Raw genomic sequence first — 72,089 nt, 5'->3', positions numbered from 1 at the left:
AATCATAACTGAAAAGCCCTTTCTGTACCAATATTGCTGACCAGCCAATTGTTCTTTTCTCCTCATCTTCAATTTTAAATTGAACCTAGTCATTTGCTCGATATTAAGACAACAATGAGAGTATTTCATTCACGGATATAAGTTAATATGTGGTCACCATAAACACTGAAATTAAAGTCAGTTGTCCTAAATCGACTATTTTATGTGAACCATTATAATTGTTAGCTGTGTAGATGGTAATCAGGCCTGGTTGATTGCACTAGTGTGCAGAAGTTTTATTTGATTCTTCTCTTTCTTATCCCTGGGAACAAAATCACGTCCAGATATTTAGTGGCAGATTTGAGAACTCAGTGTCTTTCAGCTCTCACATCATTGCTATTGTTCAAACCAGAGTGAAATAAACAGGGAGGAGACAAAAACAAACAAACTGACCGTGGGAAAGGAGCACCAACAAAAAGCAAATCTTATAAAATTGGTTTTCAAACTGTAACACTGAACAGAACACTCACACTCTCTTACAACAGTTTTAAATACATATTGTTTCATGAAGAGATGAACACACATACTAATCTATAAATTAAGCAACATATTTGCCCTATTAAACAATCCCACATATATAAATGAAATATATATTCAAATATACATTAAATAGGCGCACAATACTTGTTAATAAATTAAGGCCACAAATAGACAGGCTGAATACTTGCACTTTTTATAGATTAAAAACAGCTACACATTAAGTAGAAATATTAACTTCATCTTTACAGTAACCAGTGTTACATTCTTCCATTAATAAACAGATACATCTACAACACATTAAGCAGGTACATTTCCAATCCATGTGCTCAAATGCATAAGCCATCATGCACATGGATATTAAATTTAGTAGAGTCACATATGTGAAGATCAGCACATTTCAGGGTACCCAGAAGGGAACACATGCATGTTCAACTCTTCCTTCATCAAATATTCACAAATAAGGGCATAAACAAAAATATCTATTACCAAGTGTGTACATTAAACATTTATTATCCAACAAACTTAAATATCAATAAATAAATATTCATTCTTATATTACTAACTGCCAGCAAACAGGGGATTGGAAATAAATTAAAAATACAATAATTAATTACTACACAACTACCTTTGCTTTCGTTCTGTAAAGTATATTTATGTTCAATAGTGGAAAATAATCTTCAAATCTTTACTCTCACCTGAGATCTATTTTCTGCTGGGCTGAATTTAACAAAGAGAAAAAATTACTTTAACCTGAATGTTTATACACATAGTTAAAAATCACACAACACCAGGTTATAGTCCAACAGGTTTAATTGGAAGCACACTAGCTTTCAGAGCGATGCTCCTTCATTAGGTGATATCAGGTGATAGAAGGAGCGTCGCTCCGAAAGCTAGTGTGCTTCCAATTAAACCTGTTGGACTATAACCTGGTGTTGTGTGATTTTTAACTTTGTACACCCCGGTCCAACACCGGCATCTCTAAATCATGACGTTTATACACATAGTCAGAGATGGACAGCCAATGACAGCACAAATTGTTTTATCCTATGTTTAACACTGGTATGAGAAATCTTTCTGTCCAGAATTGTTTTCAAAGTTAAAAGCACAAAGTACATTTGTTAAACTTGCTTAATGATAATTCTGAAAAATTCATACAGAACTTTGCAACCTGTTAAAACGTGGATATTTAGCAACATTATTTTAACAGGCATTAACTGTACCTATGGACTGTCTGAATCAGAACATAGGGATGTCAATTATTATTAAATATTTCAATCTGAAGCAAGTGGAGGACTGAATGGCTCAGAGCATAGAGAGCACAAATCACACCAGGTATTACCCCAAGAAGTGAAACTGCGACAGTGGAGCCATATATCTTTCATAACAGAACTGAGACTGCCCAGGTTCAACAAGTAGACTGGCACATAAGATTTTTTTTATCAGATTAAAGATGCCTGTAATTTGTGATGAATTAAAGTTTGATTGCTTCGTAAAATGTTGACTGTAAATCCTGCAAAGTTGTAATTGGAATATTGATGATCTGTCCTTCCATGTCTGCGGTTTGCATTAATTATTCACCGTTGTAAATATTGCTGGTGTTGTTGTATGCTCACTTCAGGTCTTGCAACCAAATTATGCAAACCAACTGCATCACATGTATGATTGACAACTGATTGCTGAACAAAAGCCATGGGTTGTATTTTTCCATTTCCAAGGGTGGTGGTGAGTTCAATCTGTCATGGCCTGAAGTGAGTTTTATCATGCAATTTCGAATTATGTAACCAAGATGTTGGATGCTTTTCTCGGGGAATGTCATAGCAAGCAATATGGAAATGCACATTTTTCCACTCCTCTGGAGACATACATGAAGATAACTGCACACTATTTCCGACGCTGCAAGCCAGGAACAACAGCCACAGACTGTGCTGCTTGACTCTAATTACCAAAGGGACAGCCCAGAAAAGCAGGGACACTAGTTCTTGAGGAAACTTGCTCCATTCCTGACTGATTTTCTGGTGATAAAAGTACCATAGCCTCACGGTAAACCATAGTAAAAGTACCATAATTTCAGATGCATCTCTTTGAATTATAGTTTTATGTATTTTAACTAAATCACATTCAACAAAATTGTTTGCTTCAAAACTACATTGACAACATTTATTTTAGGCATAAATCATACTTAATCCTACTTCGGCCGACAAGCAAAAAAATTTTGTTGTGTAAATAAATGAATGGGTGGAATGTTTAGGCCCTGCCAGGTGCAGCCAAACATTGCCATGGGGATCCAAAGTTTCCTGCACCCGGCAACAGTGATCATGTGCTTGACCGAGAGTGGATTAGGTTTGTTTGGAGTTTTCATTGGTTGAATTAAAGGAGGCCAGTAGCCTGCATTGGGAATAGAGGGAGTACCCTGGAGGCAATGGTGTTGAGGTAATGTCATTGGATGAGTAATTGCAGAAACCCAGGCTGATGTTCTAGAACAGAGTCGAGAGTGTGGTGCTGGAAAGGCACAACAGGTCAGGCAGCATCTGAGGAGCAAAAGAATTGAATTCCTGATGAAGGGCTTCTGTCCAAAACATTGATTCTCCTGTTTCTCGGATGCTGCCTGACCTGCTGTGCTTTCCCAGCAGCACACTCTCCACGCTAATCTCCAGCATCTGCAGTCCTCACTTTCTACTACTTCCTAATGTTCTGGAACACACATTCACATTTCATCATAGAAATGGTGAAATTTGACCTTTGGTTGGACATCAACTTGACACTCCTAATCTATGGGTGTCCCACGTATGGCTGGATTGTCAGCATACCTGAGGGCCTCCTCCTAGGCCTGACCAAGTGGCTATTAACAGGTCAAGGCAGCAGGCCACGGAGGAGCTTATATTGCCCAACTGTCTGTCCCTCACATGTGCTTATCTGGGTGTCAATTGAGAGGAAATGTATGGTGTTAGAATCTGTTAGAGACCAGTGGGCAGTGACCAATTGTCACCATCTTCTACTCTGAGAAATGATTCAATTATTCAAGCTATTTCCGGTCGGTTAAACTATTCTCAAACCATGCCAGTCCATACTATCCCCAATCTTCCTTGTTTCTATTTAGCACACAATTTGTTATGTGGGACTTTATGAAAAGCGCTCTGAATATCCAAGTCTACCAATCCATTCATTTATCCTCATGTTTTCTGCTAATTACATCCTCAAAAATCTCCTGTAGATTTTCATAAATCAATATTGACTTTGCGTAATCCTATTGGTGTTTGCTAATCATCCTGTTACCATATCATTTAAAATAGACTTGAGCATTTTTTGATGCTAAGATAATCAATCTCTAATTCACAGTTTTCACCTTCACTTTTTAAATGCCTACCAATCTTTTAACTAACCTTCAATCTCTAGGGACTATTCCAAAATTTACAGAATCCAATGTATCTGCAAATCCATGATCACCTCCTTTAGCACCCTGGGATGTCAATTATTAGGGCCTGGGGATATACAATTTTGACTTCCATTAATTTCCCTGGCACTGTTTTTTACCCAATTAATCTCCTGCAATCCCTCCTATTCAAGACTCTTACTTCCCCAGCATTATTTATTTCTGTCTTCTTCTGTGAATATAGAATAAAAAATATGTTTAATTTATCTTACATTTCTTTGTTCACCATTTTCAATTCTCCAATTCCAGACTGTAAAATGCCTACACTTGTCTGCACTAATCTTTTCACTTTTAAATACTTATAGAAGTCCTTACAGTCTACTGGATTGGATTACTTCACTTTCTATCCCAATGGAGAACTCTATCATGCAATGGTCACTGTTTCTTAAATTACCTCTCACAATATGATTATTAATTAACCCTTTTTCATTGCACAAAACAAATTTAGGGTAGCCTGTTTTCTCAAAATCTTAGTGTAAAAATAATCTTGTACATACTCCAGTAATTCTTCCATCACAGTATTAATACTAATATGGTTTGCCCCGTCGATATGTAAATTAAAATTACTAGTAATATTTTTAGCATCTTTGTTGCAAGCATCTCTAATTTTCCATCTAATACCATCTCATATCTTGTTGCTGCTGTTCAAAGGGCTACAGACAAGTCTCAATGAATGTTTTGTTTCTTTTTGCTTCTTCGCCCTACCCAGACTGATTCCGCATCTCGATTTCCTGTGCCAATATTCTTTCTCTCTGATTTCATCTTTCACTACCAATGCCGTACCAGCTGTATTTCCATTTTGCATGTCCTTCCTAAAGATTGAATACCCTTGGGTGTTCATTTCTCAACCGTGGTAACCCTGGAGCCATGTCCTTGTACTTGCAATTACTAATTTCTCTGCTTTATTGTGGATGCTCTGTATGTTTTGATATAGGATCTTTAGACTTATCTGTTTGACATTTTAACGGCTTTTTTGTACTATAATCTTATTCACTGCTCGTACTTGTTTCCTCTGCCCTCCACTTTTGCCTTCCACTTTTCTGCTTTTCATTTCCATCTCGTCTCCTCAGCCATGTTCCCGTTTCCCTGCCATCCCAGTTTAATCCCTTTCCCTAATGATGAGCAAATACCTTGCATGGATGTTGGTCACAGTCCTGCTAGAATGCAACTCATCCAGCTTATATAGATCCTACTTTCCCCAGAGCTGGTCCCAATGCCTTAAGAATCTAAATCCCTCCCTCCTACACTGTCCCATCAGTCACACATTCTGTTTGCTCTCCTATTCCTGATCTTGCAAACATGCAAGATCCGTTCAGGATGTTCTGCAGTCACTCAATCAAGACAAAAATTTGTTAAAGAGAGAGATAGCCCAGAGAACTCCTGACTCCCTTCCTGGAGGCTTCACTCTGACTGGTGGTCACCCATTCTCTTTCTGCCTCTACACTCTTCACCTGTGGTGTGAGTACCTCATTTACATGCTATTTATGATGATCTCAGCCTTGTGGATGCTCCATAGTGATTCCAATCAAAGCTCCAGGTGCAAAATATGGATTTCCTGTAACTACAATTGGAGAAATGTCCTGCCCATGTCATCACAGCACACAGGAGGAGCATTCCAACTGAGGCAAGCTGCCTTGCCATGACATTTCCTCAAATTACTCTCTTTCTATTTACTTCTCCAAGATTAATGAATGACAAACATATACCAAGGTGCTTACTTTATTTTCTCATGCTTCAAACATTCTTAACCTAAAAACCAATTTTACTTTAACGACCAGATAAGAGAAGTACTTACCTGGCCTTACTTACCAAGGCAGTTTGACACTTGTCCTGTGCTGGCTCCAAGTTTTCCCTGCCATGTCACTCTTGACTGTTGTCAAACTCGCCCCACCTCATGCAGCTTTTCATCTCCTGGTCACCTTGAGACTGATGATAAAGAAAGAAAAAGGAAAACAAAAAACCTTGTTCTCTTCTCACCGAATTCTCTTTGCGCCAAACCTGCAGTGTTACCTCTCTGCAGACCAGAGCCCTCCCACTTCCAATTCCAATTCTCCTTTCCCGCATCAAGAAGTTAGACAGCACAAATTCCAAACAGGTAAATCAGAGCTGCAGCTCACTGACTGCATGGCCCAGCCATCATGCAACTGCTTCTTCTGCACAGTGTCCCTGCATGGTGCATGACCAGCATCCTCCTTGACCTGTCACCCAAGCGACTAAATCTGAGCAAGTATTAGCCTCCCCACATCATCACGCTTGCTCTTGAACCAAATCAGACACCACTTCGGGCCTGCAACACTTTACTATGGAGCTGACACACACCTACAACTTACTCATTTCTGCCAATTCACTTCACTGCACATTTCACGAACTGAACGGGATCTTTTTGTGCTGATACGGATACAGAACTCATTTGACTGCCAGCCTCTTGTCTATTTCATGTTGCTTGCTTAGCACATGTTGACGTTAGCACTGAGAAACAGGCTGGCCAGCTACTGCAATTATGTTTTATTTTTAGTGAAGAGGGAGAAGTAGACAGCGTGTGAATGAGCATTGATCAGTAAATCTGTCGGTCAGGCAGGGAATGACTTGCGACTGTTTAGTTCAGTGTTACATCAAGGTCAGAGCTGCAGCACATGCCGTTGGGTTAGGCTGAGTGCTGACCCTTGAGCATGTGGTAGCAGAGTGAAGATGGTAATAACTATCCTCACCGAGCACAGGAGGTTATTGCCTTTCTTACAGCACACTGAGGAGTCTCTTTCACACAAGGCACAGCACTGACCCATGCTGTAATTTCTGACCGGGCTATCTGGGTTTCTTGGCATTGCCTCATTTGGTGATCAGCTGTAGGCATTTTGCCCTTCAGTCAAAAACCTTATCTACCCACCCCTCCTGATCCCTGTCCTGTTGTAAGGAGCAAATGTGCTGTTCCACTGAGATATTTTCAAGGTCGAGCACCGCTGGTTGGGAGATAGTTCTGGCTTGAAATGTGTGAAGTTGTGTGCAGCTGGGCTTAACTATGGTGTCAGAGGCATGTAACCTAGGGGGCTTGCCAGAGGTGAACACTTCCACCTCTCTCTGGAATGTAAATCTCTGAGAAACATAGTTGTATAATTAATTAGGTGAAAAGCAAACGATTGCATGAGAAAATTCACCACAAGCCATAACAATCAAAGGCCATGTAACTCAATCGGCACCACACTAAAACTACAAATGGAATAATCCAGCCCAAAATGTACGTGGAATAGGTGAAAGATGGAAAATTAATTAAAGCGGTCAGACAAAGTCCATAGATATGAATCTTTCATATCATAGTTTGTTATATTATTCAACCATGTGGAATAATGGTGATATACCCTGACTTTTACTTTTTACAAGAGGGAATCACTTTTTCCCTTTCATTAATTTCCTCCCCTAAGTTTCGTATTAGCTAGTCTGTATCTCTCTCTCTCCCTTTGAAAATTCAGAATTTAATTTAAACAAGATTCAAATTGAAATGAAAGAAATAACTTGCATTAATATAGTGCCTCCGACAACCACAGGATATTCCAAACTGCCTCACAGCCATAAAGTACTTTTGAAGTTTAGTCACTGTTTCAATGATGTTGGTTGTGTGATAAATGTTAACCAGTAAGAAATGTTAAGCACTAAGAAATTCTTTTTCACTTCAACTGATCTTTTACACCACAGAGAGAACCTCGTTTTAATCTCTCATCCAAAAATGTCACGCTCAGCCTGAACTGCGTGGAGGTATCAGGCTACATTCTGTGCTCAAGTCTGTGAAGTTTGAGCATTTGACACACTGCCAAGACTGATACCTTAATTAACTATGAACACAAGGTTCCGTTGTGTTCTTGACAACTTGTTAATTGTAAACACATTCTCACATCTTCTTCAAATCAAAATTCCTAACAAATTGCTTCCCAAACTAGGTTTGATCATTCAAACAATAATTTTGATTGCAGAGTTGACCTTGTGCATCTAATTACCAAGTATTTAGTGTTCAAAACCAATGTGGTGTATAATTATCAAAATTAAATGCAATACAATAAAGTGTAAAAATGCTAAAGAAGTGAGTGAGATCAAGCATGGTCATATTGAATGATTGAGCAGGCTGAAAGAGCTGAATGGTCTACTCTTACTCCTACGTTCTTGTTTCTACATTGAACAAAAAAGAAATAAAGAATTGCAGGTGCTGAAAATCAGAAACAAAATCAGAAATAGCTCAAAAATCTCAGCAAGCCTGGCAGCATCTGTGGAGAGAGAAACAGAGTTAATGTTTTGGGTCCAGTGACCTTTCTTCAGAACAATGAAGTGCCTTCCTGGGAATTTACTTATGCCAGAGTTGCTGTATTTAAATTTGAGAGTATTCATATATGGTAAAAGGTTAACTCAGATGTCCCAATAACTACTCTGTAATTCAGAATGAGATCCAGATTTCGAATGACCAGCGAGGTATTGGAGCACACAGACTGAAGTAGCACATCGAGTCTAAAATTTCCAACTCGCTCCAAGGGAGTTACCAGGAAATTGTCCAAGGGGTGGTTCCCTTCATCTGAAATCATCTGGAAAAACCCCTTATGTCAGAGAATTCAGACGTCTATGATTCACATAAGTCCAATAGCTACCCAGGAAATGTTAGAGTGTTAAGAACCTATTCTAACTCCTAGACAACTGCTAAACTGAACCCTTGACTCACCACAGACCCCACCAATTTCATGTCTCAAACCCAACAGCCCCTGACCTGATCGCTAACGCCTGCCAGATGTGATATCCCATCTTGGCAGTAAATGAAACTTCTGGGCCATTATCAGCAGTACATGTCCAATTGCTGCGCCATCTCCTTACTGTGCTTGTGAAAGTGGAAGGAAATGGTAAAACAGCACTAACAAGACTTATGGGAAAATACCTCAGGATGAAGTGCCAGCACACATCAAGCCAATGTCTTTGCACATAAAGGAAAGTAAATGAAATTTATTAAATTGTAAACCAAACAAAATGTGTCAGAGTGGATAATACACTGAAATCAATAATTTGAGATTACACCAGTCCTTTCCATTAAGTGACCCTAATTGTTCATCATTTTCACTTTTTACATGCTTGTTAAACACACCTATATGGTAATCATTACTGGTGGTGAGAAAAGCAATGCTAGTTTTCAACTTTCTTCTTGTCATCAATGTAAAAAAATGAGAAATTTGTCTGAAAGTCAATTAACTTGAGTAACATCTGGCATCAGTCAGTTGTCATGATCACAAATTCACATTGTGTTTCTTGCACTTCTACCATGTTGTGTTCAAAAGCATTATGTGTGACACACAGTACATCAAGAAATTTCATTTAGATAATCTAGTAAAACGTTCCAATGCAAATAAGGTGGTGCATAATTCTGAAAATTATTTTGTTTCTTCTGACAAGAGAAATCAAGATCTTTCTTACTTCCTCTCTAGCTTAAGGATATTTCTGCTTGTTTTACCAAGAACAAAAATAGCTGTTTTTGTATGACTAAGTAAATCAAGGCTAACAATTCTTTTTGCTTCTTGCTGATCATTTCTCAACAGATCAGCAAGATTCGGAGGGATTCGTAACACTGATTACTTTTTGTTCGTGTATTTTCCTAATTTTCTTTGATCAAATATGTCACATGGCTTCATTTCACTACAGTATATGAACAAAAAACATCAAGCTTCAGTTACCCGGTTCAAAACAATTTCCACATGTAAAGACTTCGAATTTAAATTGCAAAATTTAACTTTGTGGGAGTTTCTTGCCAATTTCACATTACCCATTTCTTGTGAGGTATTAGTCTTTGGTTCCGGAGTCACAAGACCCAAACCTGTATCTAGCTCAAATGTCCATTAATCATTCTGAGAATTTTGACAGTTATTGTTTAATTGCAGAGCGTAGCTGAGCCCAGTCATACCTTCAACAAATATAAGCACAAATATATTCCAGAAGTACCAGTCAGGATGTGGTTACTGTGGTTGACTTTCTTCTACTTAACTCCAGACTAATTGATATATCTGAACTGCTCTGCTGGTTAAATCTAAAGGATCATTTTGCAATGGGAGGATTCTAACTTGAAGCATCTCACTTGGAATTTGAGTATCAGAATTGATGCAATGATGTGGCCTATCTCATGAGTGCGCTTCCATTTTTTTCTTTAATGGAATGGGGGTGTTGCTGACTGGGCCAGCATTTAATGCCCATCTCTTGATGCCCTTGAGAAGGTGGTGATGAAGCCTTCTCAAGGAAGCCTTCATGAACCGCTGCAGTCCATGTGGTGTAGGTAGACACTGTTAAGGAGGGAATTCCAGGATTTTGACCCAGTGACAGTGAAGAAACAGTGATATGTTTCGAAGTCTGGTAACAAGTGGTGGCGTTTGATGCATTTACTGCCCTCATCATTCTGGATGGAAAGGTAAAGTGGCCTTAATTCCAGAGGACCATAGGTCTGTTTTCTCATTGGTAGAGATGAGCTGATGTTAAGTTAAATCTAACGTCACCAAGTCTAAGGTACGGGACAAGGGTGAGAAGTCTGCACCTTCATGGTCACCTCAAATGTTATTGGTTGTGGGTTGGGAAGATGCTGTCTAAGGAGCCTTAGGGAATTTCTGCTTCTTCTTGTAGATAGTACACACTGATGCTCATTAAACTGCTGCTACTGAGAATCATTAGTTGAAGAAGTGACAGGCTGTGAATGTGGTGCCAGTTAAAAAGGTTGCTCTGTTCTAGAGGGTGTCAAACTTCTTGGATGTTGTTAGAGCTGCACATATCCTGGTAAGTGGAGAGTATTCCATCAAACTCTTGACTTGTGCCTTGTAGACAGACCTTCGGGAGTTAAGAGGGTAATTATACATTGCAGGATTCATAGCCTTGATTGGCTCTTGTAGTCACTGTATTCATATGACTAGGCCAATTCAATTTCTGGTCAATGGTAACTGTAAGGGTATTGATATTGGTGGATTCAGTGATGGTGATGCCATTGAATGTCAAGGCTCAATGATTAGATTATGGCTCAATTAGGTGAACTATTAGGTGGTTAAAGGGCATAGTGGTAAATCAAACCCAGTTTCATGTACTGTGGACATGGGTTCAAATCCCCCCCTTGGCAAATGGTGTAATTTTAATTGAATAAAAGTTTAGAATTAAAAAGCTAGCCTAGTGGTGACCATATAACTGCTGCAAATTGTGGTAAAGACTCATCTTGTTCACTAATGTCCTTTAGAAAGGAAATATGCCATCCTTACCTTGTCTGGCCTACACATAACTCCGGATCCACTGAAGAATGGCAATAATTGCTATCCCACCCAGCAATGCCCACATCACATGGACAAAGAAAAATGAAAAACTCTATCTTCTTGGAAAGCATCATTGCCTGGCATTTATGTGACATGAAAGTTACGTGCCACTCATCAGCCAAAATATGAATATTGTCCACATCCTGCAGCAGTGAGCCTGCACACCTAGCGTTAAACTGGTAAAATTATCTTAATACTGTGCTTTAAAGTTTTCATAAAGAAAGAAATGTAAAATATATGGAGGAGTTTTCCCACTTCAGTCTCCCATTGTAAAATTCAAATTACTAGGATATTCATTCTGAAGAAATTGCTCATCCACAGTGGATGATTTTCCTTGCATTCCACCTAGGAGTGCAGCAGTGGAAAATATCTCTCATACAGTTACTTAATAATGCATGTGTGGAAATAAATTGGAAATGTTGTTCTTTATGAATGTCAGTGCTGTAAGATAATCATCACTGTTTATCATGTTGTATGAGCCTTCTGCTAGATTTGCCACCACCATCTCTTTCCTGTAGGAAACTACAGGGCTTATTTGGTTTAGTGTGGCATAGGAAAACCACATGGTTATACAAGAAGTAGTTTATTGCTTGGTAGCAACAATGTACAGGTCACATCAATGTTCTAGACATTGTTACAGAGACAGACTAGATCGTAGATATTACTTGTTCAAGATTGTAGGCTGTTCTCCCAGCAAGCCCATGGATAGTGCTTAAGGGACTCCTCTTTATTAACCTCACACACTTAAACAACAATTCCCCTACCACCACAAACTTGTTTCCCATTCTAAGAATTGATTTATTCACCTCTATAATTAAATTTACCACGACACAATCTGGCTCCAAGTCTCTGACTTCAAATGATTCTCCAAACAATACTCAAGCAATATGTCTTTGGACATAAGAAATTGATAAATTTCAGGGTTGGAGACAGTTGACTTTGATTCTTTTCTTGACGGTGTGAGGACTGAAAATGTCTTTAAACTGGAAGACCTTTCATTTCTTGAATTTGCTTCACTGAAGATGTCTCTCCTACTGAAACAGGTAAGGGCTCCATTGTAATGTCTGGATGACCTTTAATTTCACAAAATTCTTTCACTCAGCTGATTGCCCTGTTGAAATAATCACTTTCTTTTTGCAGTAGCCTGAATCATAGCCAGATAATTTCTTTGACATAGTATGCTAGTCTGTGAACAGGGCACTTTTCTCTTGGCCATATCCTGAATCTTTGGACTTTGATCATGCCTTCCCATTAGTGCTTCCATGGAGTCTTCAATCTGTGTCAGCAGATTTCTATTTTATTCTATTGGCTGATAAATCCATGTTGAAGAGTAGAGGTGATGGCCTAGCACTATTATCACTAGACTGTTAATCCAGGCACCCAGGTAATGTTCTGGGCACATGGGTTCAAATCCCACCATGGCAGATGATGCAATTTGAATTCAATAAAAGTATCTTGAATTAAGGATCTAATTACTACTATAAATCCATTGCCAATTGTTGGGAAAAACCCATCTGGTTCACTAACTTCCTTTAGGGAAGGAAGTCTGCCATCCTTACCTGGTCTGGCCTACATGTGACTCCAGAACCACAACAACGTGGTTGACTCTCAACTGGCCTCTGGGCAATAAATGCTGCCCAGCCAGTGACACCTTCACCCTGTTACAGAATTTTTAAAAATCCTCTAATTTCAATTTGGTGATTCAGATGGACGCTTCATTGACTGTCTGTGATTGCATTACTGTTGAAACAAGCATGCTCACTTCCTCAGTCAGACTACTTGAAGCTTGCTTTTTGTTTGGAATACCAACTATCACTGGTACTGAAAATTCGAACTGAGAAGACAAGGAAATGAAATTCTCTGTTTGAAATTACATTGTCAGAATCAGTCCAGCGGATGACATCAAAATTAATTCTGTCAATACTGTTTGTTTTCCAAGCTGAATTGTGAATTTTGTCAAGCACTCTGAATTGTGTCAATGAAGATTTGCCAATGAGCTCAAGTGGGGTATGCTGCTTATTGGCAATCTCATCATTTGTGTTTCCTTTCAAACCTTATTGATTCTGAACTCTCTATAATGTTGATAGCAGTGGAAAATATTTCTGTCAATTCAGTACAGATGCAGGTTTCCATATTACTCACCACAGGAAACAAATTTATTATACCAACATAGCTACTCTCAGTGGATACTATTTTTTATTTCGTTTCTGCCATGAGTCTAGAGCACCCGATAAAATATTTTACCAGTTGTCATTTAACTAGTTTTTCCATGACTGGCTATTCAGTAACTAAATATTTTTTCACCTGTTGCTCCATGAATGACTTTTCTTTGACCCATGGTTCCTTGACATTAACAAGTTTGACCCCTTTCACTATTTCTTCTTCTTCACCTGAAGAAGATTCAGGTCAAAACACATTCATGCTCAAAAATATAGTTTCTTGTTTGTGAAATATGTATAAGTTCTCTGTCATGTTGTATCCATTGTGTTTAGAGAGTTGATTGTAGCATATCTTTAATATTTTATGCTATACCTCCTGGACCATACATTATTTTCAATAATAGACAGTATTTCTTCAATCATGGGACACTGATAATACAGAGACACTTGTGAAAATATTGGCTTTTCTTTTATTGTAGTTGTGTTGCACCTCATAATCTTTTCTGTGTGATTCCTTGTTGCTCTGAGAACATATTGAACTTCATCACATATTTGGAAAGTGACCTATTGTTTTACTGGTAAAGCATTCAATTTGTAATAGCATATGCTTCAAAGTGCTGACGATGACTGATAATATCTTGTGTCCATCCTACTTGCAGCATTTATTTCTCACATGTGTCTGGAGGAGTTCTGACCCCTAAGAACTGAATGGATTCTGCTGGTCTCAAATGAGAAGGTTCTCCCTCTCCTTGTGCTACTTCTGGACATATGTTTCACTCACCACTTGAATGACTTCCTCTGAAGTAAAACTCCCTGTTGACAGTAATACTTTTAACAAAGACTCATCAACAATTCCATTAATAATTCTATCCCTTATAAATTCTTACTTTAAGTCTTCATGATCCCATTTTACCATTAATTCATACAGAACTTTAATGAAATTATATATGGATTCCCCGGGTTGCTGAACTCTTCCATTACACCTTGCTCCTTTCAAACATTTTATTTCTTCTGAAATTAAAGTAATTCTGAAAGTTTTTCAGAACTTCATCCAAAGAACCTATTGCTTCTTTTACACCTTAGCAAGCTGCAACATCAACAATGCTTCCAATTCTATACAACATTACATTCACTTGTTCAGCTTCTTATTTAGTGTCTAGTTTGGAAGCTGTCCTGTATCTTAAGGACTGCTTTTTCCAAGATGTTCAATTCTGCATTCTATTTGCCCCATCTTTGAAATTAAATCTGCCAGCAATAATATTTCTGCTGCAATGGCTTCCAGATGTGATTTATTTTACCCATTACTGCAGTTTTTAACTCTGCAATATAGTGATGCTGCGACTGTGTACTGCTGTAATGGATGATTTCTCCAGCAGTTTTGCGCACAAAATAAATGAATCCTGCCATTTGCAAGTAAAATGAAAGCTTTTTATCTTATGGGGAAAAATTAGCATTCTTGGTTTTCTTTACATTTCTCTAGATGCTTTCTGCTAATTGTATTTCATTAATGGCTTTACTGAATGAATCTGGCTGCCTGCAGCTTTACAATAATTGACATTTTCTTACTAGCTTTATTGAATGAATTGCACTCTCTATGGCTCAACAACATAAATTTGGTTCCTTTAATTATTTTTCCGACAAGATAACCACTGTCTGTAACTAAATATAATCCCTGTTGCTGTCACATTTTATTCTGAATGAATCCCACTTTGTGCTGTTTAGATGAATGCTTACCATCTTTACTGTGGTTTAAGCAATAGATTTCAGTAACCTCAATATTTCCTAACTTCTTCTTTTGGTAGATCTTGTCTGTTCAAGCTCCCAAAGTGTATCTTTATCTCTTTAATTCTGGCTTTGTGACTGCCTAAATCTATAATCTTTTTCTAACTTGTTTCTAGACCTTGATTTTCTGTAGTGCAGCTATGTCTTTTCGTGTCTCCTTGCTATTAGCAGTGACACTTAATGTGAGCTTATAGCTAGCATTTACAGCCTGTAAATTGAGCTAATTTTAAAATTTTCCTCTTGCCTACCAGGATTTCAACAGACTCTGATGTCTGTTTACCTTCTGGCTGAACACCAATTTATTACTGTTCCTATAAATCATAGAGGGCAGTGATCATAATTCTATAAGTTTTAAGATAGTTATGGATAAGGATAACATTAGTCCTCAGATGAAAGTGCTAAACTGGGGGAAGGCTCATTATAACAGTAATAGGCAGTCATTGGAGAAATTAGATTGGGAATGGCTGTTTGAGCATCAATCCATATTTGACATGTGGGAATCTTTTAAATGCCAATTGATCAGAGTTTAGTTGTTGCTGTGAGGATAAAAGATAAGGATAGCCAGAGCAGGAAACATTGGTTGACAAGAAATATTCAAAGGTTAGTGAAAAAAAAAAGGAAGCAGATGTATGAAAAAGAAGCAGGAAAGTGAAATCAAGCAAGGCCCTTGAGGAGTATAAAGGAAGCAGAACAGAACCTAAACAAGAAATTGGGAGGACTAGAAGGGGTCATGAAATGTCCTTGGTAAGTGGGATTAAGGAGAATCTGAAGAAATATTATATATATGCTATGAGCTAAAGGGTAATGAGGGAAATGGTGGATCCACTCAAGGACAAAGGAAGGAATTTATTCAATGAGCCAGAGGAAGTGGGTGAGGTCCTTAATGATTACTTTGCATCAGTATTCACCATGGAAAGGACATGGATGATGGTATCATGAGGGAAGAGTATATTGATATTCTGGGTCTGTTCCTGTGCTGTATTGTTCTATGTTGTACATTCTAGATCATCAACAGCCAATGCAATCTGTAACTGTCTTGGACTGACTAATCCTCCAGCTTTTTCGAGTCACTTAGTTCTGTGCATCTCTTTAAGAGGCCTTCTGAAAGCTGTTGTTACAGATATCTGTCCACCATCACGCATGTGACAGGCAGCAAAGTAGGGTCTGCACCACCTGCCGTTATGTTGTAAGATGACTCTGCACAACAGCTAATCAGCTAGTCTGAGGTATCTGTTGATTTGTTGCGACCATTCTCTTTCCAGGTATGGAGCTCAAAGTCCTGCTTGGTCTAGTGTGGTGAGGAAAAACCCTTGGTAGTTTAACAAGCAACAGCAACTATCTTTAAAAAGGTATAGTTTGTTATTTGATAGCAACTAAATACAAGTTACATTAAAAGGATAGAGAACATAAGGAAACATGGATGATAATCATAGTGGATGTTACTTAAATTAGATTAGATTTATTTTTGTCACATGTACTGAGATACAGTGGAAAGTGTTGTTTTGTGTGCTATACAGGTAAATTGTACCATAAAGTGCATCAGGGTAGCAGAACAGAGTGCAGAATACAGTATTACAGCCACAGAAGATGCAGAGAGAGAGATCAGAATTAACATTTGAGGGATGCGTTCAAAAGTCTAATAACAGAATGGAAGAAGCTGTTCTTCAACCTGAACAAATGTGTATTCAAACATTTTTATTTTCTGCCCAATGGAAGAGAGGAAACCAGGGTAGGATGGGTCTTTGATGATGTTGGTCGTTTTTGTGAGGCAGCGGGAAGAACTAACGGAGTCAATGGATGGAAGGCTGGTTTACGTGACAGACTGGGCTGCGTTCATGACTCGGTAGTTTCTTGTGGCCTTAGGAAGTGCAGTTGCCATACCATGTTGTTTGCATCCAGACAGGATACATTCTATGGTGCATCTACAAAAAAAAAGAGTCCTTGTGGACTTGCCAAATATCCTTAGCTTCCTGACAAAGTCGAGACATTGATGTTCTTTTTTGACCATTGCATTGACATGGGTGGACCAGGAGAGATTATTGGTGATCACTCTCAAGAACTTGATGCTGTCAATCATCTCCATCTTAATATACTATTCAGTATTAACCCTTTCAGATCCTTACACCCATGTTCAACAGGCAGTGTTCCATAGAAGGACATTCCTGATGAAGGGCTTATGCCCAAAACATCAACTCTCTTGCTCCTCTGATGCTGCCTGACCTACTGTGTTTTTCCAACACCACAATTTTTGACAGTATTCCCTGAAAGTAAATCAGTGTTTGCGTGGGTTTCCTCTGGGTGCTCCGGTTTCCTCCCACAGTCCAAAGATGTGTGGATCAGGTGAATTGACCATGCTAAATGCCTATAGTGTTAGGTGCATTAGTTGGAGGGAAATGGGTATGTGTGTGTACTCTTCGGAGGGTCAGTGTGGACTGGTTGGGCCAAAGGGCCTGTTACCACACTATAGGGAATCTAATCTAATCTAATCTAATCAGTGTACTGATACAATACAAAATGCTTGAAGCTTTAAGTCCAGGTTTTCTACTTCAGAATAGTTTTCTTGGTCATTGTGACTTCTTCCATAGTTCTGTTCAAAAGTTAGCCTGTACAAAGCAAAACAAATTCCATGTGGAAGGTGTTTTTAGGGTGATGGCTTTTTGTGTGTAAAAGTATGTGTCAGCTAGGTTGCAAAAATGTTTCCTAACTTATGGCTGCTTTCTTGCACCAAAATAAATATTTCAGTGTCTAAGAAATTAATGCTTTCCTTCAGCATTATGACATTAAATTATATTAAAGTTGGTTAATGAATTCTTCTGTGTTTGCCTTGCTGCGCATATGTCAACAGAAATATATAAGGTTTTGTGACCCTCATGACTGTATCACCTAATACACGAGTTAGTAAGACCGGTAAAAGAGCCCTCAAAAATCAAACAGTAACCCTCATATTAATCATCCTGAGATGATCTAAAGAATTATTTTGACTCCTGTTCGTAAATTACAAGCCACAAACTTATGGTGATTTTAATAAAAAAAACTGAGCAGTTGTGAGAAAATATTTTTGATATAGTGGTTTTAAAAATGTTCTTTATTTTCAAATCTATCCATCGCCTCACACCTTCCTATCTCTGTAATCCCTTCAGTTTTACAATCCTTTGAAATATCTGCAATCCAATTCTGACCCCTTCCTCATCAAATGTTTAATTGTTTCAACATTAGTCTTCTTGCCTTCAGCTGCCAAGACTCTAAGTCTTAGAATTCCCTCACGAAACCTCTCTGCTTCTCCCTCTCAAATCATTTGAGAATCTTCTTACAACCTTTGTCTTTGGACAAGCAGTTTTCCCTTCTCACATCTCCATAAGTGGCTTTGTGGCATGTCAAATTTTGTCTAATACTGTTTCAGTGATTTTTCTTGGAACATTTTACTGCATTGAATCACTTATAAATATAAATTGTTGTTTTTGTTGTAATCAAAAATGCATGGCCAGAAAAGGTGGTGGAGAAACTTCAATAGTAATATTCAAAAGAGAATGGGATAAATACTTCAAGAAGAATTATGTGGAGCTATGAGGAAAGGGACAGGGGTTGGCACTAATTGGATAGCTCCGTAATGGGTTGAAACAGGCACAAAGTGCTTTACTATATCATTATGTGATTCTATGGTTGTCTTAAACATGTTCACAGATAGTTATATAGTTAATGTAGCAATGAATGAACAGAAAAACTTTGGTGTTATTCAATTGGAATTCATCCTCCCACAGCTATCATAAACACAGATCCATGACCACTGGAAACACTCACATACTCAAATTGCTGAATTTGAAGACTGACAATACAGAAGGTTTATCATTATTTAAATAAAAAATAAGTTAGGTCAGTGCTTTTCTTCTCAGGCTTGGTTTCTACTTTCAATCATTTCATCTTTTCATTCCCCAGCAACACACCATCCCCTCACTCATTCATTCACTTCCAGATCTCCTAAAATCCTAAAAACAAAGTCTCTTTTTATTTCCTGTGACTAACTACCCCTGTTTTATATGCAGGCTCTCCGTCCCTTATGATTATTTTTATCTGTCACTTGTCTCATCCATATCGTGATGATCTGTTAATACATAATTGCCCTTTCGCTGGTTCCTTTCCTTTGAAATTTGTTAGGATTTTAGAAAAACAGCCAAACAAATGTTTAGAGGGAAGATTTATCACCCTAAAAATTTCTAGAAAAACTGGCTTTCATAGGGACAATGGGACCCTCCATTCATGGTTGCTGAGCAACCTTTTATGGTCTTGGCCTTGATTTTCAAAAACCTAGGGAATCCAAAGGAAGAAGGCCTCAAAAGCCTGCAATAAAGTTGCAAAGCCCTCTTTCTCTTGGTTGAAATCGGTGATAAATTTCCACATCATGGTATTTTAGCTACCTTGTTAACCTGAGTTAAAAATCACTCAACACCAGGTTATAGTCCAACAGGTTTAATTGAAAGCACTAGCTTTCGGAGTGCCACTCCTTCATCAGGTTAACCTTAAGAAGCCAACCTCTGACTTCCCAAACAATTGGAACCAAACAAATCCAAACCTTAATTGGAAAGCCTTCCTTTAGTCTACAGCTTCAGCAATTTGATTTTACCATCCAGAAACCCAGTGAACTGGGGCAAGTCATAAAATTCCATATTTTGTTTCTCAGACTTTGGCCAAAATGGCTGTTTTATTTTACTCTTTTCAGAAGATCATCTCTACAGAATCATTGTCTTCTTTGTATTGTCAGTATGTTTGAGTTGAAAATAAAAAATGATATTGTTTTAATTTTTAATTATAGCTTAAAGTTAACAACTTGTTTCTAGAACTTGGTTTGCTTTGTAATAAATGAACTATCTTTGTATTCATTCCAGAAATCTAGTGAAAGTCTATTTTGTTCTGGATAGCTATACAAAAGGGAACGGCTGGCCATTTTTATGACTGAATCAAACTTTTATGCTTATGTTGCAACTCATGGAGGGGTGAGACTGGATTACTAGCACATTCCTGCAGTCAATCATCGCAATTTTTACCACATATTCCATCTTCAAAACATTCTGCTCCTTTTACATGGTACAGAAATTTGTGACTGTAACGTCCTGTTAAACAGAAGACTGGCATTTAATCATTCAATATCCCACAAGAACATCAAATGATTTGGTTGTTGATATTTGCTTTGTAACTTTAATTTATTCAAAAATAAGAGGAGGAACAAAGAATAGGTACAAATATAAGTAAGATAGGAAATAACTGAAATTAATTTAATTTCATGATTCCAATAATGGCACGAACAACTTGATCTTTGCCCCAGTAGTTTGTAATCTTATCTATATATTTAGATAGATCAGTATCATATAAAACTTTTATAAGTGTTATAACTACTCCCTAACATAAAAGCAATTCTATAAGATCTATGTTTAGATTAATAGAAGTAACTACTTTGGATTGTTTTGCCACCCTTGCAAGAGGATTCGCAGTAGGGTGCTTCTCAGGCTTGGGTGGCACGGTGGCACAGTGGTTAGCACTGCTGCCTTACAGTGCCTGACACCCGGGTTCAATTCCCGCCTCAGGCAACTGTGTGGAGTTTGCATGTTCTCCCTGTGTCTGTGTGGGTTTCATCTGGGTGCTCCGGTTTCCTCCCACAGTCCAAAGATATGCAGGTCAAGTGAATTGGCCATGTTAAATTGCCTGTAGTGTTAGGTTAGGGATATGGGTGGGTTGCGGGTCGGTGTGGACTTGTTGGGCCGAAGGGCCTGTTTCCACACTGTAATGTAATCTAATCTAATGGTTGTTATGTTTGAATGTGAATTTTCCCCCGACTGATGATTAGTTTTCCATAATGCAACATAGCACATACGATTTAGCAATAAAGTGAGTAATCTTCTTCTGTTGCATTCAATAGTTCAAGCCTCAATAGGCCATTGTACATTCTTTTATCTTTTGCACAGGCCCACTGTTATTGGTAGGATCATGGCAGGAACAAAGCAAATAAGAGTGGGTCATATAGCCCCTCGAACTTATTCCACAATTTAGCTAGATCATAGCTGATCTGTACCTCATCTTTATTCATTTATCTTTGATACATATTATTTGATATCCTGCCTGACAAAAATCTAATGATCACAGTTGTGGAAATATCAGTTGAAGCAGGATCCACATTTGAGGGATTTCCCAGAACTATTGTCTGAAAAAAAAAGGTTCCCTGATTTCATTCCAAATTAACTGGGCTCTAATTTTACGTTTTTGCCTTTCCTGCTCTCATTCCTTCTAAAGAAAATTTCTTTGGGGTGAACTTAAACTATAAAAATGGTGATCATAAAATGTAAAAATTTTAAAATCCCAAGCATATCCTCAACCTGCCTCCAATGGTCCTACTTCCAGGATTAAAAAGGGATAGAGTAAGGAAAACTGGCCCATTGTAATGTGAGAATGGGGAGCTAAGAGTAGATTCTATATTAGAGTGGTGCTGGAAAAGCACAGCAGTTCAGGCAGCATCCGAGGAGCAGGAAAATCGACGTTTCGGGCAAAAGCCCTTCATCAGGAATAGAGGCAGAGTGCCTGCAGGGTGGAGAGATAAATGAGAGGAGGGTGGGGGTTGGGGAAAAAGTAGCGAATCCTCTTGCAAGGAAGACCTTGTTTTTTCCTCATTGATTTTAACCCTACTGCGAATCCTCTTGCAAGGGTGCCTGCCTTGAAGAAGATTTCCTCCTCTCTCTGCAAGAATCTCAGGGAGTCCTTCTCCCACTGCAACTCCCAGGTACTCTATGCTACTTTCTCCCCACCCCCACCCTCCTCTCATTTATCTCTCCACCCTGCAGGCACTCTGCCTCTATTCCTGATGAAGGGCTTTTGCCCGAAATGTTGATTTTCCTGCTCCTCGGATGCTGCCTGACCTGCTGTGCTTTTCCAGCACTACTCTAATCTAGAATCTGGTTTCCAGCATCTGCAGCCATTGTTTTTACCAAGTTAAGAGTAGATAATAAAGGACATAGTGGATGAAGCAAGCAAATATTTTAGTTCTGTCTTCACTATTGAGAACACAAAAAAGTTTACAGTAATGGCTCTAAATCAAGAATTGGAAGGGAGAGAGGAACTTGGTGAAATTATATTCAGGAGGGACTAAGTGTGAAATGAACTGAGGGAGATGCAGGCTGGTAAGTCTCTGGGTCCAGACGGATTTCATCTTCGGCTCCTAATAGAGATGGCTAATGAGGTAGTAGATGCATTGGTTTGGTTTTAACTTTCCAAAATCCAATTGGTTCAGGAAAAATACCATTGGACTGGAAAGTAGCAAAAACAACACCTCCATTCCTGAAGGGAATGAGGGAGGAAACTATAGACTAGTTACTTTGACAGCTATCATGTGAAAGGTGATCATAAAAGAGTTCATAGCTGTGAACTTAGAAAAACCCAAGATGATTGGGAACAGTCAGCATGGGTTCAAAGGGAAAACATATTTAACCAATTTATTGGAGTTCTTTGGAGGAGTAACAAATACTGTTGATGAAGGGAACCCTGTGGACTTACTATACAAGGATTTTCACATGGTATTGGATAAAGTATCAGATTGCATAAATAAAATGTCATAGTGTAGGCAGCAACTTATGAGCATGGATTGAAGATTGGTTGTCTGGCAGGAAACAGTATACATAAACAGGTCACCATCTGATCGGCAGAATGTGATTAGTAGAGTCCCTCAGGGATCTATGCTGAGTATTCAAAGTTTTATAATGTACATCAATGATTTAGTAAGAGAGTAAAGACATCATAATTAAATTCACAGACTACACCAAAATAGGTATGAAAGTATGTTGTTAATAAGACATAAGGAAGTTCCACACAGATATAGATAGACTGAACAAGTGGACAAAAATCTGGAAATGCAGCACAATATAGAAAATGTGAAACTGTTCACTTTGACAGCAAGTCAATAAAAGCAGAGTTTTATTTAAATGGAGACCAACTGCAGAATTCTGAGAAATAAAGTGATTAAGGTGTTCAGGTTTATGAGTCAGAAAAGGTTAGTATGCAGAACATCACACAATCAAGGAGGCTAATGATGTGCTATTCTTTATTTCAAGAGGAACTGAACATAGAAGTAAAGATGTTATGTTTTAATTATACTGCACATTAATGAGATCAATTACAAATACTGTGTGCTTTTCTCATCTCCTTATTTAAGAAAGAATGTCAAAGCATTGAGATGGTTCCAAGAAGGTTGACTAGTTTGATATACCTGGAATGAACTCCTTGGGTTATAGGATTGATTTGTCAGGCTGGTCTTATTTCTGCTGGAGTTTAGAAGAGTGAGGAGTGACTTGATTGCAATGTAAACAATCCTGATCATCGCGATAATGTAGATCTGGAAAGGATGTTTCCATTTGTGGATCAATCCACAACCAAGGGGCACTGTTTTAAAATTTGGAGTTGCACTTTCACGATAGAGATGCAGAGAACTGTTTTCTCTTAGGGTTATACAACCTCAGAAGGCAGTGGCAGTGAAGTCTAGAATATTTTAAGGCAGTAGTGGATAGATTCCTGTTAGGCAGGGGAATCAAGACATTTTGGGATAGATGAGAATATGGAATTGGAAACACACAGATTAGCCATGACTTTATTTGATGGTGGAATAGGCTCAAAAGACTGAATAGTCCCTTTGTGTACCTATTTCATACATTCAAAATGGAGAGAGAACAGGAGACTGACAGTCTTGAGGCTGGGAGCTTCACCTTTAACTTCCCATGCTTCACTTGGACAGGCTAACTTTCCCAGGTATTTCAAAGCCCAATAGCCAAGGAGAGGTGTGGGTAGCTGTAAGGTAAAGGTAAGAGCCCTCTAGCTCTACTTGTGTATCAAAAGGAGCAAATCAAATGGAAGCTATCCCTATCACATCGTAACTCTAAGTTATTCCACACCCTTTCCTCATTACAAACTGGAACCCCATTCTCTCATGTTCGGGAGTAGAATCTTCCCCCACACATCCTATCGCCATCAGCAACTGTAGGCTCCTTACTCACACCTCTGGCTGATACTTGTTCCAGAAAGCTGTTTGCCCTACATAGCTATGTTGGTTGATCAGGCATACTTGCAGGTAGAATCCTGTTAAACTAAGGAGGATTATAAAGAGGAGAGCCAACTCACCCCTTCTAAACTGATCATAACAAATGGAAATGAACATTTAGAGCCAGGAAACAGCGGGCACTCTTGGAACATGCTTCTATTATTTTTCACATACAGACCTAATCTTTTCCAAAATGGCTCCTGCCAATAGCAGTCACCTGAAGATAATTGTGGAGTTTTGAATTCTTTCATGCAATCCAGGCTAGCATTTATTGTCTGTCCCTGATTGTTGTTGAAGTGAGTAGCTTGCTCAGACTAGTCAAGTACATTGTGATGGATCTAGTGTCACATATAGGGCCCAGACAGGTACAGGTTGTAGATTTTCTTCATTTAAATAAAATACTGAATGAGATGGGTTCCAATTATAATTTCATGGCATCAATACTGAAACTAGCTTTCAGTTCCATATTGGTAAAACAAAATCTAGTCACTTAAGTTCCAGCAGCTGCTATGACAGGATTTGAGCCCAAAGCATTGGGTTGGTCATCTGGATTACAAGTTCAGTGATAATACTATTAAATCAACATCTCCTGATGGCCAGCTGATAATTCTGTGGTTTGTCAAATCTACTTGTTAATGTGAAGGGATCCCTTTCTGCCCTTGTAGGTTGTATGGTTGACATGATGAGTCAAGTTGGCATGACGATGCTGTGCACAATGCCCTAGATTCTAGGCAATGATGTCAACTGATATTTGCTACTTGTTTGAGGCAGGTATAGATAGCTGACCAGGTGATTTGTCATATAAACCGAGTGGTGGCTTGGAAGTACTTTGTGGTGTAGAAACATTTTGCAATGACAAAGCTAGAGAAAGAGCTGTCCTTGTGGGTCAAGTTGTTTGCACATCAGTATAGTAGGAATATCCCAGCACTGTGACAATGTTTTTGTATTGTCTGATGTCCCTAAATAGTTTGGTTCTAATGTCTGCCCTGTGTATGATAACCTGAGTGTTTATGATGCTTTCAGTGCACTTGCCTTTCATACCCTATCTTGAATTTATTTTCCTCCTTTAAATTGCTGAGTGCTTTAGGAGACCCAATAGAATTCCTATCTGTAAGTCAGTTGTGGTTGTAGAAGATTACTAAATTATTAAGAGCGAAATAGAATAGTTGCTGGAAATTTGAAGTAAAAACAGAGTGCTGGAGAAACTCAGTAGGTCTGGCAACACCTGTGGAGAGAGAAAAATAGTTAATGTTTCAAGCAGAATTTCTACTGAAGAGTCATACTGGATGTGAAATGTTAGGTCTGTTTCTCTCTACAGATGCTGCTAGAACCACTGAGTTTCGCCTGCATTTCCTGTTTTTATTATTAAAGACTCATCTATGATCAATAGCATAGTCCCTAATAAGTTGGAAATTGTCTTACCTGTAGTGCAACACATTGGGAACACAGTTCCACCCATCTAGTTTCAGAACTTTAACTTATCAAAGAGAATGGCCTATCATGCCCATTGTGCCAATACCACTCAATTAATGCCTATGTTAGGAAAATGGCAAAGATAACAATGATTACAAGTCCATTTTTAAATCCAGCCCAAGGGTAAAACAAATACAATTCATTGAACTCGAGAGCCCCAGATCACTTATCCAATCACTCCCAATATAAGAAGTTCCCTATTCAGGCTGAACAATTAAATTTGTTGTAACAATCCAAGCAGACAATATTTACCAACTAGTCCCATATTACTCAGTCTGAGCACTGAATATGGTCAGACCAGCACATGTCATTTATCCTTTGCACATAAACTCTCAGAAGACCATGTGCTAAGTTTGATGATAAGCTTAAATGATTTGGTTTTGACAAGGAAAATTCAATGAAAGAGGAGTAACAAAATTCTGAACACTCCTTTGATAAGCATTCCGCACACATCTTAATTTAAGAAGTGATATCTCCTCAGGTTTGTTTATATATTTGTTAGAAGACTGGCACAACTCCAAAGACGCTGGCATCCCATATAAAGTCACCCCTTAGTTACACATGCATAGGACATGACACTGATCCAGCTTCCTCAGAGCCAGCTCTGATAGTGAACAGAACCCCAAACATTCCTGTTCATATTTGTCATATTTGGGGCTGTTAATCCTGTCCAATTAGGAAACCCATATTTTGAGGTCCACCTTATTACAATAACTACAGCCCGCCCCCTCAGTCCAAGGGATAGGCCAGCTCTTATTTTTGTAGCTCCACCTGAAGCATTTTAGAACCCAGTCATGTTCCACCTCTACTCCTGATAGAGGTGACATGTAACACACATTACCTTGCCTCTTGCACCTGGAGCATCTCGGAAGAAATTCATTCTCCTCTTCAAGCAGCAAAGATGTCAAGGAAGTGATATCCGCCAATTCCATGTCAGATTCCAAGATTTCTTCACTGTTTGAGGGTGAGGGAGAACCCATAGGTTCCAGAACAGTCAGAAAGGTTGTTGAGGAGCCAGGCATTTTTCTCTCCCACACCCTTTGCAAGTTTGCAGCTTTCATTTGGTCCATGTGCTTGATCAGGACTGTCGCACCTACCCAAACTTAATATACCACTGGACCTGACCTCAAGTTGACCAGGCATCTTACCCATGCAGGGCCATTCCCATAGTTCCTACACTAAACTTCATCCCCTGATGTAAATGATGTTGCTCGCTTAATGGAGTCTTGTGCCTGACGTTAATGATCCTGTTGCCATTTCACAATCTCCCTACCCAGGTCTGGGAAGATCAGATTTAACCTGGTGCACACAGTCTTCTCTCCATTAGCAACTCTACTGGAGCTATCCCTGTGGCTACATGAGAGGTCATGCTATTATTAAATAGGAACCAGAACAGTTTGGTATCTAGTGAAGCTGTAGTTTTTTTTCCTTAAGTCTACCTTCAAAGTATGGACTGCTCTTTCTGCCAGACAATTGGATAATGGATGGTATGGAGTTGACCTTGTATGACAAATATTATTCAACTTTAGGAAATACACAAATTGCCTGCTGGTAAATGATGGCCTGTCATCTGTGATTCTATGTATTGTAAAAGATGCATGCAGCTTTTATATCATTGTCCACATGTTTAACAAATTAACTCTTTACATGTCCAGCCACTTTGATTGGGCGACCATAATGACTACATTGGGCCAAGGAGCGGAAGATGGAGTTTAATTTAGATAAATGTGAGGTATTGCATTTTTATAGGGCAAATTAGGGCAGGACTTTCACACTAATGGTCAGTTGGTGAACAAGGAGACCTTGGAATGCAGATTCATAGTTCCTTGAATGCAGAGGTGCAGGTAGACAGTGGTGAAGGAGGCATTTGATAAAGTTGCTTTACTGGTCAGTGCAGTGAGTATTGGAGTTGGGAGGTCATGTTGTGACTATACAGGATATTGGTTAGGCCCTTTTGGAATACTGCATTCAATTCTGGTTTCCCTGCTTGACGAAAGATGTTGTGAAACTTGAAAGGGTTCAGAAAAGATATACAAGGACGTTGCCACTGTTGGAGGGTTTGAGCTATAGGGAGAGGCTGAATAGGCTGGGGGTGTTTTCCCTGGAGTGTCGGAGGTTGAAAGATGACCTTAAAAAGATGTATAAAATCATGAGGGGCATAAATAGGGTGAATAGACAAGGTTCTGGATTAGTGGTGCTGGAAGAGCACAGCAGTTCAGGCAGCATCCAAGTAGCTTCAAAATCGACGTTTCAGGCTTTTGCCTGAAACGTCGATTTTGAAGCTACTTGGATGCTGCCTGAACTGCTGTGCTCTTCCAGCACCACTAATCCAGAATCTGGTTTCCAGCATCTGCAGTCATTGTTTTTACCTGAATAGACAAGGTCTTTTCTCCAGGGTATGGGAGCCCAAAGCTAGAGGGCATAGGTTTAAGCTGAGCAGGAAAGATTTAAAAGGGACCTAAGTGACAACATTTTTCATGCAGAGAATAGTGTGTGCATGGAATGAGCTGCCAGAGGAAGTGGTGGAGGCTGGTACAATTACAACATTTAAAAGACATCTGGATGTGTACATGAATAGGAAGGGTTTAGAGGGAAATGGGCCAAATGCTGTCAAATTTAATTAATTTAGAATATCTTATCGGTATGGATGTGTTGGACCGAAGGTCTGTTTCTATGCTGTGTATCCCTATGAATCTATGACATTGAGCCCATGAAAGGTCTTGCAGAGTTGACATGACCAAGTTCAGAGTTTGCCTGGCCATTCCCATGAATGTCGGGGAGCTGTTGGTGGTCATTTTTGTTCTTATTGACACTCAGGGCACTGTCCCACCAACACAGCTATGCCTGCAACCAATCCTGGCCACCAGGTATAACTTCTTGCCAACACCTTCATTTTGGAACCTCTGGATGACCCTGGAGGAGTTCATCCAGTAACTGGCAATGACCTTTGTTCATTATTCCTGATGAAGGGCTTTTGCCCGAAATGTTGATTTTACTGCTCCTTGGATGCTGCCTGAACTGCTGTGCTCTTCCAGCACCACTAATCCAGAATCTGGTTTCCACCATCTGCAGTCATTGTTTTTACCTTTGTTCAGGACAATCAATTCTTGCTCCCCATAATAATATACCATCCTGTAATGGGATCTTCTCTCTGTGTCTAAAGAGTTTAATTCAGGTTATGATGGTCCTTTGCTTTTCCCCATCACCATCAGCTGATTCAGTTTCACCAGGACTGGATCTTTCTGCATCCAAAGTCTGAGATTGTCAGGTTTGTCTGGAAAATTTAAAACCATTATGGACTCTTTCAGCTGTAGTACCACTGGTGGTATATATGCCAGCCGATGGTGGCATCCACATATGCTACTTGGCCTCTTGGACAGTGTTCCAACTTGTAATTATACACACATAGTATTAGAGCCCAATACTGAAGTCAGCCTGAAACTGTGGGTGACACTGCCTTATCCTTTTTAAATAAACCCAGCCGGTGTTTGTGGTCTGTTATTATTACAAATTTACAGCCACAAAGGTATTGGTGGAACTTCCTGACTCCAGATATGACCAACAAACTTTCCTTATCTATCTAGGTGTATTTATGCTCTGTATCAGCCGAAGTCCTGGCAGCGTTCACTATTGGGTGTTTCTCTCCATTGGGCCACCTATGAGTTGATACTACCCTGATGGCATACAGGGAGGCATCACAGTCAATACCAGATCTTGCCTGAGATCATACTGTGCTGACACCTCAGAGGATGATAGCTGTTTCTTCACTTCCCTGAAGGAGATGGCTTGACTATGTGACCATTTCCAAGGCTGATCCCTTGTTAAGAGTTGATGCAAAAGGTGCTAGAATGGAGGTCAGGTTATGCATGAACTTTCTGTCAAAGTTTACCCACCCAAGAAAAGACCCAAGCTCTGGTACAGACATGAGAAAGTCAGGACAGCTTTGATCACCCTCATTTTAACTTCCAATGGATGTAACTCAAACTTGTCAACTCTGTAGCTCAACTGCATCACTCGGGTTGCTTGGAACACATTTTTTCATTCTTAGGCATATGCCTGCCTGGGAGAAATGTGTAAGCACTATGTCCAACCTCTCTAAGTGCTCCTTACTGGTGTTCCCTGTTATTAGCACATCTAGATAAATGGCAATCTTAGGTAGATATCGTAAAATGTTCTCAATCTTCTGCTGAAAAATTGCACAAGCCAGTGATATCCCAAATTTCAGTATTGTATATTGATTAAAACTCTTAAGGATATAAATTGTAGCATACTTCTGGGAATCCTCATCTAACCTCAATTGGTCATGTCCACATTCGTGAAGGGCAGACCCCCTGCCAGGTTGCATATAAGTCCTCCATGTGAAGGATTGGATATTTATTCAACTGCAATAAGCTGTTTACCATTTGTTTAAAATCCCCACAAAGGTTAACCAGCCTGTTGAGCTTCACAGTCAATGTTACTGATGCTGCCCATTCCACAAACTGCACTGGTTTGATTATTACTTTATTTTCCAGCCTTTTCATTTTTGCCTCTATTTTTGCCCATAAGACAAATGGCACTGGGTTTGACCTTGCGGAATCATGGAATTTTTTCCTGGTAAATATGCAAGGCGGCCTTGGCTCCTTTGATAGTCCCTGGACCATCCTGAAAATCATCCAGTATTAGGACTTCACTCAGGCAGCCATTTTCTAATGGATAAACATCGAGCCAATCTGAGTGAATCTTCCTTAATCAGTTTTGTCCCATCAGACTTGGGCTGGACCCTTTTACTTCAATCAGTCGTAACAGAATCAGTTGCTTCGCCTAAGAGACCATAACCGAAGGTGTAATCTTAATCTGTAAATGGTCCTCAGTATAGGCTCTCAGTCTAGCCGAGGTCTTGTGTAAACTTAAGGTTTGGAGTCTGAGCAAATATTGTTAAAGGCTGGTTCTGCAATCACTGAAATGACCATGACAGTATTGACGTCCATTAGAACTGGGTGACCTATTTAATCAGGCATTTATTTTGATTGGTTCTGATTTGGATGTTGCTAAGCAATTTAATTCTCCAAACCAGATGTGGGTGGACTTTCCAGGGTGTGCACTCTGCTGGATACTGGCCTATGAGCTCTCTTACTCCATTTAGACTGAGTGGGACACCTTGCTGTCTCAAGTCCACATACGAGCAGCAACAGCAATAGCTTGCTGGCCCAGACCCTGAAGAAAATGTTAACATTTGGCTGAAACTTGGCTTTGATTTGGAGTTTTGTTGTGGGCTGACCTAGAGTCCCTCTGTTCAGGATATGACCTGAGTGAAGCTGTGCAATTGCCTTCACTGAAGTGGTGTTCCCCCCAAGCTCAGTCAGACAGGTGAAGCTGTCCACTTCCATCAGAATACCCTGCAACTCATACTCCACCTCCCACACTTCCTAATGATAAAGCCAGTGCCTGTTTGAAGTCCAGTTGGGCTTCAGCTAGTAGGCACGTTTGCATTTATCCCATATACCAAACGGTCTCTCAGCATCTCATTCATGGTTAACCCAAAATCACATGCCTGTCAGTGATCTGAACCTTTTCAAAAATCCCAATACAGATTCCCCTGGTTCTCAAATTGCATTTAAATCAATAATATTTCAGAATTACAGGAGGTTTGGTGCTGTAATATTCTTTAAATCTGTCAAATCTTGAAATGTCTTATATCTGGTGCCTCAAGGAAAATTAGGCTCCTAATAACTGAAAAACTGCAGGTCCACTAGCTGTGAGGATAGTTACTCATTGCTTTCCATCTGCCCCAATGTTATTTGCCTGGGGAAATAGCAGTCTTTCCACATACTGGACCAATCTTCAATGGCAAGATCAATTAAGTCAAGCTTCCCAAATAATAGCATGATGCCAGAAATGAGAACCTTAACTCAAAGATGATTGTAAAAGGTCATGTCTTAAAGAGCATGCTTTTCTCTCCTCACCACTGAAATAACTGTACAGAGACCAGCATCCCATCACCAAGTCATCCTATACTTACACATGGAGCATCTTTGACACTGATCCTGCCTCCTCAGAGTCAACTCTCAGAGTGAGCAGAACCTGTGGCACTCCTGTTTATATCTGTTAGACAGGGCTCCCTGATTGGACAAGATTAACAGCCCCAATCAGAGAACTCATATTCTATGTTGTCCACCTGGCTCACATCATTACAATCCCTGCACACTGAGTAGATAGGAATGTAGGCTTGGGCTCAAACCTTTTCATATCAGGTTTTTTTTTAGATTAGATTCCCTACAGTATGGAAACAGGCCCTTTGGCCCAACAAGTCCACACTGATCCTCTGAAGAGTAATCCACCCAGACCCATTCCCCTACATTGACCCCTGACTAATGCACCTAATCTATGCATCCCTGAACACTATGGGCAATTTAGCATGGCCAATTCACCTAACTTGCACATCTTTGGATTGTGGGAGGAAACCGGTGTACCCAAAGGAAACCCACGCAGACACGGGGAGAATGTACATACTCCACACAGAGAGTCACCCAAGGTGGGAATCAAACCCAGGTCCCTGGCGCTGTGAGGCAGCAGTGCTAACCACTGAGCCACCATGCCGCCCCAAAAGAAGCACATCACCCAACATGGGGCTGGAACCCACAACTCTGAGATTAACAGTCTCATGCTCTACCGATTGAGTTAGCTGAGCCGTAAATCTTTCATGGGCTGCCAAAAGGAAGACAGAGTATTGGAGGGCATGACAGCATGGACTTCTTCTGGACCTTGACTGATATCTGTTCTCTGTCAGTTTTGTTCATTGATAATTATTTTCAACTCAGAAATGGCTGTGGAGCAGAACATCTCAAAGAGGTGAATGCATCTTACGTAGGAGTTGTCAATTTTTGCATTTCAAGATAGATTAGATGATTAGATTAGATTCCCTACAGTGCAGAAACACGCCCTTTGGCCCAACAAGCCCACACCAACCCTCCGAAGAGCAACCCACCCAGACCCATTCCCCTACATTTACCCCTGACTAACGCACCTAACACTACAGGCAATTTAGAATGGCCAATTCACTTAACCTGCACATCTTTGGATTGTGGGAGGAAACCGGAGTACCCAGAGGAAACCCACACAGATGCGAGGAGAACGTGCAAACTCCACACAGACAGTTGCCCGAGACAGGAATTGAACCCAGGTACCGGGCACTATGAAGCAGCAGTGTTAACCACTGAGCCACCATGTCTGCGTGGGTTTCCTCCAGGTGTTCCGGTTTCCTCCCACAGTCCAAAGATGTGCAGGTTAGGTGAATTGGCCATGCTAAATTGCCTGTAGTGTTAGGTGCGTTAGTCAGGGATAAATATAAGGGAATGGGTCTGGGTGGGTTGCTCTTCGGAGGGTCGATGTGGACTTGTTGGGCCGAAGGGCCTGTTTCCACACTGTAGGGAATCTAATATAATATATGTGTTTAAAAATTGCAAAATACCAAGGAAAATCATTTCCAGAAGAAAATTCAGAATCTCCGCCAAAGTTTCTTGATGTGGAGTCACCTGTACTTGGTTTCATTTACATATAGTGGTCATGCTTCCAGAAAACAGAACATTTAGATACTATACAATAATCTCTTTAAAGAAGACCAGAAGATGAAAGAACTCAACTGGGGTTTGTAAACAGAAAAATGGGATTTATACAATCAAGCAACTGTTTTCTTCTTGCATGCATTGATTTAGATGTTATTATAACAGAAAACTTAACTCCATACATTCCATTTTTGGACAGTCTGATAATTCATGTATAAATAAGTTCAAAATTCACAAAACATTCCCTCTGATTACTAAGCAATTTGATGCTCATCACAAAATGGTTATTGTGCTATTTTCAAAATCTGCAGAAGAATGCAACAGAAGCAGGTGCAGCCTCATCAAGTGCGAACAGAGACACCAAGGTGTAACACTACTATTATGCATAATTACAGACATTCCACCCTACGTGCACTCACCCCTCAGGTAAACCAAATGGAAATTTTCTCCAAGCTGCTACAGCAAAAATATTTAAAAGGACAACTAATCTGGAGGTAACTCAATAAGATCTTTCTTTCTTTTTCTTTACTCTGGGGACACGAGTATCGCTGGCTGACCAGCATTTATTGCCCGTTCCTAGTTGCCCTTGAGAAGTGGTGGTAACCTACCTTCTTGAACCATTGCACTGCAATCACTGCAGGTAGACCTGCAGTGCCATTAGAGACTGAGTTGCAGGAATTCAACCCGAGACATTGAAGGAATACTGGTATATTTCCAAGTCAGGATGGTGAATGGCTTTAAGGGGAACTTGTAGCTGGTGGTATTCCCATGTATCTGCTGCGCTTATCCTTCTAAATGGAAGTGGTCATGGGTTTGAAAGGTGTTGTCTCAGGATCTTTGATGAATTTCTGCTCTGTATCCTGTAGATGGTATAGACTGCTGCTACTGAGCATTTGTGGAGGAGGGGGTGGATTTTTGTGGAGATGGTATCAATCAGGCAGACCGCTTTGTCCTGGATGGTGTCAAGATTCTTGAGTATTGTTGGAGCTGCACTCATCCAGGAAAGTGGTACGTATTTCGTCACATTCCTGAATTTTACCTTCAAGATGGCGGACAGGCTTAAAGGAGTCAGGGGGTAAGTCATTCATTCTATGATTCTGAACCTCTGACCTGCTCTTGTAGCCATGACATTTATAACGGCTAGTCCAGTTCAGTTTCTGGTCAATAATAAACCCCATGATGTTAAAAATGGGGGATTTGGCAACAGTAAAGCAATTGAATGTCAAGGATGTTTAAATCCTCTGTGAAGCGAGTTTTAACTAAAATTTGTGTGGCTTAATTTTATCTGCAATTTGTCAGCCAAAGTTTGGTCGTTGTCCAGTCTTGATGCATTTGGACTCGAACTGCCTCAGTATATGATGAGTCATGAATGATGCAAAATATTGTTCAATCATTCATGGACATCCAACTTCTGATCTTATGATGGAGGAAAGGTCATCAATGAAGCAGCTGAAATGGTAATGTCCTGAGGAGTGTTGTTGAACAAAGACACCTTGGAGTGCAAGTTCACAGTTCCTTGAAAGTGGAGTCGCAGGTAGATAGGATAGTAAAGAAGGCATTGGGTATGCTTTCCTTTATTGGTCAGAGCATTAAGTATAGGAATTTAAGGTCATGATGCGGTTGTACAGGACGTTGGTTAGGCCACATTTGGAATATTGCGTGCAATTCTGGTCTCCCTCCTATAGGAAGGATGTTGTGAAACTTGAAAGGATTCAGAAAAGGTTCACAGGATGTTGCCAGAATTGGAGGATTTGAGGTATAGGGAGAGGCTGAATAGGCTTGGGCTGTTTTCCCTGGACTGTTTGTAGGCTAAAGGGTGACCTTATAGAGGTTTATAAAATCATGAAGGGCATAGATAGGGTAAATAGACAAGGTATTTTCCCTAGGTTGGGGGAGTCCAGAACTAGAGGGCATAGGTTTAGGGTGAGAGGGGAAAGATTTAAAAGGGACCTAAGGAGTAACTTTTTCACACAGAGGGTGGTGAGTGTATGAAATGTGCTGCTGGAGGAAGTGGTGGAGGCTGGTACAATTGCAACGTTTAAAAGGCATCTAGATGGGCATATGAATAGGAAGGGTTTGGAGGGATTTGGGCCAAGTTCTGGCAAATGGGACTAGATTAGGTTTGGATATCTGGTCGGCATGGACGAGTTGGACCAAACAGTCTGCTTCCATGCTATACATCTCCATGACTCTATGAAGATGGTTGGGCCTAGGACACTATGCTAAGAAACTCCTGAAAAAATATTCTGGAGCTAAGGTGACTGACTTCTAACAACCACAACCATTTTCCTTTACAGTAGGTGTGACTCCAGCCTGCAGAGTCTTTTCCCCATTTACTTTAGTTTTGCTAGGACTCCTTTATGCTACACTTGGTCAAATGCAGCCTTGATGTTAAAGGCAGTCACTCTCACCTTGCCTCTGAAATATAGCATTTTTTATCCATGTTTGAACAAAGGCTGACCCTCCCTGGCAGAACCCAAACTGGGTGTCAGTGAGCGGGTCAAGTAAATGCTGCCTGATAGCACTGTTGATGACACATTCAATTACTGATGACTAAGAGTAGACCTATGGGGTGGTAATTGCCAAGTTGTCCTGCTTATTTTGTACAGGACGTACTCGGGCAATTTTCCACATTGTTGGTTGGATGCCAGTGCTGTTGCTGTACTTTTACAGATTAGCTTGGGGAGCTGCAAGTTCTGGAGCCCAAGTCTTCAGTATTATTGCTGGAAAGCTGTCAGGGAACTGCCTTTGCAGTATCCAGAGCCTTGAGTCATTTCTTGATATCACATGGATTGCATCACATTAGCTGACACCTGGCTTTTTTTTAATGTTGGGGATCTCCAGAAGAGGTTGAGAATGGGTCATCCACTGAGCACTTGTGCTGAAGATTGTTGCAAATGCATCAGCCTTATCATTATCACTGATGCGCTGGACTCACCAGTGATTAGGAATGAGGATATTTGTGGAGTGTCCTCTTCCAGTGAGTTAATTATCCACTATCTTTCATGGCTAGACCCAGTAGTACTGCAGAGATTAGATCTACCTGTTGGTTGTGGGATCATTTAGCTCTGTCTGTCATTTGCTGCTTATGCTGTTTTTTACTTAACTAATCCTGTGTTATAGCTTCACAAGGGTTGACATCTCATTGTTAGGTACCTAATGTTGAAACTGGCAAGCCCTCCTCCATTCTTTATTGGGCCAGAGTTAATTGCTTAATGTGATGGTAGTTGTAAAGTAGGGGATATGCCTGATGATGAAGTTGCAATTGTTTTGGAGTACAATTCTGCTCCTGCTGAGATGGTCCACTGTGCCATATGTGCACAGTCTTGAGTTGCTAGATCAGTTCAAAATCTATTGCAGTTGGCACAGGGATAGTGCTGCACTGCTGTTTTGATTACCACAGTGTTTCTGAATAACTTGTTGCTGCTCACTTTTTTGACCTTTTACTCTCAGTAAGCTTTATTTCCAATTCAGATTCAGAACCCTGGAGAAAGTGAGGACTACAGATGTTGGAGAGTCAGAGTCGAAAAGTGTGGTGCCGGAAAAGGCGCTACAGGTCAGGCAGCATCCAAAGAGCAGAAGAGTCGACATTTCGAGCATAAGCTCTTCATCAGGAATGTGGAGGGAGAAGGAGGTTGAGAGATTGAGGGGGCTTGAGGGGATAGGGCTGGGGGGAAGGTAGGTAGGATGGTGATAGGTGGATGCAGGTGGGAGGTGATTATGATCGGTTGCAGAGATCATTGGCATTGGTTTTGACTCAGTGATATCACTCTTGCCTCTAAATCATAAGGTCTTGGCTTAAAGTTCCATTGCTGAAATTTGAGCACATCATCTGAGATGACACCTCAGTCAGTACTGGTGGAATGCTGCACTTTCAGAGATACTGCCTTCTCGACAGGACCTGGAACTAAGGCCCACCAGCATTCTCATGGTAACATTAAAGATTCCATGGTACTATTTGAAGCTGAGTTCTCCCAATGTCCTGCCCATTTGTAATCACTCAATCAACATCTGAAAAAGGTGATCTTATCGTTTATTTCATTACTGTTTGTGGGAGCTTGCTCTGTACAAATTGACAACCTGTTTTACAAAAGTAATTACACTGAAATACTTCATTGACTGTCAAGTATTTTAGGATATCCCAAAGCTGTAACGTGAATTGAATAAATACATTTCTTTTTTTCTCTTTAATACAAATCCTATGATTTGCTGTCCTAGTCCCTAACCTCTTCCCCAACATTGTGAGTTCTTACACGTTCTCTATCTCTCTCTTCAGGTTGCGACTCTTACAAGTGTCTGTCTTCTACCACATCAGATTTCAGCATTACTGTCTATTTGGTTTGATCTTGCAAAGGATCTGACCTGAGTTTCTCATTAGGTGAAAGTTTAAGTCCCACATGCCCGCAAGGTGTTGATTAATGATTATACACAGATACAGGAGGAAAGCTGCTGCGTTTTTGAAATGAAAGAATGGGGCAGTGACACTAATTGGCAGTATTTTCTTTCAGAGAGCCAGGATAAGATCAATGGGCTGAATGTCCTCCTTCTGGACTGCACCATTCTCCGAGGATTCTATAGTGCAGTGTGACTTTGACGTTTTGGTTTGACCTTTATTTGTCTGGTTGTTTACCGGTCACTTGTTTTTGTTAATGTGTTATTCAACAATAAACACGTCGGACAGCTGGGGGCCAAAAGGACACACCGAGTACAGACTTGAGGCTGTACCTCTGCCATAACATTAGCAGCGTAAATAAAATGTTTTTAAAAAGAAAACAAACTGATCGATGTAAATGTTATAAAGGTACAGTATTGTAAACCTTTTTGGAATCGGTCTGTCTGATGGCAGGTCACCGGGGCAGGGTTGGTGTGTGTTTGAAACATTAGGGATGTGCCCTGGGCACGGATTTGCTCAGACAGGTGACGATGTTTATGTTGATGGATGTCACGGATCTCCGGTTCCCTCTTTGTATCGCAGCTGGCGGCTCTTTCTCAGGTTTCAGCTGTCCTGGAGATTGCACAAGCTGCCAACCAGGGACCAGGTGAAAGGGCGCTTGCTCCCAGCCAAAGTTTCATTGGGAAATTCATCGGGAATTAAGTCCCTCCCTAAAGGAGAAAGGTGACACGGTGGAGGTAGAGCAAAAGAAATGGCGAAAGGAGCAAACCTATTACCGGCAAGGCAATAGAAAGTGAATGAGGCCACATCTAAAGACAGGGTCAGAGCAGGGATCGGTGCCAAGCAGACAAGGCGCTGAGAGTCTGGGAGCGAGCCAGGGCGACTCGGTCAGAAAGAGAGGGGGAAGAAAGCATCAAAGAGACCACATGAGAGAGATTCAGCCACAGGAAGAGCCTCCCCGAGAAAGAAAAACAGCAATCTGCAAACAAACTCAAGACATCTTTTCTCAAACTGGGAACAGCAGAAACACACAGTCGGGCGCACGGAGTGGACAGAAACGTTAAACCAGGGACAACCCATTGGCAGATTGAGCCCAGGACACATCGCCACAAGGTTAAAAGGGAGGGGGGAAAAATAAAACAAGAACTGTTACCGATCCGCGGTCGCCATCCAGAGAAAACAGAACAACCACCATCAACGTTCAGCGAAACTTCAGTGTACAGTGAAGTGCCGCCAGAAATACAGATAGTATCTGCAGGAGATTATTCATTTGTCCCATCGACATTCAGAAACAGCCTTGACAATTGTGGGTGGGGGATTTTCACATTGCTCCCTCAGTGTTTAGAATATTATATATATTTGTTTAACTAAGGCAGAATGAAGCGGCTATATGATGAAAGCTCCTCCGACAGTGAGCTGGACGAGATGATCGACGTTGGCAAAGAGGAACATTACTGGTGAGTAACTTCAATTTCTGTTTCTGCAGCCACTAAATCAGGTGCTTTGAATGTCTGCAAGTTCACTTCAATCGCTCGCTTTCTCTCTTCCCCTGCTTAGTGTTTACTGATACAGTACTTTACAAACCTGCGGTTTTAAAAGCGGTTTGTTTTTTTTCTAAGGGGATGTGAATAGAATTAACCTTTCGGAGGGGTTGAATCAGCAGACACCCACCAAGTTTGTTCGAGCGTCAGGATCACAAGGAACAGCAGCCTCCACGAAGTGATTTTGGTGAACGGAGGAAGATCAGTTGGAACCACTGCCCATCTTTTTTGTTCTGCTAAATTAGATCCCACGCAAAATTCTGCAGCACAAACCGAGCAACACTTTTTTTATATAAAGTAGATGTAAATGTACTTTTCAAACCTACTAGCTATGCCGTAAGAAAGCCTTTTTGACATCTGTGTTTCTGCCATTGAAAAACAACTCATTGAAATTTCCATTAGTAACGTGACAGATAGCTATCTGCAGGGACAAACATTAAATACTGTTTCTGTTTACAGTCCTGTAACTCAATCAACTTCACCCACAACAACTTCTCACATTCTGGCACGGAAGAGGAGACGCGGGGTAAGTGGTCAAATGTTCATTTCTGACAGGCAAATGACCGACCAGATTTTATTTAAAGGGTATTTAAACATTCTTCTTATAGATTATTGAAAAAAGAAGACGGGACAGAATTAATAACAGTTTGTCTGAACTACGTCGTTTGGTTCCAACAGCTTTTGAAAAACAGGTACTTAATGAACTCAAATTGATCTGAATTTCAGTCTCCGATTAAATTGTTTCTCTCTACACAAAATTGTATGAGTGCAGTAAAACTCTGAAGCTGGTATATGCATAAAATTACTATTTAAAATTATTTCTTCAAAGACCCTTGATAATTATTATTGCTTCACACCACATATAAGACGGTAAATCTGAATGTCATGGTGAAATTCCCTTGTCTCACATCACAAGAACCTGTCAGCAAAAGCCAGTAACAGATATCATAAACTAATTGAGTAATATTCAACAATATCTCTACCAACTGACTGTACATTCGTTCCTCCCTCTCCCTTCCTTCAATCGCCCCACCAGGAAAGACAGTGTGCAGTTGAAAATAAAAACTGTTCAACACAATATCTAGTAGACAGTATATTGTACTATTGGGATAAATACTTTGCTGTTTCACGATGACTTCAGTTCAGCTTTCAGTTTCTGTGTGAGATCGTATTGAAGAGAGAGTCTCGCATTTCAAATATGCAACAACATAACTGAACCAATCTAAAGTGAACTTTCCAAACTTTTGAAGTTAAAAATTTCTACACAATCTATGTTGCTAAAGAGCAGCCAGGCCAAATTACAGGAAGAATGTGATTACATGACGGGGTGCAAATAAGATTCACCAGGATGCTGCCTTGGATGGAAAATTGAAGTTGTGAGGAAAAGTCGGATCATCTTGGGTTATTTTTGTCGGAGAAAAGCAGACTTGGGGGTGGGGGTTGGGGGGGGGGGGTGGTACAAGATTATCCAGAGTGGATTGGGAGAAGTAATTCTCTTACTTGAAGGGTCAGTCACGAGGAGACATGGGTTCAAGGTGAGGGGCAGGTGATCTAGGGGGAATGTGAAGAAACACCTTTCTACCCTGCCTGTGGGGCGGGTTTCTTCATATTCTTTAAAAAGTACCTGGATGAGACTTGGCACGTCATAACATTCAGGGCCATGGGCAAGTACCAGTAAATGGAATTAGGTTGAAGGTTTCTCACATGTTGGTGCAAACTTGATCAGCTGAAGGGGCCATTTCTCACTGTATGACTCCATGTCAACTTGACTTTTACAGATAATAATGCTTTATAATTTAGCATCCTGGACATTTTCTAGAATTAACTGTGTAGCACTATGTTTTCTCCTGGCTACAAAATGAAAGTATTGCTTGGGACTGCTATTTCAGAATACTCTAAAAGTAGTGATAGAGTCATAGAGATGGACAGCATGGAAACAGACCCTTTAGTTCAACTCGTCCATGCCGACCAGATATCCTAAATTGATCTTGCCCCATTTGCCAGGACTTGGCCCATATCCCTCTAAACCCTTCCTATTCAAGTACCTATTCAGATGTCATTTAAATGTTGTAATTGTACAGCTTCCACCACTTCCTCTGACAGCTCATTCCATACACGCACCACCCTTTGCATGAAAAAGTTGCCTCTTAGGTCCCTTTGATATCTTCCCCCTCTCACCCTAAACCTCTGCTCTCTAGTTCTGCACTCCCCCAACCCAGGGAGTTATCTATTTACCCTAGCCATGACCCTCATGATTTTATAAACCTCTCTAAGTTCACCCCTCAGCTTCTGATGCTCCAAGGAAAACAGCCTCACCCTATTCAGCCTCTCGCTCTAGCTCAAACCTTCCAACGTTGGCAACATCCTTATGAAACTTTTCTGAACCCTTTCAAGTTTCACAACAACCTTCCGATAGGAGGGAGACCAGAATTGCACACAATATTCCAAAAGTGACCTAACCAATGTCCTGTACAGCCACAACATGACCTGCCAACTCCTATACTCAGTGCTCTGACCAATAAGGGAAAGTATACCAAACACTTTCTTCACTATCCCTTCTATCTGCGACTCCACTTTCAAGGAACTATGAACCTGCATTCCAAGGTCTCTTCACATCCTCCCTAACTGCCAGGACCTTACCATTAAGTGTATAAGTCCTACCCTGATTTGCCTTTCCAAAATGCAGCACCTCACATTAATCTAAATTAAACTCCATCTGCTATTTCTAAGCCTATTGGCCTATCTAATTAAGAGGCTGTTTAATTCTGAGGTCATGATTTGAAGATGCCAGTGTTGGACTGGGGTGTAAAAAGTTAAAAATCACACAACACCAGGTTATAGTCCAACAGGTTTAATTGGAAGCACACTAGCTTTCGGAGCGACGCTCCTTCATCAGGGGATCACCTGATGAAGGAGCGTCGCTCCGAAAGCTAGTGTGCTTCCAATTAAACCTGTTGGACTATAACCTGGTGTTGTGTGATTTTTAACTTTGTATTCTGAGGTAACCTTCTTCATTGTCCATTACACCTCCAACTTTGGTGTCATCTGCAAATTTATTAACCGTACCTCCTAAGTTCATATCCAAATCATTTATACAAATGACAAAAAACAGTGGACCAACATCGATCCTTGTGGCACATGACTGCTCACAGGTCTTCAGTCTGAAAAGCAACCCTCCACCATCACCCTCTCTCTTCTACCTTCAAGCCAGTTCTGTATCCAAATGGCTAGTTCTCCCTGTATTCTCTATGATCTAACCTGGCTAATCAGTCTACCATGAGGAACCTTGTCAAATACCTTGCTTGAAGTCCACGTACACCACTCTGCCCTCTAATTCTCTTTGTTACTTCTTCAAAAAACTCAATTAAGTTAGTGAGGCATGATTTCCCACGCACAAAGCCATGTGACTATCCCTAATCAGTCCTTGCCTTTCCAGATACATGTACATCCTATCCCTCAGGATTCCCCCCAACAACTTGCCCACCACCAATGTCACGCTCACTGGTCTATAGTTCCCTGACTTTTCCTTATCACTTTCTTAAATAGTGGCACTATGTTAGCCAACTTCCAGTCTTCCAAAACCTCACCTGTGACTATCGATGATACAAATTGTGTGCCAGGACCTTAGGGAGGATGTGAAGAGACCTTGGAATGCAGGTTCATAGTTCCTTGAAAGTGGAGTCGCAGATAGAAGGGATAGTGAAGAAAGTGTTTGGTATACTTTCCCTTATTGGTCAGAGCACTGAGTATAGGAGTTGGCAGGTCATGTTGTGGCTGTACAGGACATTGGTTAGGTCACTTTTGGAATATTGTGTGCAATTCTGGAATATTGTGTGCAATACAAATATCTCAGCAAGGGGCCCAGTAATCACTTCCTAGCTTCCCACAGAGTTCTAGGGTACACTTGATCAGGTCTTGATGATTTATCCGCCTTTCTGCATTTTAAGACATCTAGCACTACTATTTCTGTCAAATGGACATTTTTCAAGATGTCACCATCTAGTTCCCCATATTCTGCATCTTCCATGCCCTTCTCCACAATAAATACTGATGCAAAATACTCGGTTAGAAACTTCCCCATCTCCTACTGGGCCCCCTAGAGGCTTCTTGCCTTTATTCCTGATGAAGGGCTTTTGCCCAAAACATCGATTTTCCTGCTCTTCGGATGCTCCCTGACCTGCTGTGCTTTTCCAGCACCACTCTGATCTAAACTTTCGTTTCCAGCAAGTGCAGTCCTCACTTTTGCCTTGGTCCTGTTGTCTCCCTAGTTACCCTTCTATCCTTAATGTATTTGTAAACTCTCTTTGGATTTTCCTTAACCCTATTTGCCAAAGCTATCTCACGTCCCCTTTTTGCCCTCCTGATTTTCCTGTTAATTATATTCCTACTGCCCTATACTCTTCTAAGGATTCACTCGATCTCTTTTGTCTATATCTAACATATGCTTCCTTCTTTCTCTTAATCAAAACCTCAATTTCTCTAGTCAATCAGCATTCCCTACACCTACCAGCCTTGCCTTTCACCCTAATGTGAATATACTGCCACTGGACTCTTGTTTTCTCATTTTTGAAGGCTTCCCATTTTCAAGCTGTCTCTTTACCTGTGAACATCCGCACCCAAACAATTTTTGAAAGTTCTTGCCGAATACCATCAAAATTAGCCTTCCTCCAATTTAAAACTTTAACATTTAGACCCGGTCTATCTTTTTCCATCATGGTCGCTGGTCACAATGTCTTCCCCCACTTACGCCTCAGTCACTTCCCCTGCCTTATTTCCCAAGAGTAGCTATGATGTGGAGGTGCCAGTGTTGGACTGGGGTGGACAAAGTTAAAAATCACACGACACCAAATTTATTTGGAAGTACAAGCTTTCAGAGTGCTGCTCCTTCATCAGGTAGCTAGTGGGGCAGGATCATAGGACACAGAATTTATAGTGTATGACACTATGATCTTTTGCTATAAATTCCATGTTCTATTATCCTACTTCACTAGCTACCTGATGAAAGAGCAGCGCTCCGAAATCTTGTACTTCCAAATAAACCTGTTGGACTATAACCTGGTCTCATGTTATTTTTAACTTTCCTAAGAGTAGATCAAGTTTTGCACCTTCTCTAGTCGATATATCCACAAACTGAATCAGAAACTATTCCCGCACACACTTAACAAATTCCTATCCATCTAAACCCTTAACACTATGGCAGTTCCAGTCTATGTTTGGAAAGCTAAAATTCCCTACCATTACAATCCTATTATTCTTAAAGATAACTGAAATGTCCTTACAAATTTGATTCTCAATTTCCTACTGACTATTGGGGAGTCTATAGTACAATCCAAATAAGGTAATTACCCCTTTCTTATTTCTCAGTTCCACCCAAATAACTTCCCTGGAAAGCCTCTGTAAGTACAGCAGTAATGCTATTCCTTATCAAAATTGCCACTCCCCCTCCTCTCTTACCCATATTTCTGTCCTTCCTAAAGCATTTGTATCCTGGAACAGTCCTATCCATCCCTGAGCCACGTTTCTATAATTTTTATGAGTCCCATGTTCCTAACCATGCCCTGAGTTCATCTGCCTTCCCTATAGGCCTCTTGAAATAAATGCAGTTTAATTTACCTTGTTTTCTGCTTTGTTCCTGCCTGCCCTGACTGTTTGAGCAGATAGATCCATTGCAAACTGTCAGATAGAACTTGTAATATAACTACATCATTAAGACTGACAACTATAACTCGTTTTTTGATCTTCTAGTGTTTAGTTGACCAGACCTATGTGTGGAGTGTACTACAACCCTATAAGAGCAAAATAAGAACACAGTGTAACGGCAGTGAAAGTGTCACTGAACACTTTTTTTAAAATTCAGTCATTCAGGTCCTGTTTCTGAAAACCAAACAAAACATTTTACAATTTTGTTCCTTCTAAGTAGACATCATACTGCCTACAGAATCAGGAACCAGAATCAGTTACCTTTCAAATGCTTTCACTTAGTCTTTCAGGCCTTGTGTAATCTATAAGTTATTGATTTCAAGCATGATGCCAAAATTTCTTATGGCGAGCTCAGCCTTTGGCTCCATAGTTTGCAGTGGTCTTTGTTTCTTGTATCTTATTTTCTCCAAGAGATTTCTCCAAATCTCTCTTCAACCTTTACTATTATTTTTAAAATTGACAGTGAACATTCATTTGTTCCTCCTAAAGAACCTGCTAAAATATTGGTGTCCAATCAATGCTGTGACAAGAACAATTTGAAAACTCAAAAACATAGGGTGGAGTCTTATCATTTCCCTGGCTGTCAGTTGCATCAAGATTTTTGGTGGGTTTCTCACCACAAAACCTAGCGGGATATTTCACCATATCTTTCCATTAATGACCTACCCTGTCCCTGTGACACTCTCTACCCTGGCTCTAACCTCATCTTACCCCCAAAGATTCCTGAAACAACTCACCATACAGCAGACATCCATCAATCTCTGGCATCCACACCATCTTTAAAAGGCAGTTGTGTACTTGGACAAGTGTTGTGCCTCAACAGCAATGTAATGGCCCAGAGGTCACAAAACCACATTATCCTTCACTCGTAGCCAGTATTGCTGATACTCTGTCCCCCTACACTGCTATGCTCTCATCCTGTTTGTTGTTTAACCAACAGGTCATACAGTTTACCTGTCCTTAGCTACATCCCATCCAAGCACCCTCACTAAGTCACTGCTACTCTGTTCCCAATAGTCATTAGAGATACACTGCTTGTCATTGTCATTGTCCAGTAGGAGAATATCACATACAGGCAAACAATCCAATAATTCCAAAGATGAGGTTTTACTTACAGCCAGCTAAAGTGAGCACTGCCTTTGTGTGCCATCCAGCAAGATGATTTGTGCTTTAAAGAGCATATCAATATGGTAGTGCTGACAACCTTTAAGTTCTGGCTGATGCACTAATATGCCAACAGGCATTGCACAGACTGGCAAGGATGCTGTGGGCACACAGGTAGGCACTAAGTGAGCAAGCATGAATAGAGCAAATGAACAGCCCTGAGATACAGCCTGCTCCAACCTGTGTGTTGTGTGTCTGTTCCCTGCTCCCTTGCATCCATCTTTCACTGTTACTTGTTAGTATGCCCTGCAATGCAGGTGAATCAAAGAGGTGTTGTGAGCAGTTGGCAACTATCAGATGCCAATGTCTGTGTGTGAAGGCTGTATGCACTGTTTCCCATGGATCATATCCTGAGATGTTTTTCACGCAGGACAACATGGAGGCTCTTCACAGTTGGTGGTGAGCTGAAGTGACTCTGCATTCTATGTTGAGAATTCTCAGCACCTGGTTCATTTGGCAGATTTTGTAAAATTGGGAGCTGTACATTAATGAGGTGAAATGTGTTGTTGATTCAAGCAAGTATTCCCTGAATATAGAACTTGACACTACCCAGACAGAATCTTGCCTCACAAGACTGCTCCCCACCTTCTTACACAATTCTTACACGATTCTTCTCATAGTGCACATTGTTCAGGTCCTGATAAGATTCTGCCCATAGTTTTTACATGTATCTCAACTACTACTTTTCAATTTGTTTGGGCTTTAAATTGTCAGATATCTGGTTCTGAATAAGAAGGAATTTCCTCCAGTTTAATGTTACAAAACCTGAAGCTGCTGCCTTCAGCCTCTGCCACGAACTCCATAGCCTATTCACTGACTCTATCCGTCATCTTTGTAACTGTCTGAGACTGGACCAACTTGCTTGCAACCTCAATGTTATACTTGCAATGCGCTAAACATTCAACCACATATTTGCACCTTGACTAAGACCACCCATTTCCACCTCCACAATATTGGCTAAATCTAAGCCTGTCTCAGGTTGTCTTCTTCCGAAGCCATGCACTATTAGGTATGATACCTCAGACTTGGAAAATTTCAACATAATCCTGGTTGACCTCCAACTTCCCACCCTCTGTGAATTTGAGGTCATCCAATATTCGACTGCCTGTGTCTAACTTTGGACTATTCACCTTCTGTTCTCTGATTAACACTGTCTCCCTGCTAAACAACGTCTTGACATTAAAATTTTCATCCTTGTTTCCATGGCCTTGTTCCTCTATACTTCCTCATATATTAATTAATTCAGTGATTCATTCACTTGCTCACGCTTTACAACATTGACTCATTCATTCAGTAATTCAGTGTAGTCAAATCTGTTTCTCATTAATTACTTTGTGCATGCTATAGTTATTACTCATTTTAACCGAAGTTTATTTATTTGTTCTGTTATTTAGGGGTCATCCAAGCTCGAGAAAGCTGAGATCCTACAAATGACTGTGGACCATCTAAAGTTGCTGCATGCAACAGGGGGTAAAGGTAAGAATGAGATAGTTAGTGCTCTGTATTCTGTTCACTTTAAACCGCCATTCCTTTAATATAACAGCACTATGAAGATGTTTGAATCAGTTTATGCCATTCCGTAGGAAGTACTTTTATATGTCAAAGTTAACATGAGAGTTTTGAGGAACGTTATTGAAACCCTTCAAGCCCTGTAAATCTGATTTTGGAGATGTTAAAACAGGATGTAATACCTGTCCTTACGAACGTTAATGAAGAAATGGACACGATTGAAGTATTTATTTCATCACTTTGTTCTCCTATTGCCTTTTAATTGCTATGTGCTATCAATTTGAACAAGGAGGCCCCAGGCTGCAGTCACGATCCAGCCTGGTAAAGAACATATTTACAGAGTATAAAATCTGGACTGAACACTACCAATAAAGTCAACTAATAAACAAGATTAGCTGAAAAAAAACAGACTTCAGTTAATTGCTTTGTGTAACTCAGTGCTTTAAAGAGCATGAACTATATATCCTTGATAAAGAGCTTTGAATATAAGAATTAAATTGCACAGACTCCTTTCTCAGTCTTTCTCTGCATAATGGTTTATCAAAAACTAAATAAGCACAACCACTTCAACTATGTCCTTCATCTTCGTATGAAATAAACAAGGAACTTCCATTTATATAATACATTTCATGACCATATCTTCTTCATCTTTCTTTTCTGTGGTGGCACATAAGCAGATAAAACAAGTGCTTATGTCAGTTTCTATGACTACTTTGGCACCTTCCACAGCTGTCAAGGCTTTGAGTGAGACAGGAACATGGAGTTTCTGGCTCAGAAGCTGCAATACAACCCACTGCACCACAAGACCTCTATTCTTGACCATAGGAGATTTCCAAACATTTCATAATCTATGAATCTTTGAAGTATAGTCATTGCTGTTACTGAGGCAAACACAGCAAACAATTTACATAGTACAAGCTGTTGCAAAATAAATCATTCACAATTAATCAAATTAACCAATTGGGGAAACTCTCTTTACAGTGGCAGACATATTTTGGGCATATCGCCCAGAAACCAAGGAAACAACAAATAGATCTTCAGTGTTCAGTAAACTTTGATAGTCTCCTAAGAGGCAAGGTATTTTCCTTGGATTGGGGGAGTCCAGAACTAGAGGGCATAGGCTTAGGGTGAGAGGGGAAAGATTTATAATGGACCTAAGGGGTAATTTTTTCATGCAGAGGGTGGTGTATGTATGGACTGAGCTGCCAGAGGAAGTGGTGGAGGCTGGTACAGTTATAACATTTAAAATACATAGAGTGATATGGGCCAAGTGCTGTCAAAGGGGACTAGATTAGGTTAAGCCATCTGGTCGGCATGGACAAGTTGAACCGAAGTTGTTTCCATGCTGTATAGCTCTATGACTCTATGGCTCACTAACAGAACCATTGCTCAAGCCTTGGACATGCTGTTGGCTTTCAAATTGACACCCATCTTTCCCTAAATTCCAAGTTCAATTCCCTTCATGCAGATTTCCATCCCTGATCAGAGTACCAAACCCTTTAACATCATAAATGCTATTCTATATTTCTATCACAGAGAATTTCAAATGAACCCCCCTTGTCTTTCTTGACAAATCTGCAGCCTGTAGCACAGTTGAATACACCGCCTATTTCTCATGCCACTCTTCTACAAACTGCAATTGTGATTCATAATTCAGTGATTAATAGTAATTATACTATTCACCTTGATGAATGTTAAATCTCCCAATTCCTTGAAGCAGTTCACATAAATGTCTGTTACCAACCAAAGATATTTCCTTCTCTTGCTCTCCTGTCAGAAACTCCATTGCACATTTGAACCAAATTTCCACCGAGCTTCTGGCAAATAATCCAAGTGAAGAATAAGCAGATCTGAGAATTTCCTGGCCACCACGACAGGTTAGGCTGACCTAGTCTCTTTCAGTTTGGGAACATAAGTGAGGTACAAGATAACCAATCACCTGCAATCACATCCAGAATATGTCTTTGATCCACTCATTTGGGTACAGACCTGGAGTAATAAATGATTGAAGGAGGTAAAATCGAAGTGTAATGTCCATCGTTGGGAACCTAGCAGTGCAAATGTCACTTGTAGTTCATTTTCTAAATTAAGATGATGTTAAACAAACAGGTGAATTCCCAGAAAGGTTAGAAAAAAATTGTCATTAATATTATTTTAGAGACCAAAGTAAGCTTTTCAAAGAGTACCATCCATCAACTTATTCCGAACAGAACAAGATTCCAGGGCTCATGCAAACTTTAATGCAAGGACAATAAAGGAAAATTCATGGTGCTAAGGAACAATGGGAACATCACTTTGTAACAGGTGTGTGCAGCAGATTTGGAGAGAAGGAGAGCACTAATTGTCATTCATATATGTCTCAATAGCAGCAGCTACAGAGGTACAGACCAGAAGGCTAACAACCTTTTGGAATTGAATAAAACACACTTAAAATGCAGATTAGTGAAAGTGCATGCAAGTTGGAACTATTTGCAGAAATGCTGAGGTTTTTGGGGAAGGCTAAGAATCGGCCAGAAGTGAGGTTAGGTTTATAGCATCACAAGTGGAGAAATCACATATTGCAGGCATCACTGACCAGTGTTCGAGTTGACGTCTTCCTCGTGATCTCAACGTAACCCTCAAAGCCTAACCTCTTCAGGAACTCCCCACCTCCTTATAACCTGGTCACACATATTGCCAAGTAAACTTAGCTGTCAATAATTTGTATGCGTGTTATGAAGATATTGTTGCCAAGACATAATCACATCTCAGTTTTGCTATCTTATGTTACAAATGTACGTCAAGGTTCAATAATAATTTGAAAGAAATCTATAAATGAACAATCTCAAACTAAGGATTAAAATGCAATGAAATGATTTAGCAAAAACGTGCTCCAATTTGATAGAATTTCTACAGCTTTCAAAATATTTTCCATGCTTTTGAAGACAGTCACACTACTTTAACATCCAAAATTGTGGCATAAAATTGTTAACTGTAAAAATTAAAAATATTAACTAACAAAAAACTCAAAATAACAATTGATTGTCAGAAAATGTACACATAATGTTGATAATATTTTATGTAAAAATATACTTTTTAATAACATTTTTTAAATACTCTTTTACGTGTGACTAAAATCCAGTCCTTTTCAAAATCAAAACCCTATCCTCGGTGCATGCTATAAGTTAATATTGACCTTTACTCTTTCTTGTTGTATCAGAAGATAACTTCCATGTGTTAAAACTGTTGTTGAATTTTGGTACCCTGATGTATCCATAATTAAAGTGGATATTAATAGAATTAGTTGAAAAGTTTCACTCTCCAACTCTGCTAAGAAAAGTCAATTGTTAATGTATTTTTAAAATCTAATTCCATTCTACTGTGCTTGTCCACATAGTGACAGAAGAATGAGGGAGTAGTCTCACAGTAGCCTATAAAATTCCAACAGGATGAGACAGAGTAGATGCATGAAGGATAGTCTCAATGACAGGGGTTTCCAGAGCCAGAAGTCGCAGTCTAAGGATTATAGATAGACCTTTTTAGGACAGAGATGAGGAGAAATCTCTTCAGCTAGCAAGTAGGGAGCCTGTAAAATTCTCTGTTGTAGAAAACAGCTAAGGACAAAACATTGAATATTTTTAAGAAGGGGTTAGGTATAGTTCTTCGAACTAAAGGAATCAAGTGTATGGGGAGATAGAGGGAACAGGGTACTGAGTTGGATGATCATCCATGATCATTTTGAATGGCAATGCAGATTCAAAGAGCTGAATGGCCTAGTCTTGCATGAATATTCAATATTTCTATGATTTTAGAGCTCCAGAATTAGACTAGTGAGTAATATTTACAATTAGAATCCAAACTTTGTGCTCATTTTACATTCAACCTTATAAATTCTTTCAAGTTTTGAAAGGCAATGCAGTATATCTTAGTTTGCAGGTGACATTTGTTATGAAGCACAAGGTTAGTAGAGGGGAACAAGAAGTTACAAAGAAACATAGATAGAATGAGCAGGCAAAAAAAAAGAAGATAGATTCAGAGTGGAAATTAGGAAAAATTGGTGTATTTTCCTAACAGTAATAGTTTAGGAGTTGTGGAAAGGGAAATATGTCTTCATGTATACATCTGTACATTGTTTGCAAAAAGTAAGCAAGAATCAAATGGAATGCTTGTCTTTTTGTCGAGGGCATTTGTATCCAAAAGTGAATAAGTAAGGATCCATCCATAAGTAAGGTACTGTGTCAGCTTTGGATGTCAAACCACAGCTAAATATATTGACCTTGGAGAGGGCACACCACAGATTTACCAGGTTAATATGACAGTTTCAATTGTTAAATTATGAGGAAAGGTTGTGTGATTTAACAACAAAAAAGGATTAAGAACTATGCCTAACCCCTTCTTAAAAATATTCAAAGAGGAAGATATTAATCCCGTTCCTGATGATTGTGTGTATTCAGTATAAACCAGTCTATCATTTAGCAATACAGTGACATTAAGATTATTATTTATATGATTACCATGGTGTTCATTCAATGTGGTTTTGTTTTGCAGTAATGCAAAACTTGCGATGCAAATCCACATTTGAAATTTCACCCAAATCTGGCAAAAATCTGGCATGATGCTCATGCTTAACTCCATCTTTCTCTGGAGTCTGTTGGGTGTTGAATAGATTTGAACCAAACTCTTGAGCTTTACACCAATGCTCCAGTTGTCATACAAATCCAACTTCAATGGCGGATCTGATTTGGAGAGACTGTAAAGATAGTCATCTACTATCAGTGTTAACATATCATATTTGTGCAATAAGGAAGGAGTGTTCTGCTGCAATCCAGATCAAAGTCAGTGGTTGGGATAAGGGAAATATTTACATAGCAATTAGCCATTGATGTGTCTGACCGAGAAACTTTGATGCTGCTGTTGATGAGTATGAAGGGTTGAAAAATGTTCCTTCTCCCAGTATTAACCTCAATGACGTATTGCGAATATGAAAGCGATTTGGGATTAAAAAGGTGGAGTTACGCTGGTTAATAAATGGCAGAGCAGTCTTAACAGACTGACAGACTCCTTGCTGCCCTTATGTTCCAACTTGCAAAACACATTTTAAAGATTTGGAGAGGAGAACATTCTGAATAATTTTAGCATACCTTGTTTGAAACTGAAGAGAAAAGTTTAGTGGATGTTGATTATTTTATTGGTGATCTTAATGTTGTTTAATTTATAGTCTATGGTCAATCTTGATGTAAAATAAACCTAGACCAGTGTTGTCTTGAAATATTTTGTTCAAACATTCACCATTCAATGGAAGTCTCTTTTATGACTAGGGTGTGTTTGTACAGAGTACAGTAATACATTATTCAGTAGGTTAAATCAAAGCTATGGAAAATGTAGGCAGTATATGCTTTCATAATAGTAGCAGGCCAAGTCATCTACATAAAACATTGGGTTAAACAGATGCATGGAAAATTGCAAAAACATAGAAGTGCTTTACTTTTAACATTCACTCCACTAGGAAATATAATAAATCAATTATGTCACTACTTAGTCTCTGGGAGGACTGAATCTTATGCGAAGGAGGCTGGATGGTCCCGACATGAGAATACTTTTATTACTCATACTGTATTCAGTTTAGTTTACCAACCTGGTCTGACATGGAATGAGATCGGTCAGGTTGGAACCCAGTTTCTAGCAGGTGTAGAGCCATACCACAAAATTGGATACAATTTGGCATTTAGCTGTAATGAACCCCAGTTTCATTTAGGGACCCCATAAACATGACAAATGCTTCAAATCAAAAAAATGCAGTTGGTGGATGTCTTTCAAAGACTAAAATTAATGCACTTCTTTCAATGCAAATTATAGCTTAAAACAACATCCTGCTTTGGCTGTTCTGGCCTAAGAACAGTTATAATACTGTCCAGTGAAATATAAGTTCAGCAACAAGCAAACCAAGGAGCTAAAATCATGACCTTCTAGGAAGGAGCCAATGGTTTAACTTTATATCATACCCGGCACATTGTGTACAGTTATTGTAATTAAAATAAAATAACATGATTTGACTGACTGCTTCTTTGGGGTGGTCTTTGGCTGTGAATTTGAAGTTTAGCTTCCTGCACTGTGGTGGTTATGCTAAGTGTGTGTCACAATGGGCAAAAGATATACAGTATTGTGATAATTATAATGTTACATCTAAACCCAGATGTAATTGATTTTAATACTTCAAATAAAAACCTTTAAAGTTTAAGCAATAAGTCTGTAAGTTAGCTCACTGAGCTTGAAGGTTTGTTTTCAGACATTTTGTCACCATAACTAGGTAACATCATCAGTGAGAGTCTCTAATGAAGCACTGGTGGTATGTCCTGCCTCTCTGTTTATAGGTCTTGGTTTCTTAAGGTGGGTGATGTCATTTCCAGTTCTTTTTTCTAAGGGAAGGTAGATAGGGTGTAAATCGATCTGTTTATTGATGGAGTTCTGGTTTGAATGCCATGCCTCTAAGGCGTCTTTGTTTCACCTATCCTAGGATGTATATGTTGTCCCAGTCAAAGTGATGTTCTTCTTTGTCTGTATATATGGAAACTAATGATAGTGGGTCGTGTCTTTTGGAGGCCAGTTGATGTTCATGTATGCTGGTGGAAAGTTTCCTGATAGTTTGTCCAATGTAGTGTTTTTTACTATTCTTGCATGGTATCTTGTAAATGATGTTAGTTTTGCTGGTGGTATCTAATGGATCCTTTAGGTTCATTAGTTGCTGTTTAAGTGTGTTGATAGGTTTGTGGGCTACCAGAGACTCTCACTGATTATGTTACCTAATACGGTGATGAAACATCTGAAAACAAACCTTCAAGCTCAGTGAGCTAACTTACAGACTTATCATCAACCTGAGCTACAAATCTTCACAAAAATTGCTAGTTTAAACAATATTTATTTCCCAGATCTAACTGAGTATTTACCTTATTAGCTCACTACATCATTTCAAGTTGACATACAGCTCATTGATGACCATTTAACTGGATTTTTAACATTGTACCAAATCATAATCACAGCTGAACAATTTATATGCACTGAAAAACTAACTTTAACTTTAACTTTACATTTCTGGAATGTCAAACTTCTCCATGAATATTTAAAATTCTACAGCTATTTAAATAATTTTAAAAATATTTGTTCATGCTATTTAAACGTCTATTTTAATCCCATTTATGCATGCCAATCACTATTACACTTGCATGGACAAGTTGGACCAAAGGGTCTGTTTCCATGTTGTACATTTCTATGACTCTATGACTCTATAATAATGTGTTTTTTTTTATTTTGTGGTTTGCTATCTATGAGAATACTTCAATGTGATTACCTTCCTAGTCTGGTTTCAGACATCACTGGCTACCCTCTGCTTGGTAGTAAAATGAAAGTAACACAGGTAATGGCAAAATCCGCACTACAAAAATCACTAGATCTTTTCCATGCAGCTTCCTTCAGTATCAGCAGTGAGCAACATCACTTCACTGCTAAAGGTAAAATCCAGACTTTGTTCTTAATTTAAAAATGACTCAATACATTCAACAGTTCAATAAATTATTTTAAAAGCTTACACTTCAGCTTCTTTAGTTTCTTTTTCAGTTACAGCAAATTTACTTTTATATATAATATTTTTGACTTGTTTAGACCGAATTTTCCTTTTAAATGTCTTTTGCAGTATTTAAACCTTAGCCATAACAAATCACCTTAATTCAAACATGTACCTGATCTCCTTTATATAAAACTATATTTTGAGGCTCCCTAACTGGTGTTTGTCAATATTTATCCTGTTATCGATATTGCTTCCCTAGGTTTATGTTTCATCTATTGATAGACATGAACATTCAGAGGAAGGATTTATTTCTAAAGGATTGCATCATGGGTTTTATAAAAGCCCAAAGCCATTGAAGAACAATTGCAATGAATTCTATAGATGATCACTCTACAATACTTATTAAAATGTAACAACATTAGGCAATGTACAAGCTTTGCTGAGTTCATTATGCTAACTATTACTATTTTGTTGATAGGCTATTTTGATCCTCACTTGCTTGCTGTGGATTACAGAAGTATGGGATTCAGAGAGTGTCTTGCAGAAGTCATAAGGTATCTCAGCTCACTTGAACGATTTCAAGGCCATGACAATACTGATCCATTAAAAGAGCGTCTGGTATCTCATCTCAACAACTATGTATCTGAAATAGAGCCTACACCATTGGCACCGGCTTCTTTGATCCATCGAACCTGGACTTGGCCACACCATCAATTAACTACTTTACTTCCACAGACAGCAGAAGGAGGACAATTACCATGCATGGATACTCTGCAGAACCCAGCTTTCCTTACTGGCTCTGCATTAGCATGCTCCACATCTTCTCTGAGAGGAATTCCTCTTGACAAAATAGCCTCCTCAGTGATATCACCCACACACAATCTTCTCCCAAACATGACATCATCTAGCCTCAATTTCTTGTCAAACTTGGCGTCACCTATTCATAGAGTGCTGTCCAACATGACATGCACATTTCCTGGTGTTCTATCCAATGTAAGCTCGACCAACAAAATGTTGACTGGTGTTGCTGTATCTCCACAAATTAGTTCACCCTTGCTGTCACCAGCTTCCAGCACCAGCACCATTCATACAACAAATCCAACTGCAGCGATTCCTGGCTCTTTAGGACTCTTTCCATCTGTATCACATTTCCGACATAATCCCTCTAGTCAAACAAGCAACCTGAATGCTCGCAAATCCCAGAGGTCATGGACAACTGCGATTGGGGCTTTCTGAATCTAGCCTAATCAGGAAAAGATTTTAACTATACTTTTTTTATGATGATATATTGTGATATAGAAAGTATATTGTGCCAGAAAATATCCTGATAGGTTTCAGCAATTTGTAATCATATGGAAATGAGAGAAAATATAACTGAAGTTCATATCAATGCACCTTACAAGGGCAGAAATTTCCTCCAGCATCCAGCATATGAAACAATTGCTTTTAGCCTAATAAATTAAGTATTGTAACTCATATAGTTTACTCCACCCTTCCTCACTGTAGTGCTTTTGTTTCTCAAACCAGGCTTGGTCACTGCAAGTACCTTGGATAGAAAAAGTAGAACAGGATTTGTGTTCAATCTTTAGTGACCTTCTAGCCCTCCTTCATTCTTGGGCCTTGGGCCTTGGGCCAGTGAGTTGGGCCACAGAGTGAGTAGAATTCCTGGTTTTGCAAACCTGAGTTTTAAAATTAGTGGCCTAGATATCAGATTCTCACTCATGCTCAGGAAAATGCTGACTGAGGAGGTGGGCTGAGCAGAAGGACCGCCTCAGGCCCTGCCTCCACCACCCCCTTTATCTGCAGTTCCCCCAACACCCACTCACAGTGCTGAAGAAGGTTTACACCTGAAACATCGACTTCTCCACCTCGTGATGCTGCCAGGATTGCTGTGTTGTTCCAGCCTCCTGCCTGTCTGCCTTAGGGTTCTGGTCTTATGTCCAAAATTATTAAAAATAAATAAGTCATACAGCTTCCCTCCAGTCCTAACCCTCATGCTTCCTTATAGCCCACACAACTCCCCCCTCTCTGACCCATGCCAAACATGTCACCTCATGACCTGTACCCACTCCCAGTTCCCATGCCAAATAATGCCCCTATAACCACCCTCCTTCATAACCTCTTCTGCCAACTTAGTTCTAATACATGCCAACCCATTCCTCCCTAAACATCACCCTTTGTTGTTATATCTACATGAAAACTCTCACAGTCTCTCCAGCTAGGAATCCATGCAGATTTGAAGTAAAATAAAGTTCAATAAAATACATTTCTACATGTGTGTTACAGACTTCACTACATTGGGAAAAAAACTCTCATCCATAAAAAAGTACTCAATTTATATTCAAATGACATCTTATAATATCAAGCATTTCATTTGATTGCTCAATCCCAGACAAGAGCAGACATTGGAATTCATAGCCCCATTTCAAAGAGTCTGTCCCATTTAAAGATATAAATCAAACTGTAAAATTGAAGCACCCTGTCCTTCATAATGGATGGTTGTGAAATCAATCAAGCAGCAAGAATCTAGGAATGGAAATTCTCGGTCATTTGTCAACAGACAGATGAAATTGTAAGCATTTATTTTAATACAACAAGAGTTGTAAAAACCTTGACAACTTGATAACTCCCATTGACAGGCTCTCTTGATATTTTTGACAGATTCCTTTACACAGGTCCCATTGACACTTTTGACATTTTATTTCTGAAGATCTGTTGACAATTTCAGTGAGTTTGACAGTTAATGTGAGTATGCAACTTGTATCATACATGCAAGCCTACTTTTAACAATTCCAAAAGCCACTGTCCCAAAGGGTACCTCATCTATCCTAAAGGTGTTTCAGAAAAATGCCCAAAGGGTTACTATGCTTTTTAAAGGGATATCCTAGCTATCTAAAGAAATACACAAAGTTCATATCTGTCCTTACCAGATCCAATCTGCACATCTTGGGTTTCACATTCTTAGGCTATCAAAATTTGATTTGAGTGGAGGCAGTTGCTAACTTAAATAGCCAGGCGCTTCCATGTACAAGTTTGAGCCTTCCCCATTCCCACCCCATCAAAGTAAGAAGTACTGCCTTTGGGTATGGGACTTCCAATTTTGGGCACTTCTGCCATTTTCGTCATAATGATGAAGAAAATCAAGTCATTGATGTCACCCTATAAGATGAAAGCTTCATGTTCATTTCTGGTACAAATCTGGTACTGATTTGTTTTTCAATCCCCTAGTAATGAAAATCCATGCACATGCTAAATGTAATTCTGCCTTATATTCCCTCATTTTGCATTTCTCAATTGTTATCCCCAACAGTAGCTATTTTCTTTGAGTTGTGGACTTAGACATTCTGCATTGTACACTGGTTGACTATTACCCATATTACTCTATAATGAGTCAATATACTGTTAAAGGGTAGGGTTAGTTCTTTAATAATAATGGAGGGTACTTCTACTGTGCAATATTCCACTTTGTTGTCTGGGGAGAAAAGGATGCAAACTGAAAAATAGCAGCTCAGGATGGGACTTGATATTTCACAAAATTTAAATTTCATAACCTACTGGGCTATAGAAATATATTCCTTTCTTGATAAGAAATCTACGCAGAGTCAAAATAGTTCAACTTTTACAGTTCTGATGATGCTAGAAATTGTTCAAGAAATATCCATTAACTATCATTCTAATCAGGAATGAAGTAAAATGGCTGTAGATTTGGTACAGCACCAAGAAAGAACTGTTATTGGTACTTCTATGGGTATTGTATTTGGTACACAGAGAGACCATTCAGAGAAATCTATGGCTGATATTTGCAAGATTTGTAGTCATAGTAATACTTGTGTTCAGTAAACACACTTAGAGTGAATTTATGACTCATTATATTTAGTATTTCCACAAATAATAGATATTTTCTAATTAACCTGCTCAGAAATGTTATTGCATATCTCCGGAGCAGGTAAAGCATGAATCCGGACCTTCTGACTCAGAAGCAGGGACGCTACATCACAAAGACCTTTATCCACAGATAATTAGCCTACACAGTTTGTCTTGGACAGGCTGTTTAGGTACCAAGATAAATTTAAGGAGAAACCCTAATACTTAGACTCATCACCAAAACAATATTAATTCAGGAAATTGAGACCCAATAAAGTCTCACTGATGTTTGTTAGAAGATAATTAAAAAGAATTAATTTAGTTAAAAATAAATAGTTGCAAAGCTCTTTGGGACTGTAGGGCATAAATTTATTTTATATGCAAAGATTTACGTTGACTTTCGGCTGAGCAATACCTTGATACAAAAATTCAAATCCTTCTTTTCAATTCCCTTCATGGCCTTAAATCTCTCCCTAGCTCTGTAACCTCCTCCAGCCCAACAACCCCCTGAAACCTCTGCACACTTTCGGGCCTCATTTAGTCACTCTACCATTGAGATCGTATCTTTAGTTCCCTAAGCCCTGGAATTCCCTCCAAATGTCTTTCAGTCTCTTTAACTCTTTGTTCTTCTTTAAGGGAAGGTTTCTTCTTTAAAGACAATCCTTAAATTGTATCCCTGTGACCAAGCTTTTGCTCATCTGGCTGAATATTTCCTGATGTGTCTCCATGTCAAATTGCACTCCACGGTGTTCTTACATAAAGCACTTTTGAATGTATTTAATAGATTAAATGTGTTCTATCAATACAAGTTGCTGATTTTGATTTCATGCAAAAATAGGCAATCACAAATCTCTACACTTCACCCAATTATTTCTTTCTTATTCAGTGAGCAAATTGAAATGTGGATTTCTGATTCACTATTTCCTGGATTGTGCTCTTGCTCAAAATAAATGTATACTCCATCATTATCCCCTGGGCCCACACCCAGACACACCCCTCCAACTCCACATAAGATCCACCCATTCCATTCATACAGATGCCCCAACCACCGACATCGTCCCCTCTTGTCTCCCAGACATGTACATCACTTCCAATATATAGATCTGCTTCTCCACTCCCAGTGACATGGCCTTCTGTCCAGACCCACTGATGTCTCTGACCTTCTGATGCAAATTGACCCTTGTCTCTGAGGACATCACCCTCATGGGCTATGAGGATTTTATTTGCAGACACCAATTGTGGTCATGTCAGAATGTAGGTGAGGGCCAGTGCTCAGTGCAGTCAAGGGGGGTGATGGGAGCTGTCAATTTGGTTGAATGCAGTGTGTTTGCTACACAGGCAGCTGACACATTCTGTAGATTTTAGATTGACATCTTGGTGCACCGTATAATAAGATGTTCCTATTTACCCATCCCCTCCCAATCCCCACCATATACTAGGGGTGTATGTGGCTAGTGCGCATGGATCATGCCCAGAGATCTTGTGTGGTAACCAACATGGAGGCTCTCCTCAGCCAGCATTGCACTAGAGTCACCATACCTGTTCTGACCTCCATGTTGAGACTTTGCACTGTCTAGCTTGTTTGACACCTTTGATAGGATAAGAAACAGCATATTAAAATGGCAAATTATGATGATAATGAGGTGTTTAACAAGTAATATATCCCCTTAAGTAACAAATCACCACTGTATAGTGAAAAAGAAGTCACACTGCTTGACAAATGCAGTCAGTTGTTCCCGATACTAAGATAGACTTTGTCGGATGTCTTGCACAATACTGTCACAAAACTTGCCATAGCCTTGTTCTCAGTCTCCGATAAAATTCTGCCCATAAACTCGATGTAAGATGCTGTATATAAGATGCCTTGCATTAGCCATCAGGTACCCCTAAGTATGCGGTGCTACTGAAGTGCATTAGCACCTCCAGTTGAAAACAAAAAAGCTTATCTTTGTGACAGCTTAAAGTTTAAAAACTGCTCCAATACCTCAAAATCTTCATTACACAATTCTTGAGGAACATTGAACGTATCAATCCCTTCAAATAATTGAAGCTAAATTCTAACTGATTTAAAGTGATCATTTTAGAAAGCAGTTGTTTTTTTCTGTTGAAATTAATTTTTTATGGCAGGCACTTAGGTTGACTGTCAGAATTGAGAGCCACAATGGACATGGGTTAAACGTTCAGACTTTTCCCATCTTAGTTTTATCTAATTGGGAGTTGCTCAAGTGAAGAGGATAACATCTGTCTGACATGGGGAGGTGGAGACAGAAGACTGCAGTCCTGAGACACCTTTAGCACCTCTGGGACTGCAATTTGGGAATTGAGAGTAAGCTGAAAGCAGGAAAAAACTTAACTGGATGGGGAGGGAAAAACTTGTTTGAAAAGGAGATTAAAAATCACATATCAGGTTATAGTCCAACAGGTTTATTTGGAAGCACTGGCTTTCGAAGCATTGCTGACAACCACTTGATGAAGGAGCAGTGCTCTGAAAGCTAGTGCTTCCAAATAAACCTGTTGGATTATAACCTGGTGTTGTGTGATTTTTTTAACTTTGTCCACCCCAGTCCAACACTGGCTCCTCCAAATCATGAAAAGGAAGGATATTTTATGTGAATACATGTCACGCATCACATTTTTATGGGACTTCAATTTCTAGACAGCAAGTGACTCTAAATCCCAAACTGCTCCAAGTTTGTGTGTCAATAATACAAACCAGATTTATAGATTACTTCTATGTCTCAGTATTTAATGCCTCTTATTGGAGCAGACTGGCAGGGAGTTTTCTCTTGAATTAATTACATCATTATAAAATTGAAGCACTCCACATATTCAGTTCTAGTGTTTCCAATCTTCCACTTCAGTCTCTTATTAAACAGTCATATATGTTTTGCAGACATGTAATGAGATTGGTCTGTCATGGACACCCCAACTATTAGCAGCAAAATCTTACGTTTGTAGCATAGTCATTCCATAGAAAAAAATATTGAAGTTTTGCTGTTTGAGCATTAAACAAGGAATAAGAGAACTTTGAATGGGGACATCATCAATGAGAAAGGTTTTGGGAGGTTTGAAAAGGAAAGTTTTCTCTGAAGTTCAGAGGGAAGGGAATTATCTGTCTCTAACCAAATTGGCAAAGCAATGATTAAGTTAGGTAAGTCACATGATTGTCAGTATTTTCTACAAGTTTGCGTGCCTGTTTCCTGTACAACACGCTACCCTGCAGAGTGGTTGGAAGTAAACTAAACCCATACAATTGCTTGGTGTGAGGGTGCACTGAGATTAAAGTATATCAAAACCCCAACAGTACTTACTGTTGTTTACAGAAAAGCAATCTTTGGAAAAAGTTTATATAATGGATTTTTTAATATAATAGAAATAATGCTATTAAGTAAAGCTCTGAAAACTTATTTGAAAATGTAGAAATATCGCTAGTAGAATATACAGCTGATCAGTGGGTAATTTCTGAAACAAATGCACTTAATCCCTCCACTATGTCGGAAACCCATAAGAAACCCCATTTTAAATCTGAACTATACATATTGATTCTGCACCATATGTATTTTCAAAATGTATTGAATTTTGTACGGTTAAAGGTTTAAATATCTGCTGAATTAATAAATATGTATTGGGTTTAAACCACCAAAAGTGTGAAATAATTTCATTTACTTCTGTCTCCTGCTCCGATCTCAACAAAAATGATAAATTTTAAATCTAGTTTTCCATCATGTTGTCCAGGCACTAATCTAGCCAAGTAAAAACTGATATAGCAGCAATGGCTCTGTCTCAGCACATTTGTCTCAGAGTTGTTTGTTTAAGTTCCAATCCATGTCTTGAGCACATAAGTCCAGGCTGACATTCCAGAACGATGCTGAAGAAGAGGGGCACACTTTCAAGATGAGATAGGACGTTAATCAAGGTGTTGTCTGTTCTCTCAAGTGTAAACGATCACCTGGCACTACTTCAATGAAATGCAGGGCAGTTTCCTTGATATCCCGACCAGTTTTAATGTTGCAATCAATATCACAAAAAAATACGATTATCCGGCGAGTAACAAATTGTTGCTTGTATGACTTTGTTGTGTACAAATTGGTTTCCACGTTTCCTGCATTGTAATAATAATCAAAAGTGCTTCAATAGTTGGGAAGGCCTGTGATTGTGAAAGGCACATTATAAATGTAAATCCTTTGTTCTTTTTGATATGGAAAAACATCAGAGATCAAGGCATGTATTTGGACTCCTGGATCAGGAGTGCAGAGTCAGAGCATTTCCTAGCTCTGCAAACCCAACATGGAAATAAGTAGCTCAGAAGGTAGACTTTTCTTTCAGGGTAATGGGAGCCTGATTGAGTGACCTCAGGATGATAACAGAGACTACCAGGTACAAAAATGGGTTGCATGGAAAGCCTGCCTCAGTGTTGAAATTTAATTTCAAAAAGGACAAAACATAATACATCCCTCCAGCTCTTACACCTCAGCCCTCCCTCCCACACACTCCCTGTGATGCATCCACACAAATCCAAGTCATGCCATTTCATTTTCTCCAACCATCACCCAATGCCCCCTAATGTCATCCAAGCCAAGAGAGTCCACCCAAACAATCCTCATGCACCTCATACCTTGTTATGAAGCCAAAATGCCCCCTCTCAGCATTTCATAACTTCCAAGCCAACCTATGCCCCCGTACCCATATCCCATCTTATCATCCCATGCCACTAAATACAAACTCATATTAACACATGCCCACACCCAATCACCCTTACACCCACCATGCCTAAGACAAGCCTAAAGTCCCAAGCTGAGATGAAACTAAACATTGTTCGATAAAATATTTAGCAGCTTGTATTGGAGACTTTTCTGTATTGAAAGACCATGCACATTTATAAGAAGCATTTATTAAATTTCCATTCTCTCAACTAATAAAGCCTTATAACAAGAAACATTTAATTGAAGTGCACAATTCCATATAACAAGAAGATTGGAATTAAATCATAACCTGACATCAAAGAGTCTATAACCACTTGCAGCTGTCAATCAAGCTGTGAAATGAAAACACCCAGCTGTGATAATGGATGGTTGTGAAATAAGTCATGCAGCTGTAATTTAGTATTGTCGATCCTCAGATTTACTGCCAACAGACAGAGCAAAGTGGTAAGCAATTATTTTTAACCACTCCAAACATACTTTTCAAAGATTAAAAGAACAGCACACTTTTGAAAATCATGACAGTTTGACAAATCTCTTCCTACAAGACTCTGTGATGGGTCCCCTTAGCACTTTTGACAGCTCTTGTTGACAACTCCATTTCACAGGTCCTATTGACATGTGCTTTTGACAATTTTGACATTAATTTTGACAGAACAATTAACAGTTTCAATGAATTCCACATGATTGGGTCTGTATACCTTCCACACACAATTAAGCCTACTTTTAACAATAATGAGGGCACCCCAATAATGACATACCCCAGAGGGAACCTTACTTCCCAACGGTGTCCTGGGATCAAATCCAAAGGTGTACCATAGCTTTTCAAATTAACCCACAAAGTTCACATCGGCTTTTACCACACCTTATCTGCACACTTCGGATTTCATACTCTGAGGATCCCAAAACTCCATTTCAGTCAAGCAGTTCAGGCAGCATCCAAGGAGCTTCGAAATCGACGTGACGTTTCGGGCAAAAGCCCTTCATCAGGATTCCTGATGAAGGGCTTTTGCCCGAAATGTCACGTCGATTTCGAAGCTCCTTGGATGCTGCCTGAACTGCTGTGCTCTTCCAGCACCACTAATCCAGAATCTGGTTTCCAGCATCTGCAGTCATTGTCTTTACCTCCATTTCAGTCAAGGCAGTTGATAATTGAAATGGGAAAAATGCAACCCACCCCCCTGAAAAGTGGTTTTCTGTTGCAATGAAAAGCTACCCTAGCTTGGCCAAACTAACATGATTCAAGTAGAAAACCTGCAAATTTCTTTTTAATTCTAATGTGAATCATCTACGCAGAGACATAGATGTAGATAAAATTATGCATTGACACAAGTAAACATTTATTAATGTACAGAAGCATAGACAAGTGTGTATAGACCTGGTAAACGCCATCCAAATAACCATTGAATACATCAGGAAGTACCAAGCTTTTCAAGCCTTTAAGTTTGAGCCACATTTTTTTCTCTACATGAGCCACTGTGAATACCCCTGCACTCTTGTCTCATCTCTACTCCCGTGTTTAAATCTTGTTCACTGTGTCCCAAAAACATTTCCATTAAAACTGTGATCTGTGCAAACAAATATTCACCAATGTCTTGATTTCCTTTATATTCATCTTAAAATCATGCCATTTGATTACCATCATTCTCACAAATGGACAATCTTAATAAATCCATGTAGCACCTTAGTAGTACTTTTATGTTTTTCCTAAAACAAGATGGAGTTCCCTTTTCATTGTATGCAATTTGTAGTATGTAAATTCATCAGTCTGTGGAAATTGTAATACAGGGAAAGGAGAGTTCCAAAGAATTGCTACATAGAATACATTCAAAATTTTAACTACATTCAATATTGCCTAGGAACAAGGACAGGACTCATTCAAGATTTCCAGTAGGTTACACAAAACAGTTGAAGTGGATGACCAAAGGGTAGTAAACAGATTACAGGTAATTAGAGAGAGAGAGAAGCAGGCTCCACTGCTGATATTTAACTGGATTGCTGTCAAGGCAACTAACACCACTGTTCTGCATGTTGGGCTCAGGAAGACAACCCAGGAATAGTCAGATAGTTCTGTGCCAATTGGATCCAGGAAGGAGTTCTAAGAGCCACTTGATGCAACTCCACGCTTAGGGAAAAGCCGAGAGCTGTACTAGCTTGGTGAAGCTAGCAGTCTGTGGACAAGCTGAAATTGCATATGTGAATGTTCGCTGCAGTAAAATTTCCAGGGTAGTGGGCTGGGAATCAAAAGCCTCACTTTGCCCACAGTTAGCATAAAGGTAAAGATCTTTAAAAATATGCAGAATTCCCCAATTTACTTATCATTTAGACCCAGTTTGATGGAAAACATGGACTATGATTTTGTAATTAACGGCAATTACAATTTATTACAAATAAATAGAATTAAACTACAGATAAACAATTATTAGCCATCGACATATAATTCTACAGATTAAAGCTCCAACCTACTCATGAAACTTGCCTTACATATACACATCTGGATGTAGGTACAAAAAAAGATGGATTATGGCAGAGGGAGAGAGTGGGAAGGTAGATTACTGATCCTTGTCCTCAGGAATTGTTGACATGATTCTTTTACTGATTAGAACACTGCTTCTCAATCTTCCTTCTCCAGATTCACTTTCTCCAAGAGGTGCTAGGTGACTAGTTCACACCTATGAATTCATTAAAAGTCACAGCTCACAGCAACTGATGAGGGGAAACACACTCACTATTTTTAGGCATGAAATGCCTGGAGAGCTCCTTCCCTTCCAGAGGTCTGATTGCTTTTGACTAAACAGTCACACTCTCAAGCTTTTCATCAACCTGGGAACCAATTACAACAAACTTTGTTTTAACTGGCACTTTATGAACTGGCACTCTCAATAAACCGACAAAACTTATATACCTTCATTCCTGATGAAGGGCTCTGGTCCGAAACGTCGATTCTCCTGCCCCTGGGATGCTGCCTGACCTGCTGTGCTTTTCCAGCACCACACTCTCGACTCTAATAGAGATACCTGAGATAAAATGGAATTAGGGAACAGGTATGGTTATATTTTAGTTAATTGATAACTGGGTGAGCACTTGACTGGGTGTACATACATGGGGAACAAGCATTGAGTGGTATTGGAATTTGTGGTGTGTGAGCTAAAATCTGTCTAGAAAAGTATATGACTGCACGCTGTCAAACCTACATTTAACCTCTAGTATTTAGCAGTACCCTGTCTTTAGCTTGGCCTGACTTGTTTTTCACAATATCTTTCTTTCACATTATTCCTAAATGCTAAAACTAACCTCTTGCAATTTTAGCCTCAAGTATGGGACCCAAGACATGCTTCACAATCCTCTCTTCTGTTCAAAGCCAAATGAGCCATATGTACCTTTTCTCCCTGTTCATTCCATACCCAGAAAGCAGATACATACCCTGATATGTATCCAGGCAAAATTCCTGAGACAATCTGTCATATCAGGAGCAGCACAGTGGCTCAGTGGCCCAATGGTTAGTACTGCTGCCTTATAGCGCCAGGAGCCTGGGGTGTTTCCACCCTTGAGCGATTGTCTGTATGTATGGAGTTCTGGATTAGAGTGGTGCTGGAAAAGCACAGCAGTTCAAGCAGCATCTGAAGAGCAGGAAAATTGACATTTCAGGCAAAAGCCCTTCATGATTCCTGATGAAGGGCTTTTGCCTGAAATGTCGACTTTCCTGCTCCTCGGATACTGCCTGAACTGCTGTGCTTTTCCAGCACCACTCTAATCCAGAATCTGGATTCCAGAACTGCAATCTTTGTTTTTACCTGTATGTATGGAGTTTACATATTTTCCCTGTTTATGCCAAAGCTCCTGTTTCCACCCACCGTCCAGTTGTGCTGGTTAGGTGGATTGGCCATGCTTAATTGTCCAGTCGTATCCAGAGATCAGTAAATGTGGGGGTAAATGTGGGGATAAGGTGGGATACTCTTCAGCAGATCAGTGTAAACGTGATGCTCAAATGGCCTCTTTCTACAGTATAGAGATTCTGTGATATGTACAAAAGCATACACATTTACACAGTCCCAGAGACAATGCGTATGGATGTGTGTTCTTTTTGCAATACAGGCTTTATATCGAGTATCTTGTATTTCTATAGTGTTCTCACAACCTCACAACAATGCAATTTGTTGATAAATGCTAGTTAGTCACTTTGCTTGCATTCTGTCATAGATAGACAATGTTATCAATGGAGTGCCACAACACATGTATCTATAACTTGTAGAAGAAACCAGAGTAAGATAGGGAAAACAAAATACTGTCAATGCTGTAAATCTAAAACAAATGCAGAGAATGCTGGAGAAACATAGCAAGTCTGGCTGAATTTATGAAGAGGGAAATAGTTTAATATTTCGGGTCTAGTATGGTTGTTATTAAACCTTGGTGAGGCCACCTTTAGAATACTGCTAGCCCTTCTGATAGAATTCTGATAACCCTTCTATAGTAAGGATATTGTTAAACTTGAGAGAGTGCAGAAAAGATTTCCAAAGATGTTGCCAGGACTGGTAGGTTTGAGTTATTTGAGAATTTGAATAAGCTGGAGCTTTTCTCCCTGGAGCATTGGAGACTGTGAGGTGACCTTATAGAGGTTTATAAAATCATGAGGACATGGATAGGGTGAATAGCCAAGGTCTTTTTCCTAGGATAGGCAAGTCCAAAACTAGAGTACATAGGCTTGGGTGAGAGGGGAAAGAGGTAATTTCTTCATGCAAAGTGTGATATGTGTATGGAATGAACTGCCAGAGGAAGTGGTGGAGGCTGTAACAATTACAACACTTAAAACGACATCTGGCTGGGTATATAAACAGGAAGGGTTTAGAGAGATATTGGCCAAATGCTGGTAAATGGGACTAGGTCAGATTGGGATCAGTGCGACAAGTTGGACCAAAGTGTCTGTTTCTGTGCTGTATAACTCAATGATTCTATGACTTGAAACGTTAACTCTATTTCTCTCCACAAATGCTGCCAAACCTGCTGTGTAAACCAGAATAAGTGTTTTCCAACTCCATGTTTCTTCTATTTCGTAAAACTCCATGTTTATAAATTATTTTCCCTCTTTGCATCACCCGGGTTTTGTGCTTCATTGAGATCTCCAACATAATGCATCAGGAACCATGTGGCTTTCCCTACATTTGTCATTTCTAATATAAAAACTTAGCGATGCTTGCTCAGGATGCAAGTGGCTTCATATTGCTGAATATTTACACTGTAATTCAGCTTCTGGTCTGGTGTTATCCAATTCAATTATTGCTTTGATTATTGTTTATACATTATACCCAAAGTCTTGGATCTGACTTATTATGGATAACTTATTAATTCATTATACTAAACCCAAAGAACACAGTTTATCCAATGTTCCTCAGTTCAAACTTAAATGCACTCTTCAGAACCTAACTATCATCCATGACACAGAGACTGACAATGGAGTGTTCAACACAAATCCACTATCCACACAGTGAGGACATCCAGGCATGTGCAAGAAATAGTTCGACGACCATATGTTTCTGATTGTAATCTAGTGTGTCAGCAAATTCTGGAAGACTTTTCTCATTCTTTAGGATTTTCTAAAGGACAAATTAAAGGGTGATTGAGTATCAGATGTCAATGAGTGGATATTAATTATAATTTAAAAATGCAAACTCAGGCTGGACTTAGATGATCAGACACACGGATTTTATAAATTTAGAATAAAACTAGAAGTTAAGAAAACATACCACTACAATAAGATCATTCCTGCAGAGACCACGTTGCATCAAACTTTCAGTAGATCAGAAATCTGGCTCTATGTTCAAAAGTGCTCGCTGACAGTTCTTGACATTTGTGGGAACAAAAATATTGAGGTCTTGATATTTGTGGAAGCACATCTGCAGTAAGAAGAGAAAACGCTGAGCAAAAACAATGGATTGAATTTCTGAGCCCCATTGACATCGGCAATAGACAGACAGGGCTCCAAATATTATGAGGTTTCCAAAATACCTGGTCCCAAGCCATTTCCTTTGATGGCCATTTTGACCCTAAAGGCAGGGTAGCGAATAGGCTCAGTTAATCTGACGTTGGGATGCCAGCCTCCTGGCAGGCTAACAGGTCCTCCTTGACAGCTGGGATGGAATTGCAAGCAAAGGTTTTCCCACTGAAGAACTGCTCATTTCCATGGGGGGCACCTAGATTAGCCCCACTCAACATCATTTGGATATCCGTTCTTGATCATCAATCTCTCAAATACCAAACGATATTACTGACACATAGTGTGAATAATGGCTTTGACAATAAGATCAGGACTGAACTAATGTTACCAATTAGACTGGATGATTTTATTCCCCACAGTATTGAAACAGGCCCTTCGGTCCAACAAGTCCACACTGACCCTCTGAAAAGTAACACGCCCAGACCAGTTCCCCTATCCTATATTTATCCCAACTAATGTACCTAACACTATGGGCAAATTAGCATAGCCAATTCACCTGACCTGAACATCTTTTGATTGTAGGAGGAAACCAGAGCACCCGGAGGAAAGCTATGTAGACACGGGGAGAATGTGAAAACTCCAGACAGTCACCCAATGCAGGAATCAAATTTGGGTGCCTAGCATTGTGAGTCAGCAGTTCTAACCATTGAGCCACTGTGTCACCCCAAAAGACAAAGTTAAGGTGAAAGAAATGAACTCTGAGATGTTGCCAACTCAGAATCCTTATTTCTTCTTTTTCTTTAAAAGTCTTCCATTTCCTACCCCCCCCCCCCCCCCCCCCCTCAGTTGTAATTCCTGGCAATTTCCCCATTTTTGAATAATGCTGATTAGTTTTTCATGAAGTTTGATAAATAACATATGCAATTGACAAAATGTTGGATGTTTAGCAATTTTAGGAACTGCTAGTGGAAGGTAGACAATAATGAACCAAAGGATGAGTCCGGATTCAAAATATTTGGGTGGCACAGTGGTTAGCACTGCTGCCTCACAGCGCCAGAGATCTGGGTTCAATTCCCACCTCAGGCGACTGACTGTGTGGAGTTTGCACATTCTCCCTGTGTCTGCGTGGGTTTCCTCCCACAGTCCAAAGATGTGCAGGTTAGATGAATTGGCCATGCTAAATTGTCCATCGTGTTAGGTAAGGGTAAATGTAGGGGTATGGGTGGGTTGCGGGTCGGTGTGGGCTTGTTGGGCTGAAGGGCCTGTTTCCACACTGTAAAGTAATCTAATCTAATATTATTTCCACATCCGCAGTTCTTTGGTATTTTGCCAAAGCACAAAGCAAAGCCAAACTTAAAATTGACATTGGATCCGTTAAAACCCAGACACACATGCAGATGAGTTCATTATTAAAAATGGACCATGGTTGAGTTTTTATGGTGTTTCATTTATTAAAGTTTCCAAATGTTCCCAATTTACTGTTACAGGTCTTTCTGCTCTGATTTGGAAACTTGATCTGAAGCCAATCCTCTCCTTCATTTTACCACATTAATTAGAGCTTCCGTCTTTAGGCACACTGCTGAAAATAAAAGGTTAAACAGCACTTGTGGGGAGCAAAAATAGGTTTGCAGGTCAATTATCATTTGTCAGAACTGGAAAAGTTTCAGATATGTAGACTTTAACAAGTACAAAGGCAGGAAGGTGGGAAGATGGAGAGAATGAAAGGAAAGGTCTGTGATTGAAAGGCAGAAACAATTGATTGACAAAAAGATGATGGGTAACTCAAAAGCAGATGATAACAAAACAAGTAAACAAACATTGGGTCAAGAGGAGGTGTAAATAAGGAAAGCAGAATCAGTATCAGTTGCAGCCATCTGAAACACTGGGGGCAGAGGTTATGATCTGACGTTGTTGAACTTAATGTCTAGTGTGGAAAACTGTTAAGTGACCAGTTGAATGATGATATTCTGTCCCACAAGTGTCCATTGATTTCCTTAGGGAGAATGTAGGAAGCTGAGGACAAAGAAGTTGGAGTGGGCTGAGGAATTAAAACAAAAGGTGATTGAAGCTAGGACCACACTTCTAGGTTTACCAGAAGTTTCTGCAAAGCAGTCATTGATCTGTACAGAGTATTTGAACTCCCCAATGGTGATGACAGCAATGAATACTGAAGTGAATGAAATATACATAAATGGCTGCTTCATTTGAAAACAGTGCTGGGGTCCTGAACAGTGAGAGGGACCCAAACAGTGAGCCATTTACTTGATTGGTTCCAGGAATGAGAGACTTCAGTCATGAGGGTCGATTGAAGAAGTTGAGATTGTTGTCCTTGGAGCATAGTAGACCTGACAGATGTTGTCAAAGTCATGAGGATGCTGGTTAGAGTTGATGGGGAGAAACAGTTCAATTTGTAAAAGAATCAAAAAGAGAAGATACAGATTTAAAAGTGAAAGTGATGTCAGAAAAATACTTTT

The 72,089-nt window shown here is 39.6% G+C and overlaps 1 protein-coding gene across 4 annotated transcripts; it reads left to right on the top strand.

Annotated features, from left to right (window-relative positions):
- The first annotated feature begins 34,220 nt into the window (after positions 1 to 34,220).
- LOC140453616 (hairy/enhancer-of-split related with YRPW motif protein 1-like) lies at positions 34,221 to 62,586 on the top strand. 4 transcript variants are annotated; one of them, XM_072548463.1, is made up of 6 exons: positions 34,221 to 34,280; positions 39,038 to 39,122; positions 39,666 to 39,732; positions 39,815 to 39,898; positions 47,465 to 47,546; positions 55,598 to 62,586. In XM_072548463.1, the coding sequence occupies exons 1-6, from the start codon at positions 34,229 to 34,231 to the stop codon at positions 56,353 to 56,355; spliced, it is 1,128 nt and encodes a 375-aa protein (XP_072404564.1). In that variant the 5' UTR covers positions 34,221 to 34,228; the 3' UTR covers positions 56,356 to 62,586. The 4 variants fall into 4 exon arrangements, with proteins under 4 accessions (XP_072404564.1, XP_072404566.1, XP_072404567.1 ...); XM_072548465.1 differs by lacking the exon at positions 34,221 to 34,280 and adding an exon at positions 38,238 to 38,311; XM_072548466.1 differs by lacking the exon at positions 34,221 to 34,280 and adding an exon at positions 38,337 to 38,778 and having other exon boundaries at positions 39,042 to 39,122.
- The last annotated feature ends 9,503 nt before the right edge of the window (positions 62,587 to 72,089 follow it).

Source organism: Chiloscyllium punctatum, chromosome 27 (genome assembly GCF_047496795.1).
Source record: "Chiloscyllium punctatum isolate Juve2018m chromosome 27, sChiPun1.3, whole genome shotgun sequence".
In the NCBI taxonomy this organism is placed as follows: domain Eukaryota; kingdom Metazoa; phylum Chordata; class Chondrichthyes; order Orectolobiformes; family Hemiscylliidae; genus Chiloscyllium; species Chiloscyllium punctatum.
This window is presented reverse-complemented; position numbering and strand designations above follow the sequence as displayed.

What these genes read in the sequence shown, in the direction of transcription:
- LOC140453616 (XM_072548463.1), top strand. Translation starts at nt 34,229, where the DNA reads ATGGTGTCAAGATTCTTGAGTATTGTTGGAGCTGCACTCATCCAGGAA. An exon ending in TGCACTCATCCAGGAAAGTG is followed by an intron (nt 34,281 to 39,037) that starts GTACGTATTTCG and finishes TGTTTAACTAAG; the next exon opens with GCAGAATGAAGCGGCTATAT. An exon ending in CAACAGCTTTTGAAAAACAG is followed by an intron (nt 39,899 to 47,464) that starts GTACTTAATGAA and finishes TCTGTTATTTAG; the next exon opens with GGGTCATCCAAGCTCGAGAA.